The 72,089-nt window shown below is 39.3% G+C and overlaps 3 protein-coding genes across 3 annotated transcripts in view; 1 reads left to right on the top strand and 2 right to left on the bottom strand.

The window, feature by feature from the left end:
- Positions 1-7,862, top strand: part of PCNP (PEST proteolytic signal containing nuclear protein) — a gene marked incomplete at its 5' end in the record, with an annotated part of 8,268 nt that extends 406 nt beyond the window's left edge. The window contains 4 exon segments of the mRNA XM_079704788.1: positions 1-4; positions 2,797-2,871; positions 6,373-6,428; positions 7,580-7,862. The exon segment at positions 1-4 is cut by the window's left edge and continues 211 nt beyond it. Of these exon segments, the coding sequence (XP_079560914.1) occupies positions 1-4; positions 2,797-2,871; positions 6,373-6,428; positions 7,580-7,706 (262 nt within the window). The 3' untranslated portion in view covers positions 7,707-7,862.
- Positions 7,863-31,645: 23,783 nt separating this feature from the next.
- ZBTB11 (zinc finger and BTB domain containing 11) lies at positions 31,646-59,957 on the bottom strand (the record flags this gene model as incomplete). Its single annotated transcript, XM_079705398.1, has 11 exons — positions 59,633-59,957; positions 53,144-53,379; positions 52,063-52,294; positions 42,748-43,589; positions 42,367-42,546; positions 38,955-39,200; positions 37,032-37,176; positions 36,226-36,343; positions 33,053-33,211; positions 32,768-32,943; positions 31,646-32,163 (listed from the first exon to the last, which is right to left on the bottom strand). The coding sequence occupies exons 1-11, from the start codon at positions 59,940-59,942 to the stop codon at positions 31,646-31,648; spliced, it is 3,162 nt and encodes a 1,053-aa protein (XP_079561524.1). The 5' UTR covers positions 59,943-59,957.
- A 3,929-nt stretch (positions 59,958-63,886) lies between these two features.
- Positions 63,887-68,498, bottom strand: RPL24 (ribosomal protein L24). Its single transcript, XM_079705484.1, has 6 exons — positions 68,468-68,498; positions 68,261-68,336; positions 67,610-67,720; positions 65,126-65,262; positions 64,643-64,706; positions 63,887-64,011 (listed from the first exon to the last, which is right to left on the bottom strand). Exons 1-6 carry the CDS (start codon positions 68,470-68,472, stop codon positions 63,931-63,933), a joined length of 474 nt encoding a protein of 157 aa, XP_079561610.1. The 5' UTR covers positions 68,473-68,498; the 3' UTR covers positions 63,887-63,930.
- Between the last annotated feature and the right edge of the window lie 3,591 nt (positions 68,499-72,089).

Below are 72,089 nucleotides of genomic sequence, written 5' to 3'. Positions count from 1 at the left end.
AAATGTGAGTTGTTATTTTATATATTATATTTGTAATGGGTCTGAAAATTTGTTTTTGGAACCTGCTTTTATTGGATTATGATAAATTAAATATACAGAGATGTATAAAAAGATACATTGGTACATGAACTTATTACATGTAAGTAAGAAATTAGTGACTCTATATTCAAGAAAGGTCTGGATGAATTATAATTCAACAAAGCTGTTTTTAAAAAGAGTTTGGAATATGAGAAGGAAAACTATTATAGGGACTATATGATTTATAAAGTAGTAATACCTTAGAATTTCCTAAGTTGAGCAAAACCTCTGAAAAATATTTTTAGAGTTTCAGTTTATTTTTCTTTTAATTCTAGTGATATTAAAAATAATATCTAGAAATCATTTATTTGTATTTTAAAAGATTAATGTTAGTAAGGTATTGCTTAATAAGAGCTTCCTGATTACTTTGGAAGCTACAAATGGACATTGAGTATTATAATCTATGACAGTAGTCCTTTACAGATCAACTTTTGATTCCTTGTTTTAAGATGTAAACCTTGAATTAATACTTATTAACCCTGGAGTATCTGGAAAGTATTTGAAGTATTAGATTGAAGCATATGAAGTTTAGAGATTTAACTATTTCTGATCTACAGAAGTGTTAATTTCATGTGGTTCAACTAAACAGATCTCTTCTTTAAGAAAAAGAAAGTTACTTGAATAGTGTATTGCTGTTGGCTTTAGAAAATGGTTACATTCTTGTGTAAGGAGAATAATCTTAAAATTGCTTTTAAGTTGTTTGTTCATGTCTGTTCTGTGAAAATTAATGCTCAGTTGCCTGGATGCATACAGCTTGATTTCTTCATTAGATGTCATTCAGAGATCTTAAAAATATGATATAGATCAGATTCCTACTAGAGTCAGTGTGTTTGAGCTATCCTTCTAGTTTTAAAAAAGCTACCATTCCTCAGAGCCCCTACTCCCACCCTATGCTGTTTTGCTTTTTTCCTTTTCTTCCTTTTTCTAAAAAATTTAGTGTGAACAAAAGACATTCAGCTTGTAACTTCATTATTTCATGACTCTTCTCCCTATTTGAGCTGATTCTTTTGGTTTAATATGTTTTTTATAAAGTTGCATAGGCCTACCTGCATAGACATTTACTTTTTTTGATAGTCATTAAACATGTGGTTCTCATGTACACTTCTCATACAGGTATTCCCCTTGATAATAGATTTTACGGTGCTTGAACACACCTCCTAAATCAGATATCCGTATCCCTACTTTTGCTAAGTCATTGACGTGATTTAGTAATTGCTGATCATTTTAGTTGGGAGGGTTATGCTTGAAAAGGCCTATTCAGTAAAACTTTAATCTTTAGAAAACAAAAGACCTTTTTTCATAAAGTAAACCAAAGTGTAAACATAATCTCGGCGAAGTGAGGTGTAGGATATGAAAATAGTTGAAACTGTTGCTTTTGATTATATGATGTGAAAAGATAGTCAAACAACCAACAAATACTTACTTGTGTCTTATGTTTATGTACAACATCAAATACATGACATCTTTAAGAGTAAAGGGTGCTTCTAGAGTCACTATGCATAATTTCCAAATGAACATTTTTATTTCTTCAAAAACAAACATTGTTTATAAAAAGTGTTTCTGTAATACAAGAAGGGATGGTTAATTTTGTTTCAGCAGCTCAGATTTTACTGGTGAGGTGATGCTAGAGTTGGCTTTAAGTGCAGGCAAGAGGCAAAGGGACATCTCAGATAAAAAGAGCTTCATGCAGGGCATTCCGTGGTGGTCCAGTAGTTAAGACTTGGTGCTTTCACTGCCGTGGGCCCGGGTTCAATCCCTGGTCGGGGAACTAAGATCCCATAAGCCGTGCAGCACAGCCAAAAAAAAAGACTTTTATGCAAAGGCAGTTTAGATGGGAAGCCACATGATGCATTCAGGAAATTGTTCATAGTTAGGAAGTGTTTGGTAGGCAAATGCCGGGATAGAAAGCCCCCCACATAAGACCACAGGACTAAATCATAAAGGACTTGTACTCCATAATATAGTTTGGTTTTATTCTTTGGGCTCTAGAGGAGCCATGGAATCATTACAAAGAGTCTCAAGCCTTAAACAGATTTGCATTTTAGAAACATTACCCTGGTACCAGTATAGAGAATTAGAGGAAAATAAACACAGAAGGTGGGGAGATGGTATTTCTAACAGCAGTTCAGGCAAGTAATGCTAAGGGGCCTTAGTGTTGGTAGTGTGGTAGTAAGCTGGGAGGGCAGGGGGAGATTTAAGTCTATTTAATAGAGATCTAGTTAACAGGACCTTACAATAAAATGTGCAAGTTGAAGAAAAGGTTTTCTGGCTTGAGCACTTAATGAGCACTGCAGTACCCCTGGGAGCTCTGAGTGGCGCTGTCCAGTAGGCAGCTAGCTAGTAGAGAAAGATGAGTCTTCGTGTCTTTTTCAAGGCACACTGTGCTTAATTTTAATGTTACTATGGGCAGGTATTAATATTCATTTTCTGTTACCTGTACCAGATACCTTTTAGCTAAGTGATAATAAATTATAGACCCTAACTAGAAAATCTTTTACAGGAGGAAAACAAATGGACATATAATTAATAAAGTAAAATCTACCCATTGATAACCCACATTTTCAAAAAGAAAGTAGATTTCTCCAATGTTTGTTCTTAGTTCCTTACTATATGTTTCTATGAAAACGTAAAGTTGAGTCTTTGAAGATAAATTATTTTTATCATTAAATAAGCCTGTGTAAACATTATATTATACTCTTTTTAATGTTTCTTCTTCAGAAACCTAAGGAAACCGTTCCAACTCTTGCTCCAAAAACCCTTTCAGTAGCAGCAGCTTTTAATGAAGATGAAGATGTAAGTTGATACCTAGTTTTGTTTGTTTTACTTTAACAAGTTCTTTAAGAAAGATGTTAGTGGCAAATTATCAAGTTGTACTAATGGTACTAGTGAACTTTTTTTACAACTCTGAACAGTTGTTGGTTCTTTTTAAATGGCATCTGCAAAATCTGGATATTTCTGTTTATTTATTTAATTTGGTTGTGGGATTATTTAAAATATTATTGACTTTGGGGGGGCAAGGAACTTAATCTAAGTCAACAGATGCTTATTATGAGTAATAATATATATATATGTGCTATGAAATATGTAGGATCCAAAAAAAGAAAAATTCAATACTGCTGTCTTCAATAATTTTTATAGTTGGAGTCTTCAGTGAGACATTATGCATGTGTTCAGCTTTAAAAAGCAGCTATAGTGCTTTCTTCTTGTATCCCCATGAGGAATAGCAATAGTTCAGGTGATTCTGCCAGAAGATCTAGTCAATATGTATGTGTTCCAGAGTGGCGCAGTGGTTAAGAATCCGCCTGCCAGTGCAGGGGACACGGGTTCGAGCCCTGGTCCGGAAAGATCCCACATGCCGGGGAGCAACTAAGCCTGTGCACCACAGCTATTGAGCCTGCACTCTAGAACCCGCGAGCCACAGCTACTGAAGCCCGTGCACCTAGAGCCCGTGCTCTGCAACAAGAGAAGCCACAGCAATGAGAAGCCCACGCACCACAACAAAGAGTAGCCCCTGCTCGCCGTAACTAGAGAGAGCCTGCTTGCAGCAACGAAAATCCAATGCAGCCAAAAATAAATAAATAAATAAAAATTTTAAAAAGAGATTAGGTAACATTTTGGTTTGTACAGATTGTTATCAGGAAAGGACAATGTAGGAAGAAGGGGACAACGTGCAGAAGTAGAGAGGCTGCAAATAGTAGGCACCTACATAATAGTAATGGCTTGCTTTGAATGCCTAACAGTTTGAATCTTTTCACACAACTTATTTTATCCTCCATATATCCCTGTGAATTGTATGATATGGTTATTCTTATTTTCCAAATGGAGAAATTAAGTGTGCATAAGTATTGTGCACAAGTGTTGAACTAGACCTGAGCTTTCTGGTTTCTTGTCCTATGTTCTTTGCATCATACGTTACTGTTTTCCCTGTTTTTTTGTTTGTTTGTTTGTTTTGTGGTACGCGGGCCTCTCACTGTTGTGGCCTCTTCTGTTGTGGAGCACAGGCTCCGGACACGCAGGCTCAGTGGTCATGGCTCATAGGCCCAGCCGCTACGCGGCATGTGGGATCTTCCTGGACCGGGGCACGAACCCGTGTCCCCTGCATCGGCAGGCGGACTCTCAACCACTGCACCACCAGGGAAGCCCTTTAGTCTCTTTTAATTTGGACAACTCCTGGGTTTTTCTGCGTATTTCATGGTATTAACATTTTTGAAGAGTTCAGGCCTGTTAGTTTGTAGAACGTCCCTCAGTTTGGATTTGTCTGATGTTCCCTTATGATTAGATTCACATGCCTTTTGGCAGGCGTACCACAGAAGTGATGCCAAGTTCTCAATGCATCATATCAGGAGCACATGTCAGTATATCCCATTACTGGCAGTGTTAACTTTGATCATTTAGTTAGAGTGATGTCTGCCAGATTTCTCTACTGTCAAATTACTGTTTTATCTTTTATAATTAAAATTTATCTTGTGGGGATATGTTTTAAGAATATGTGAAGGGGACTTCCCTGGTGGCACAGTGGTTAAGAATCCGCCTGCCAGTGCAGGGGACACGGGTTTGAGCCCTGATCCGGGAAGATCCCACATGCCACGGAGCAACTAAGCCCGTGTGCCAAAACTACTGAGCCTGCGCTCTAGAGCCCACGTGCCGCAACTACTGAAGCCCGTGTGCCTAGAGCCCGTGCTCCACAACAAGAGAAGCCACCGCAATGAGAAGCCCGTGCGCCTCAATGAAGAGTAGCCCCCGCTCACTGCAACTAGAGAAAGCCCGCACACAGCAATGAAGACCCGACGCAGCCATAAATAAATAAATAAAAATTTAAAAAAGAATATGTGAAAATACATAATTTTTTAAGTGTTCACTCATGAGTGTTAACATTCATTGATGATTCTTACCAGAATCAATTATTATGATGTTTGCTGAATGGTGATTTTTTTTCATTCTTTCATCCCTTCTATGTTTATTGTCTCTTGCTGTAAGGAAGAGCTTTTATAAGTGTAGGCTCTATTCAACGGGTTATAATACTCAAATTGTCCCAGATTTGACCAGTAGAAATCCCTTTAAGCTGGATCTTGCAGATGACTGTGTAAAAAATAATATTTAGCTCATCAGTAACATTTATACTTAAAAAACATCTAAAAGACACTTGTCACAGGGCTTCCCAGGTGGCGCAGTGGTTGAGAGTCCGCCTGCCGATGCAGGGGACATGGGTTCATGCCCCAGTCTGGGAAGATCCCACATGCCGCGGAGCGGCTGGGCCCGTGAGCCATGGCCGCTGAGCCTGCGCATCCGGAGCCTGTGCTCCACCACGGGAGAGGCCACAACAGTGAGAGGCCCGCGTACCGCAAAAAAAAAAAAAAAAAATCAGACACTTGTTACATATCTTTTCACGAGTTGTAACTATGGAAAAGTAGTAGAGAATGAGCTTTCAAGATGTCTTTTCGGTAAAGGAAACATTTTTGAGAAGGAGCAATACAGTAAAATGGTTAAGAGCCTTTGCTTTGGCATCTAGCTGTTTTGTGACTTGGGACAAGTTAACCTTGTTTACCTTACCTACAAAATGTGAATGATGATACTCATACCCACCTTGTAGGATTGTTAGGGTTTTCAAAGATAGTGCATATTAAAGCATTTAACACAATGTGTAGCTTATAGTAAACAAATAGTTTTAGTTCTAGAATATCAAGTTTTTTGGGGGGGTTTGTTTTTGTTTTGGGGTTTTTTTTTGTTCTCGTGTTTTGTTGGTTTGTTTTTTGGCCACGCTGCACGGCATGTGGGATCTTAGTTCCCTAACCAGGGATCAAACTCGCGCTCCCTACAATGGAAGCACGGAATTCTTAACCACTGGACTGGCAGGGGAGTCCCTAGAATATCAAGTTTTTATCAGATTTTTTTTCTTTACGCAGAATCGGCACACTAGAAGCATGAGGGTTTTTTTTTAATGTAGTTAAGATAAATGATTTTCTCCTTTCACCAAAATTTCAGACTTAGATATAAAATTTAGCATTGGTAATCAAGTGATTTTAATATAGTTGACCCTTGACCAACACAGGTTTGAACTGCACAGGCCTATTTATACGCAGATTTTTTTCAGTAACGTGCTACAGTACTACGCTATCCCAAGGTTGGTTTAATCCTCAGATGTGGAACCGTGGCTATGGAGGGTCAACTATAAATTTACACACAGGGTTTTGACTGTGGCGCTGTGGGGGCAGTGCCCTTAATCCTCCTGCATTGTCCAAGGTCAGCTCTATCTACATGCAGTCATCTCTGTTTCTATCTTACTTTTTTCTCCAGAGTGAACCAGAGGAAATGCCTCCAGAAGCAAAGATGAGGATGAAGAATATTGGAAGGTATTATAATTTTTGTATAATACTGTAGAAAATTATAGTGAATTAAGAGCAAGAATAAATTGCACATAATCTATTAGTGTTCAAGCTTTTCTTGCATATTTGGGCAAAAGTTTTGTTTTCTGATATTACTCTCCTGGGAAAAGAAAATTAGTATTTTAAGAAAAAATAACAATAATGCTATTTTTTTTTCAGATACATGTAATCTAAATTTTTTCAAATAAGCAGTTATGAGAAATGTTTCTGATACAAAATTTTAAAGTTTTTTTCAGGTATAAAAAATGGCTTTCACTCATCACACTTAAGATATTCCCACCACTTAATCTTGATTGTATGTGTCCCATTTTCCTTAGTAATTTAGATACCAAATATAAAAAGAAGACAAAAACATTTAAAATTTTTCCTCCATTGTTTCTGTTATTGTGGAAATAACATTAATTTCACGTTAACACGCTGTTCAGTTTCCTGTCTTTGTATGCGTAAATGGATAACTTAGAGGCTAATAAGAAAGCTGGGCTTCAAAACAACCTATACTATATCCCCACTTCTACCAAATGTATATATTCTCCCAAAGAACTAAGTGCTGAGTCTTCAAGCATCAGTCTTCAGACTTCATCTATGATTCAAACAGGAACTGTCCCATTGGCTGTCTGCCTGCCTCCCTTTTGGACTGGGACCTAAAGTAAGAAATACATCTGGCATTATAACCAAATCTAAACACCCAGGATACATATATCTTCATATATCTAAACATTTAAAATTGAAACAAGTTCATAAAATGACATCTTCTGTTTCATTTTTTATAAATGCTGTGGCAAGCCACCACCAAATTGATTTCATGACCCTGTTAATGGGTTACAAGCAATGGTTTTTAAAACTATAGTGGTTGCCACTATAGTGGTTGCTGCATATCAGAATCACCTTAGATGTTTGTTAAAACCACAGATTTACCTGGCTCCTCCTCAGGCCTACTGAATCTGAAATTTTAGGACAGGGTCTGTGTAAAGGGTATTTTTAAAAAGATCTGTAGAGGCTTCTGATATTTGGCCTGCATTTATAATAGGTGCTAAACAAATGTGTTTTGAATGAGTTAAAAACATAGCCTGAAACTCATTATATAACATTTTAAATAAGTTTCCTTTCTTTTAACACAGGGATACACCAACATCAGCAGGACCAAATTCCTTCAATAAAGGAAAGCATGGGTTTTCTGATAACCAGAAGCTATGGGAGCGAAATATAAAATCTCATCTTGGAAATGTCCATGACCAAGACAATTAAATGATGTGTTTTGAAATTGGGGTATGGGGTGGGAGTAAAGTTAAAAGGAACAGTTTCCTTTTTTAAAGAATGGTATAAGACTATCTTTGGAGCCGCCTTTTTTTTTGCTTTTTCTTTTTTTAAAGATTGAGTGGTACACTAATAAATGAGAATTTGAAATTAGAGGTAGTTTATGTTTTATATACAGATTTCAAGACATTTGCTAATTTTGTAGTTTCATGTGATTAGTTTCCAAAGGTTATAGATGATTTAAAAAATCAGAAATGGTACCTTTCTAAGAATTGCGTATTTTTTTAGACACAACTACTAGCACATTAAGAGGGAAGCAAAAAGTTGTCTATTTAAACTGTAGGCAGTTACTCTCTAACTTAACTCCCTTGTTAACCTAAAGTCTGGCTCCCAGGAACAGCCTTATAGAGAAGGGAGTATTGTATTGGGAGGAAAATGTTGCTGGACTATTGACTGAGAAAGTAAATTAGATAAAAATTAAAATACAGCTTTTTTTTTCCTAATGGGCATTTGTTTTGTTTCAAATCATCATAAACTAGTTATTGCATTGCTATCAGTGGATACAGATGCTTAGCTCTTTAAAAAGAACATTTTAAAATTTTATGTAAACTGTTGAGTATTTAAAATAGCCCACTTCACTTTAAAGGGTCTTGTCTACCTTTGATAGTCTTCAAAGAACAACCGTTTGCTACCAAAGTAAATCAGTATTTTGAATGTGCTTCTCTTGGTTTTTGTTATTAGCTAGTTCCTGTAAGCATTTCCACCAGATCTTGAGGCAAATCATAAGGAAGCTGTTTCTTTTAAAATAACAAACCACCACCAAAAATTTAAATGTACATAATAGTTAAATATTTGGCTGTTCTTATTTTTTAAAGGATATAAACACCAAAAAAACAAGGCAACATTGTATGAAGATGGAAAATAAGAAAGATGCACTTTCTGTAACTTTATCAAAGCATTTATGTTACTAACTTGTGAAATCCAATTTGATTTGAACTTATTACAGGAATTCTTATTTAGCACAATAATATGGTTTCTTTTAACTGTATACATATTAACCAGTGGCCTCTTTAAAAGCACATTTTAGATACTGAAAATAAAAGGAAAGAAAATGCATCTTTAAACATATTTTATGGAATCTTTGACCACATATACTTTGTTAATCTTTGTGTTGTAGGATTGTGTTTATTTTGTATTTTTGTATTGTATATGAATTCTTTTTTTAATGTGACAGTTAAACACATCTTTAAAAGCATAGTCACACATAAAAGAAACATATAGTATAATGATTTCCTTGAAAACTCTTACAATGTTAGATTTGGAGGCAGCTTCATACTGTTTAATTGGTGATAACTACTCTCTGAGCTCTTTTAATAGGTAATAACTCCAGAGAAGCAGCCTGTATATATTCCTAATACTTTGTTCACTTGCGTTTGAGTTTAGAATAAGCCCCAAGTCAAACAATGGAAATGTATATAGAACGATTAGTTCTTACTTAACATGGTTTAATTATATCAAGATACATGAATTTAACTTGCTTTAACGTAGGCAGACTTCCCATTTTTGTTCATTTTAATGTTTATGTTGAAATAACATCCCAAAACGACTGAGATGAATGTCTTTACTAAAATACCAATAAATTTGTCAAACTCTATCAGTCTTCTTATTTTCTGTTACACTTAATTGTTGCTGGGTTTGTTTTAAGCAAAGAAGAGACAGATGTTATTGGTGCTCTTGCCCAGATTGTTGGTCAGAGTAATAGGAGATTTTAAATTGCTCTTTGGAGTCTACCTAACTTAGCACATAGTTCTAGAACATTACAGTATCTCAGGTTAGAAAAAGACCTAATCCAAATCCTCCCTTTCCTCTACTGCCGAAGTATCATCTATTATGTGCTGTAGAAAATCCTGCTGAGGTATACCTTTGATAATCCCTAAGTGTTAGAAGGTATCCTCTTACTTGTGTCTGCCATCCATTATCTCTGAATATTTTCTTAATGTTTATAATGCTGCTGCCCTATAGGTCAAGTGTTAGTAAATGAAAAGATTGAACTGCATTTTAAAATTAAGGTTCGTTTCTAGTTAGACTAATTACAAATGAAGGCTATGAATTTCAAATGATTTTTTCTTAACTCTAATAATCAAGGTTAGCTTGATATACTGTGGAGGGATTGTTCAAGTTACTTCCCTGCTGAGATGAAGATACTTCTTTTTAATTTTTTTTAACTTTTCATTTTGAAAAAATTTCAGACTCAAAACATAGCAAAAATGTAATGAAGTACTTCCATGTTCTTCAAATGATAACACAACCACAGGACAATTGTCAAAATCAGGGAATTAACATTATTAAAATATTATATCACCTTACACTATTATTCTACAGACCTTATTCAAATTTCACCATTTGCTCCACTAATATCTCCCTAGTTGAAGGTTCACTACATTATCACATATTGTTTAGTTGTCATCTCTTTTAAACCCCTTTAATCTGGGACTCTTCAGTGTTTGTCTATTATGATCTTAGACTTTTTGAAAAGTACAGGCCACTTATTTGTAGATCTCCCAATTTGGGATTTCCCTAATGTTTCCTCACAATTAAATTCAGTTTATTCATTTTTGGCAAAAATAAGACAGAACGGATGTGTCTTCAGTATATCAGGAAGCACATGATGTCAATTTGTCCTCTTACTAGTGATGTTAATTTTGATCACTTGGTTAGGGTGGTATCTGCCAGATATATCCAATGTCAAAGTTGTAAATTTTCTGTTTGTAATTAGTATCTTATGGGAAAATTTTTGTAAGTATCATATTCTCATACTTTTGCCCACTAATTGGCAGACCTTCATGGTTTTTGTTTTTTGGGTGTTTCCCCCATGGTTCTTTACTGAAACAATTGTTAGTGTAGGATTTGCTGAATGATGATTTTTCTATTTTCATCTCCTATTTTTTGTAGTTCAAATTCTGTGAGGAAATTTCCTTCTCCATTCTTCAATTTTGTATTGATAATGGGCCTGTGTAATCTTATGTTATTCTATAGGTTATAATGCACTACTATTGTATATTTTGTTACTCAAAGTGTTCCAGATTTGCCCACACAAACCCCTCCGCATTGACCCTTGTGTCTTTTTGACATGTCCCCATTCTTTCTTTAAATACATCTTTAATTTCTGGCACCAGAAGATATTCTGGACTCATCTCATATTTTCTCTTCTTTAACCCTGGAATCGGTGATTTCTTTAAGCATCCATGGTTCCTTTTAGAATCAAAATTTGCACTAAGTGTACTCATTGGTTCTGAAGTGTCATTGCTTCTAGCCTACTTGACAGAGCTAGAAAATGTATGTATGTATATACATCTATATCAATTTCTAGATCTATATGTGTGTGTGTATGTATGTATATACTGTATACATATCTCCATGAGTTCATATAGATACTTCCATTACCAGACCAACACCAGATTCATTCTAGTCTTCCTCCTTTCTCTACTTACTACTCTTGTCCAACAGTAAGAAATCTGACTATGTATAATCTGTTCACTTATTTGCTTAATTTCTAGAATACACATAAAGTTTCAGAATTAATTCATATATTTCCCTATGAAAAACTACTAACCAGAGTGCAGTATTTGTATATAGTTCTTTTCCTTTTTAGTCTTAAGAGTACATAATCAAAATACTATTTTAGGGCTTCCCTGGTGGCACAGTGGTTGAGAGTCCGCCTGCCGATGCAGGGGACACGGGTTCGTGCCCCGGTCTGGGAAGATCCCACATGCCGCGGAGTGGCTGGGCCCGTGAGCCATGGCCGCTGAGCCTGCGCGTCCGGAGCCTGTGCTTCGCAACGGGAGAGGCCACAACAGTAAGAGGCTCGCGTACTGCAAAAAATAAAATAAAAATACTGTTTTACAAAGTTATGTAGGTTACTTCTTTGCTCCCCCTTTCAGTATGATTGTGTTACGTTACTCATTTGTAATGCAGTTTGGTTTTGTTTGTGTTTCATAATGAATTACTGCTCATTGTTAATTTTTTTTGCATGTGAAATAGCATAGGTATAAAAGTTGGAACTATACAAAAAGTGTAACTCCTCCCTATTTCTGCCTCATTTTCTTCCTCCTGTCCTTTCTATCCTGTTTACACCTATTCCCTATAGGCAATCCACCTCTGGTTTCTGGTTTATCCTTCCTGTGTTCCCTTTTAAATCAATGAATAGATGGGTGTTTATTATTTCTCCTTTGTTCTTACATGAAATGTAATATACTACAGTTATTCTTTTATCCTTTTTTTTTTCCTTCGCTTTACAGTATACCCTGGAAACTACCAGTTCATGGAGATCTTACTCAAAAAAACTTAACAGCTACATAGTACTCCATTGTGTGAATATACCATAGTCAATGCAATTACTCTTACTTGTATGGGCATTTAGGTCATTTCCAATGTTTTGCCATTACAATGCTATAATCGAATAACCTGTGCAGGTGTATTTTCTCATTGGGATGTATCTTCCTTCAGGTAAATTCCCAGAAGTAGGATGCTGGGTCAAAATATAAGTGCATATCTACTCTTACTAGATATTGCCAAATTCTCCTACAAAAGGATAGTACGAGTTTGTTTTCCCACCAAAAATATATGAATGCCTTTTCCCACAGCCTTGCCAGCAGAATGTGTTTGTCATGCTTTTTAATTTTTGCCATATCTGATAGGTTTAAAAAATCGGCATGAGACTTCCCTGGTGGCACGGTGGTTAAGAATCCGCCTGCTAATGCAGGGGACACGGGTTCGAGCCCTGGTCCGGGAAGATTCCACATGCCGCGAAGCAACTAAGCCCGTGTGCCACAACTGCTGAGCCTGCGCTCTAGAGCCCGTGAGCCACAACTGCTGAGCCCACGTGCCACAACTACTGAAGCCTGTGTGCCTAAAGCCTATGCTCCGCAACAAGAGAAGCCACCGCAGTGAGAAGCCCCCGCACCGCAACGAAGAGTAGCCCCTGCTTGCCACAACTAGAGAAAGCCCGCGCACAGCAACGAAGACCCAACACAGCCATAAATAAATTAATTTTTTTTTTAAATTGCATGTTAGAGTAGTTTTAATTTGCATCTCTCTAGCTATGAGTGAGGTTGAATATCTTTTCATATGTTTAAGGGCCATTTGAATATCTTTATGAATAGTCTCGTTTATTTCATTCCCACTTTACTATTGGGTTTTTGGTCCTTTCTCAAATTTTAAGAATTCGTCATATATTAACTCTTTATACATATGTTATAAATAGTTTATCCTAATTATTAATTGTCTTTCGGCTTTGATTATGGTGTTCTTTGTAATACAAAAAGCTTCCTTTTTTTGTAACGTAGTGAATTTTATTCATCTCTGTTGCCTTTCAGTTTTGTTAATAGTTAGAAAGCCTTTCTCTATACTGAGGTAAAAGATAAATTCACCCTTGTTTTTCTAGTGCTCGTATTGTTTCATTTTCAAATTTAAACAGACTCCTGATCCATTTGGAGTATATTCTTGTGCATTTGTGAGATCAAGATCTAATTTTAGTTAACACATCTGTATGATATTAAGCCATCCTAATCGGAAGCAGTCTGCTTTTGTGTTTTGGGGGAGTGTTAGATTTTTTCTCATAGGGGTTTTGCCTATTTCCTGTTAAGCTTCTTCCTAAATATTTAATCATCTTTGTTGCTATTGAAATGAGGTTTTCTCTATCATTTTGTGCTGGCTGTTGTTTTAAGATATGAAGACAATTTCTGTATGTTAATTCTGTGTCTTGCTATCTTACTAAACTCCTTATTGTTTGAGTTTTATCATTGATTCTCAAGAATTTCCCAGGTGTACCATCATATCACCTGCAAATAGAGATGGCTTTACTTTATCAATTTTTGTGCCTCAATTTATTTTTCTTGTCTAATTGCATTCCTTAATACCTCTAATACAGTATTGAATAGTAGTAGAATAAATGGGTATCCTTGTCTTTTTCTCAGTGGAAATGTCTCCAGCCTTTTACTATTAAATAAGATCCTGGCTTTAGGACTACATATTTTATCATGTTAAAAATCCATCAATTCCTAATTTTCTTAAGTACTTTTATCAGAAATAGGTGTTGAATTTTGTTGAAAGCTTTTTCAGCATTTTATCAATGAGGGGAAACTGTAATATATAGAATTAACATGAGAACTCTCCGGTGTAGTAGAAGTAGCAACTGCAGGAAGAAACCACCACCCACAGGGCTAAGGGAATAAGTGAACAAGTGAAAGACAACATCTTAGAGGAGGGGCCCAGAGGCTGAAATTCAGATCTTTGAGGAGGTACAGCTGCTGGCTGCAGGGAAGAACAGCACACCAAGCTGCCCATCACCACACTGAAGACAAATTTTGGAAATTCCTTATTCAACTTGTTCATGAAAAGTCCCTGGCGATTTGTAGCCCTTTACCCCACAAGAATCCATTGTTAGTTAGCAATAATTATTAGTTTTATTTTTTCACTTTTTACTTCTTTTCATTTTCTTATACTTTCCAAATTTCCTACATTGATCCTACATTACTTTGATAATTGGAGAACTGAGTGGGGAGTAGAGGTATCTCTAAATAAGGCAAATTAACTCTCATGCTAGGGCTTCAGATATGTGAGAACTTTTTCAGACCAAAGACCTTGGGCCACATCACAATAGACACCCACTTAATTGTTGCACATGGACATAGAACTCTTATTCACATCTTGTACTTTTTAAATATAATACAAATGTGCTGTTCTAAATATTTTTTGGGTTTTTTCTAAGTATAAGTCCTCTTTGGGATCATTTTATCTGTGGTATCCATCGAATTTACATTGCTTAGTATTTAGGAAAAAAAAAACAAAACGTGTACTATGTAAAATATCAAGGATGACCACTATAGCTTGACTGCAAGAAGAGTTACCTCTGATTGCTGGTGCATCTATATCACTGATTGGTATGTCATCCAAATACACCACAAATGAATTTCACTCAGAATCCAGCATTGTCCTGATCTCATGCTAGTCACACACCTGGAGTTACTTATTTTATTTCTGCTTTTAGAATTCCATGATTAAACCACAGTTGACGTAAAACTTGGTTAGAGCAATAGAAACTATGAATTTACCCATGTAACCATGACTGAAAATAAAACAAAGTTTCTAAGTATTTATGGATTATATAATCTATTATATCCTGACTTTAAGGAAAAGAGATCAAAACAAGTAGGACACTTACATCAAGTATTGCAAAGAAAGTAATACGGAAAGGAAGTACTAATTAGATGATAAAATACTTGCAAATCATTAAAGCAAATCTAACTGAAGATGCAATTGAGAATGGAAAGGTGTACATATGGGGAAGGGAGTATATAGGAACACTTTACTTTTCCACTTAGTTTTGCTATGAACCTAAAACTGCTCTTTAAAAAAATAAAGTTTTCTTTAAAAAAAAAAACAAGATGTGAGCAGTGGTTTGACTCAGATTCACAAGGTATGTCTCTTAACCATAAATATAAATAATACTGAGTTGGATATAAAACTCCCCAAATATTCTAACAACACTGTCATAATGCTGTGTGTGAATATTAATTTAATCTGTGTATAGACAGTTACATACATAACCATACCAGCAAGTTTCCCAAAACAGGATTTAAGTGTAGTTATATTCTCAAAGGGCCACTTTGAGATGAAAATGTCCCTTTCCCAGGTAATTTTAAACAGGTGTTTCTCATTCTATCTAATTTGAATTCTACAGTGGCCACTGACTATGAGATGCTCCAAGGAAGAAAACTGGGAATCTTAAGTATGAATTTTACTACAGCCCTTGCTTTCTCCAGTAGAGGAACTTAAGAAGCAGCTGCTATTCTGTGCCAACTTTTTATTTTTTTAATATTTATTTATTTAATTTTATTTTATTATTCTTTATTTTTTGGGCTGCATCGGGTCTTAGTTGCGGCATGCAGGATCTCCACTGAGGCATGCAGGATCTTTTTTTTCGTTGTCAGCATTCAGCATTCTCTCTAGTTGTGGCGCATGGGCTCTGTAGTTTGCGGCACACAGGGTCTCTCATTGAGGTGCGGGAGCTCAGTAGTTGTGGCGCGGACAGGCTTAGTTGCCCCTTGGCATGTGAGATCTTAGTTCCCTGACCAAGGATTGAACCCACGTCCCTTGTGTTGGAAGGCAGATTCTTTACCACTGGACCACCAGGGAAGTCTGCTGTGCCAACCCTTAAAATAAGGGCTGCTGGTAGTGCCACCATGCTGAAATGGAGAAAGATTTTGATAACAGTGATCTCTTTTCACATACAGAGTTAGTTACTTTCATTCCTATTGTGATTTCCTTGCTATGGACATAGAGCCATTAGAAAACTCGGACGCTTCAAGATTAAGAGCAATTTCAGATATTAATCTGGAAGTAATGTGTGTAAGACAGAAAGGAAAACAGGGCCAGCATGGGAGCTAGGAAACCAAGATAATGGTAATACACTACATGCATGAGTTTATAAAATCTTAGAGTAGGGCTTCCCTGGTGGCGCAGTGGTTGAGAGTCCGCCTGCCGATGCAGGGGACACGGGTTCGTGCCCCGGTCCGGGAAGATCCCACATGCCGCGGAGCGGCTGGGCCCGTGAGCCATGGCCGCTGAGACTGCGCGTCCGTAGCCTGTGCTCCGCAACGGGAGAGGCCACAACAGTGAGAGGCCCGCATACCGAAAAAAAAAAAAACTTAGAGTAATATGTTAACATTAATTAGCGGTAATGTAATAGAAGTAACAGATCAGAGACATTGCTAAGGAATTCAGTGGTTGAATCAATGATAGGAGAAATGGAAGCATCCAGATGACTAGAGGTCTGGACCTAGGTACCTAGGAGAACGGTAGATGTTAAAGAGGAAAAAAATTGACAAATATATACAGGATAACTTTTAAAGTTTAAGAAAAACCTCCAGCCAGAATTTAGGAAAGCAGATGATGACAGAAAATCCACAGAGGGTTTTCAAGGGGAAATGGGGTCAACATGAGGACTAATTGTATTGGGTACCATTGGTGTGGGAGTTGATAAACCTGCCTCTTTTTTCTGTTTTCACAACTGTTGAAAGGGTTGATATGTATCTGAAATTACACGGCCTACAGCTCATGAAGTGGATGCCTGTGAAGTAGAAGACACTGTGCCAAGAACTTTAATGTGATGTCTAGGCTAACTACTAAAATAATAGTTCAAAGAATATATAACTCACAAGCTAACGGGAGGAGGGGAATGGAGTGTTTTAAAAAGGCAGAAAAGTAGGGACTTCCCTGGTGGTCCAGTGGGTTAGACTCCACGTTCCCAATGCAAGTGGGCCCGGGTTTGATCCCTGGTCTGGGAACTAGATCTCGCATGCTGCAACTAAGAAGCCTGCATGCCACAACTAAAGATCCTGCATGCCACAACTAAGACCTGGCACAGCCAAAATAAATAGATAAATACTTTTGTAAAAATAAAACATAAGGGGGCTTCCCTGGTGGCGCAGTGGTTGAGAGTCCGCCTGCCGATGCAGGGGACACGGGTTCGTGCCCCGGTCTGGGAGGATCCCACATGCCGCGGAGCGGCTGGGCCCGTGAGCCATGGCTGCTGGGCCTGCGCGTCCGGAGCCTGTGCTCCGCAACGGGAGAGGCCACAGCAGTGAGAAGCCCACGTAATGCAAAAAAAAAAAAAAAATAAAAAATAAAACATAAAAAGGCAGAAAAGGAAAAGAAATGTAGAACAGGCAGGACTGAAAACAAAGCAAACTAAAATGGCAGATTTATATGCAAATATGTCAGTAATTATGTCATGTTTTATAACTGGACTAAATATTCCCATGACAAGACAAAGATTGGTGGCCTGGACCTTTTCTTTATAAACACAACCATAGGGAATTCCCTGGTGGTCCAGTGGTTAGGACTCCATGCTTTCACTGCAGGTGGCAAAGGTCCTATCCCTAGACAGGGAGCTAAGATCCTGCATGCTGCGTGGAGGGGCCAAAAAAAGAAAAAAGACAACCATATACCGTTTACAAGAGACATACCTTAAGTATGAGGATATGAACAGGTTGACAGCAATAGGATGGTAAAATGTACCACATGAATACCAAAAACACTGATGTAGCTCTTTTTTTTTTTTTTTTTTTGGTATGCAGGCCTCTCACTGCTGTGGCCTCTCCCTCTTGCAGAGCACAGGCTCTGGACGCGCAGGCTCAGCGGCCATGGCTCACGGGCCCAGCCGCTCCGTGGCATGTGGGATCTTCCCGGACCTGGGCACGAACCCGTGTCCCCTGCATCGGCAGGCGGACTCTCAACCACTGTGCCACCAGGGAAGCCCCTGATGTAGCTCTTTTAATTTCAGTCAAAATAGATTTAAATCCAGGAGTATTACCAGAGGCACTTTACTTTATCCTTTCATAATGATAAGAGGTTCAACTTACCAGGAAAACAATTCTATACAATATGCAACTAGTAATAGCTTCAAGCTGTATAAAGCAAAAATTGCCAGAATTAAAAGCAGAAGAAATAGCAAATCCACATTCATACAGGGATATTTATTTATTTATTTATTTTTGGCTGCTTTAGTTCTCGATTGCTGCGTGCAGGTTTTCTCTAGTTGCAGCGAGTGGGAGCTACTCTTTATTATGGTGCACGGGCTTCTCATTGTTGTGGCTTCTCTTGTTGCAGACCACAGGCTCTAGGCACGTGGGCTTTAGTAGTTGTGGCATGTAGGCTCAGTAGTTGTGTCTTGTGGGCTCTAGAGCGCAGGCTCAGTGATGCTGTACATGGGCTTAGCTGCTCCGCGACATGTGGGATCTTCCCGGACCAGGGCTTGAACCCGTGTCCCCTGCATTGGCAGGCGGATTCTTAACCACTGTGACACCAGGGAAGTCCCCATCCATTTACTTTTAATCTAGTTGTATCTTTGAATCTAAAGTGTGTCTCCTGTAGACAGCATACAGTTGGATCATGGTTTTATTTATTTTTTAATCCTGTCTGACAACATCTGCCTTTTGATTGGATTGTTCAGTCTATTTGCATTTAATGTTTTATTGATGTAGTTGTATTTTTGTATGCCATTTTACTTTTTTATATATACATTTATTTATTTATTTATTTATTTTTGGCTATGTTGAGTCTTTGCTGCTGTACGTGGGCTTTCTCTAGTTGCGGTGAGTGGTGCTGCTTTTCGTTGCAGTGCACAGGCTTCTCATTGCAGGGGCTTCTCTCGTTGTGGAGCATGGGCACTAGGCACGTGGGCTTCAGTAGTTGTGGCTCGCGGGCTCAGTAGTTGTGGTTCGCAGGCTCTAGAGCGCAGGCTCAGTATTTGTGGCACACAGGCTTAGTTGCTCCGTGGCATGTAGGATCTTCCTGGACCAGGGATCGAACCTGAGTTCCCTGCATTGACAGGTGTATTCTTAACCACTGTGCCACCAGGGAAGACCCTTACTTTTGTTTTCTATATGTCGGGTTTTTTGTTTGTTTGTTTTTTCCTCTATTCCTCCCTTACTGCTTTCTTTTGTATTGAGTGAAAATTTTCTAAAGTAGCATTTTAGTTTCTTTAATGATTTTTTCTTTTTTGTTTTTAGTGATTGCTCTAGGGTTTATCATATACACTTTAACTTATCAGAATGAGCTTCAGATTTATACTGGCTTAGTTTGTTATATATAGAAAGGTTAATCCTATATAGTTCTACTCTGTTCCCTTGTCCCCCTTTCTGTGGTCCTAACTGTTACACCTGTTACATCTATTAATGTTACAACCCTGACAATACATTATTATAATTATTACTTTACCATCTACAGCCACTCCCTTATCCAATACCTTTTTGCTCTTACCTCCTTTGTGTTGTTTTTGGCATATATTTTAGACATATATTACATTTCTATATGTTATTGGCTCAGTAATACATTCTACACATTACTTTATACAACTGCTTGCTAAATCAATTAAGGGAATAAAGGAGAATAATTGTGCATACAACCTGCTATAATTTCAGAACTACCAGATTTCCCTGTTGGCACAGTGGTTAAGAATCCGCCTGCCAATGCAGGGGACACGGGTTCAAGCCCTGGTCCGGGAAGATCCCACATGCTGCGGAGCAGCTAAGCCTGTGCACCGCAACTACTGAGCCTGCTCTCTAGAGCCCACGAGCCACAACTACTAAGCCCACATGCCACAGCTACTGAAGCCCACGCACCTAGAGCCCGCGAGCCACAACTACTGAGCCTGCGTGCCTATAGCCCGTGCTCTGCAAGAAGAGAAACCACCACAATGAGAAGCCCACACACTGCAACAAAGACCCAATGCAGCCAAAAATAAATAAATTTATTTTTTAAAAATTTCATAACTACCTTTACTGGTGCTCTTTGTTCTTTTATGTGAATCTGAATTACCATCTGAGTTCAGTTGCTTTTGGCCTAAAGAATTTCCTGTAAGTATTTCTTATATAGTCAGGTCTGTTAGCAACAAATTCTCTCAGTTTTTGTTTATCTGGTAAAGTATTTAACCTCACTTTGGAAACATAGCTTCTCTGGATGTAAGGTTCTTGGTATACAGTTTATTCCTTTGAGTACTCTGTGTAAGTTATCTCACTGCTTCTGTCCTCCATTGTTCTGCTGAGATGTCATCTGTTATTGGGGTGCCTTTGTAAGTGACAAGTTGTTTTTCTCTTGCTGCTTTTACAGTTTTCTCCTTGTCTTTGACTTTCAGCATTTTTAGTAGGATGAGTCTGTTTGTGGATCTCTTTATGTTTATTCTTTTCTTTTGGCTGCGCTGTGCAGCCTGGGGTATTAGTTCCCCAACCAGTGATTGAACCCGAGCCCCTGCAGTGGAAGCGTGGAGTCCTAACCACTGGACTGCAAGGGAAGTCCCCTCTTTCTGTTTATCCTGATTTGAGTTCATTAAGCTTCCTGGATGTGTAGGTTATTATTTTTCAATAAATGTTGGAAGTTTTCAATTATTATTTCTTCAAAAAAATTTTTTTCTGCTTCTTTCTCTCTCTTCTTTCCTTCTGGTACTCCTATTATGTATATATTAGTACATTTTATTATGTCCCATATTTCTCTGAGGCTCTTCATTTTCTTCATTCTTTTTCCTCTCTGTTCTTTGGTTTGCATGATCTCTGTCCATCTATCCTGAAGTTCCTTTGTTTTAGTTATTTTACTTTTCAACTCGTTTTATTTGGTTCTTTTTTTCCTTTTTCTTTATTCTCTATTTGAGGTGATATATGTACACCTTCCTTTGCTTGTTTAGTCACTGTTGCTATGGACTGAATGTCTGTGTCCCCACTACCCCCGCCCCGACCCAAATTCATATGTTGAATCCCTAACTCCCAGTGTGCCTGTAGTTGGAGATGGGGCCTCAAAGGAAGTAACTACAGTTAAATGAGATCATAAGGGTGAGGTCCTGATCAGATAGAATAACTGTCCTCATAAGATGAGATACCAGAGTGTTCTCTCTAGAAGAGGTCCTGTGAGCACACAGCAAAATGGCGCCACCTACAAGCCAAGAGAAGAGGACTCAGAATGAAACCTACCTTGCCAGCACCTTGATTTTGGACTTACCAGTCTCCAGAACTGTGAGAAATAAATTTCTGTTGTTTAAGCCACCAGCCTGTGGTATTTTGTTATGACAGCCCAAACAGACTAAGACAGTGGCTTTCTTTAGTTCTGTTTCTTTAAATCTGTCAGGTGGTTACTCTCACAGGCAGTTTCTGTTGCCTACTTTTCCCCCAGTGTATGGGGAATATTTTCCTGCTTCTCTGCATACTTTGTAATTTTTTGTTGGAAACTAGATGTTGTAGACAATATATTGTAGAAAGTCGGGGTACTGATCCCATGCCCCTCTCCCTTCCCAAGGCTTGGTTATTGTTTTTTGCTTGTTTGTTTGTTTAATGACTGGCTGGATTATTTCAGTGGTCTATTTTCCCTCCAATAGTCTAAGCCTCTGATTTTTCTCAGTACGCCAAGTCACCTTGGGTTGACAATTATTTTAGTACTGTTCTCTTTCTCTGTTTCCATGATCACAGGAGCTGTTAAACTCCATTAATTGCTGGCTAATTGCTCATTTGTTTTGAACAATACCCTGGGATTAGATTATTAGAGAAATAATTTGGTGTTCAAACAAGCTAATCCAGTCAAACTCTGGTTTCTTTGCAATAATAATTTCTTTAAAAAAATTTTTTTAATTTATTTATTTATTGGCTGGGTTGAGTCTTATTTGCGGCACGAGGGCTCTTCATTGTGGTGTGCAGGATTCTCTCTAGTGTGGTGCGTGGGCTCTCTAGATGTGGCCTGTGGGCTCAGTAGTTGCAGTGAGCGGGCTTCTCTCTAGTTGTGGTGCACAGGCTCTAGAGCACGTGGGCTCTCTAGATGTGGCTCAGTAGTTGCAACGCATGGGCTTAGCTGCCCTGCATCATGTGGGAGCGTAGTTCCCCTGCATCATGTGGGATCTTAGTTCCCAGACCAGGGATCAAACACGCATCCCCTGCATTGCAAGACAGATTCTTACCCATTGGACCACCAGGGAAGTCCCTGCAATAATAATTTCTGAGGTCAGTGTTTGATATTCATTCTGATTCCAAGAGGGTTCCTCTCAGTTGTCTTTTTCCCTAGTTCTCTCCTACAAACCAGCAGGCCTACAGTTTATCCTATATCTTGAATTTCCTCTCAGTTGCTTCTTGCCTTAACTGCCACTGTGCTTGAGAGGACCCCTTAGGCCTCAATATCCTCAGACTCAGTTGCAAATGCAGTCAGCCCTTTGGGAAGAGATTAGGAGCTTTCGACAGTCTGCTTGTACTTCCAGGCAAAGTCTCTGCCAGGATTCTGGAACTGGAGTTGAAGACCATGGCAAGTTTCTGAGTGACACCCCTTCTCTGCAAGCTGAGTTCTTGGCCAAGAGGTGGCTGCAGCCTGAGGTCTTCTTGGCCTTCCTCTCCTGTCACAGAACCGCCAGTTCATGAACAGAGACAAGGGCGGGCAGGGACTCTCTCTTCTCAGCTCACTTTGCCCAACGTAGAACCTCTGTTCCACAGGTGGGGGCTGGGTGGAAGAAGGAACCCCCAGAGGTTCCTTCCCAGTTGAGAAGGAACCTCTCAACCACACTTGCTCAGGCCTTATCTCAGCAACAGGTAGCTGGGAAAAGGATGAGAAAGACTGACGGCCTGGACTTCCTGGGAGGACCACCCTGCAACCGGGAGCTGATGGGAGAGGGAGCCTGGTATTCTAGGATGCAGCAGTCTGGCGTGGCATTGCCACCTTACTGAGATGAGACAGGGAAGGGAAGGAGTGGTCTTTGTTCAAATACCACAGGCGCAGGGCTTCCCTGGTGGTGCAGTGGTTAAGACTCCATGCTCCCGATGCAGGGGGATCGGGTTCGATCCCTGGTCAGGGAACTAGATCCCACATGCATGCCACAACTAAGGAGCCCACCTGCCGCAACCAGGACCCGGTGCAACCAAATATAAGTAAATAAATAAATATTAAAAAGAATACCACAGACACTTTTTAAAAAATTTATTTTATTGAAGTACAGTTGATTTACAATGCTGTATTCATTTCTACAGCACAGCAAAGTGATTCAGTTATACATACATATATACATTCTTTTTCATATTCTTTTCCATTATGGTTTATTACAAGATATTGAATATAGTTCCCTGTGCTATACAGTAGGATCTTGTTGTTTATCCATCCTATATATACTATCCCTAACTACCACTCTCCCTCCTCCACCTCTCCTCCCCCTTGGCAACCACAAGTCTGTTCTCTATGTCTGCGAGTCTTTTTCTGTTTCGTAGATAAGTTCATTTGTGTCATATTTTAGATTCCACATATAAGTGATATCATATGCAAATACCACAGACTCTTGCCTTTCTTAATGAATTCTCATAGATTCTTCTTGAGTAGATGTTCCTCATTTGCTGTTTGCCCTTAGGACTATTTATCGACCCCTTAAATGGTTGTTTTTGTTTTCACAATTTTACAGTTTTGTTGGGAAACATATCAGCAGAGTGTCTCATCTGTCGTACCGGAAGTCAATCCTCCAACTCATTTAAAAGATAATTTTATCTTGAAACAATCTCAAGCTTACAGAAAAATTACAAGTAGAATAATTTTTTTTTTTTTTTTTTGCGGTACGTGGGCCTCTCACTGTTGTGGCCTCTCCCGCTGCGGAGCACAGGCTCCGGACGCACAGGCCCAGCGGCCATGGCTCACGGGCCCAGCCACTCTGCGGCATGTGGGATCTTCCCAGACCGGGGCACGAACCCGTTTCCCCTGCATCGGCAGGCGGACTCTCAACCACTGCGCCACCAGGGAAGCCCCAAGTAGAATAATTTTTGAGACATTTGAGAGTAACTTGTCAACCTGATGCCACATCACGTCTGAATTAAGTATTCTTATAAATAGGCACATTCTTTTACATAACTTCATCGTCAGGAAATTAACATTGATAGGATACCACCATCTAATCTTTTTACCGCTTTCAAGTTTCACCAATTGCCTTACAGCAAAATAATCTGGTCCAGAATCATGTTCTGCATTGTTGTCATGTCTGGTTAGTCACCTTTAGTCTGGTACAGTTCTTCAGTCTTTGTGTGTGTGTGTGTGACCTTGACACTTTTGAATATCACAGGCCAGTTACTTGGTAGAATATCCCTCAACTTGGGATTGTCTAATGCTTACTCAAGATTAAAGTTATGCATTTTTGACAGAAATATCACATGATGTTATATTCTTCTAATTGCATTCTATATAAGTGGTACACAATTTTGATTTATCCTATTACTGACCATGATCACTTTGATTACTTGATTAAGGTGTCTGTCAGACTTTTCCCCCATGAAGTTTCTCTTTTCTCCTTTGTAATATTTTTTTATAAGCTAATGTATTTTATTTAGACCTCCAAATAGCTTTTTTAAAAAGAATTATTGAGGTATAGTTTACATAAAACTCACCCATTTTAAGTGTACATTTCTTTTTTTTCACAACTCACACACACTGTATTTTATTTTTAAAAGAGATAGATAAACTGACACCAAGCATTGTAAATGGATGACCACAACAAAAGCAACAATGATTGCAATTACCAAACACGAAACACACTCATACTATGTCATAATATTGACATTCAGTCCAGTAATCCTCCACTATAACAGCCCCTTCTCCTTTGTAATATTAATAAGCATTTTGTGGGGGGAACTATGGAAATGTCCTGCTCTTCTTCAACTTTACAATTTATTCTTATTTTTTAAATATTTGTTTATTTATTTATTTGGTTGCGCTAGGTCTTAGTTGCAGCAGGCGGGCTCCTTAGTTGTAGCATGCAAACTCTTGGTTGCGGCAGGTATGTGGGACCTACTTCTGTGACCAGGGATCGATCCCGGGTCCCCTGCATTGGGAGCGGAGTCTTATCCACTGCGCCACCAGGGAAGTCCCTCAATATATTCTTTCATTTATTTGTATTACTGCTTGTGAAGAAAAGAGTTAATATAGCAGGTCTGAGCCTGCTACCTTAAAGAGTCCTGCTAAGAGGACTGTTAAGGCCAAAGTTTGACCTTTGGCTGGCATCTGGAAACTTGACTGGTAAACAGTTCCCTACACTGATACAAAACCTTTCCTAAAAAGTGTGGCTCTCTGTGCTTAAACTCCTTATGCAAACAATGTGGTTTACGCTGAACAACTGCTTTCCTTCCTGGAGTCTGGAATTTTGGAATGCACTATGCGGAGGGTGCCTATGTGACCAGCACCAGTAAAAACTTTGGGTTCTGAGTCTCTAATGAGCCTGCTGATAGATAACACTTCACACGTGTGTTGTCACAACTCATTGCTGGAGGAATTAAGCATGGCTCCACTGGGGTTCTTGGAAACTTACCTTGTTTCCTCTGGACTTTGCCTCATATGCCTTTTCCCTTCACTGATTTTGTTTTATATCCATTCTCAGTAATAAATCATAGCCATGAGTGTGTGTATTTGCTGGTTCCTGTGAGTGCTTATAGTGAATCACTGAACCTGGGGATGGTTTTAAGGATTCCTGATAGTGGACTTATGGTTTCCTATTTTATTTGATGGTGTATAATCTGTTACTATCATTATTATTATGCTCACTCAATTTGCCATGATTTGGCCCGTAGAAGTCCCTTCGAGGACTTCTGTGCCCTGTTGATACGTCCCCATCATTCTTTGAGCATCTACTTGCTTTCTGACAGAAGATTTTCCAGACTCATTTTGTACTTTTCCTGACCCAGCCCTGAAATTAGCCATTTCCCCAAGAAGCCCTAGTTTGTTCTATTGGGGAATGGCTTTTAGAAAGCAATACTTAGTACTAGGTGTAATCATTTCTGGTGGGTATGACTGCTCCCAGGCCATCTCAATAAACAACTAGAGAATATATGCATGTATACACAAACACATATATACATATACACACATTTACATGGCATTTGTGTCTGACAACTACCAGTTTAACCAATACTTCATATTTCATCATCTCCCTTTCTACCTTTGCGACACCCTTCTCCGACAGCAAAAATGCTGGCTTTCAATATCCTTAGTGTTTACGTATTTCATCCTCTCTATATAACCAACCTCCCATTGCCTAGGTTGCCTTAACCTCCCACATGGACATCACCCCCTCTAACTCCACTTGATCTCTGACACTCCGATTCAGACCAATCCTTTACGTGGGTGGAATGTTTCAGCACCAATTCTCTGACAGCTGGGTGTCCTACAATTCAATTCTGACATTACCACCCAGAGTTAGCACATACCCATGAGTTAAGGCCTCAATTCCACAAGACTGCACCCACTTCAGATGCTAGCAGCAGGTCTTGGATATCCCCAAACCACCCGCAATTCTGCCTGGCCAACTATAAATTTAGGGGCTTCTATGGAGCCCCCCCACCTTTGATAATTCACTAGAACAACTCAGAGAGCTCACTTAAAGCGCTATAGTTACAATTACAATTTTATTATAAAGGATACAACTCAGGGATAGCCAAGTGGAAGAGACCCATAGGGCAAGGTCTGGGAGGGAGGGGTGCTGGAGCTTCTGTTCCTGTGGAGTTGGGGTGTGCCACCCACCCAGTACATCAATATGCTCACCAACCAGGAAGCTCTCTGAGACTCTTCAAGTTTTCGTTGAAGTTGCATCATATACAGTGCATAATTGGTTAAATTAATGAATTAATGGCCACAGTGAGTGAACTCAGTCTTCAGCTTCTCTCCCCTCCCTTGGAGGTCAGGGAGTGGGGCAGAAAGTTTCAACCCTCTAATCACATGGTTGGTTTTTTTCTGGCAATAAGCCCCCATTGTGAAGCCATCTAGCCCACCATGTGAATCTCAGATTTTCACTCTGAGACTGGAAAAAGAAAAAGATGGCAAACACAACAGCTATTTAATATTGTACTAGAAGTCCTTGCAGAACGCTAAGTAATAAGACCAACAGTACTTGGCAAGTATGTGAAGCAATCAGCACTGACGAGTGTAAAATGGCACAGTCTCTTCGGAAAATATTTTGGTATTATCTGCTTAAGTTGAACATCCACAAATCCAAATGACTCAAATTCCACTCTTAGTTATGTACCCAACAGAAATGCATGTTCATATATATACCAAGAGGATAAAAATGGGCCTTGCAGCATTCTTCATAACCCCAAACTGAAAATAACCCAAACATCCATCAGTGGTAGAAAGGTAAAGTTGTGGTATATTCACAGAAAGTAATGTTTTTTGTAGAGCACACAGAACACAGTAAGAATTCAAATGAGCACAATAAATCCAATCAACAAGGAAAGAAGAATGGAAAAGAGAAGCAGGAATAAACACCTACGAAGAACTAAGTGGAAATGCTAGTATTAGAAATATAAATTTTAAAATGAATTCAATAGATAATTCAATTAAAAAAACAGTTAAAGATGAAGTTGAGCAACTCCCAGAAGGTTATCAGGAATGGAGAAAAAGGAGAGAATGAGACAGGTATTGAGGGTAGAAATAAAACTTTCTCTTAGAAATAAAGAAGTAACCAGAGGAGAAAAATATTTAAAGAAACAACAGTATTTGTTTTCCAGGATTTGGAAAAGACTAAAATACCTATACATCTCTGCTAAAACAAACTCCTTTGAAATCATAGTGGGACTTCCCTGGTGGTCCAGTGGTTAAGACTCCACGCTCCTAATGCAGGGGGCCTGGGTTCAATCCCTGGTCAGGGAACTAGATCCTGCATGCATGCTGCAACTAAGAGCCCACAGGCCACAAACAAGACCTGGCGCAGCCAAATAAATTAAAAAAAAAAAAAAAAAAAGAAAATCGTACTAAGACTTTAAGAAACGGAATGTCCTAGGATCCCCAAATCAGAGGAAACTGAGTTGAAAGTGTAGTAGCCTTGTGATAGATGGGACTGCCAGTTTCAAAGGTGCTGGCTTTTGAAAGCCCAAAGGTGACAAGAGATCAAGATTTAGGTCCACAGAGATTGGAACTAAGAATTCCACACAAAGCTGGGTTGGAACCACTGATTCAGTGAAAGAACAAGCCAGAAAAAAACTCCATTCACCAACCCAGGCAAAGATATTTGTCTGTCCCAGACTGGGCACGAGGTGGGCAAACAGCCTCCCTTTAAGATTTAGAACAATGGGGCTTCCCTGGTGGCGCAGTGGTTGAGAATCTGCCTGCTAATGCAGGGGACACGGGTTCGAGCCCTGGTCTGGGAGGATCCCACATGTCGCGGAGCAAGTAGGCCTGTGAGCCACAAGTACTGAGCCTGCGCGCCTGGAGCCTGTGCTCTGCAACGAGAGGCCGTGATAGTGAGAGGCCCGCGCACCGCAACGAAGAGTGGTCCCCGCTTGCCACAACTAGAGAAAGCCCTCGCACAGAAACGAAGACCCAACACAGCAAAAATAAATAAATAAATTAATAAACTCCTACTCCCAACATCAAAAAAAAAAAAAAAAAAAAAAAAGAAAGAGAGTAGAAAGGACCCAGTCTACAGTGTCAAAGCTTCAGTGCAAAACCTTGGGTCCAAACTTAGCTATCTTTCAAAAAAAAAAAAAAGATTTAGAACAATGACCTTGTTCTCACACTGGTCTAAAGTTCAAATTTACAGTTGCTGGTCTAGGAAATCAGAGTTTGAGAAATTAATATGAAAATAGTACCTACCCATTGATACTCTTGGAACAATCTAACAAAAGCAAACATAAAACTGATCTGGGAGGACCCTTTTTCAATGTAGGCAGATGGCACAGGATTCCAAAGATAAGGCTCTACTGGAGATGCACTTATACTCTAACATTTATAAAATTCTGGAGAAATCCAATAAACAGCAGTATTCAACTTCAAAACTTCAGATAATAGACTATAAGACTGGTATATTTAAAATAATTAAACAAGTTATCTATGCATCTTTGCTCTAAGCCTTTACAAACCGTAACTGATAAATTTATAAGATCAGGGGAGACAAAGACTTTTTTTTTTCCAAACAGATGTAAAACCCCTGTTTAGGAACCTCCATGAAGATTATAGGTTTAAATTTCCTGATTCAATTATGAGTGGGAAGCATCATGCAGTTTATATCAAAGCTATTTTTTTAAAAAAAGACAAGACACTAAAGGTCTGGATTAACTCTAAATTTATCAGTTTAGGGTAACCTTGTGAAATTATGTAAACAGCCAATGGCTTTTAATAAAACAGCAGTAACAAGCAGATTTAATCAGGAAGGAAGTCATCTGACAACAACAAATCAATGTGTGCTTCTAAAAATGAATTATTATAAATAGAGAATTTTCCCCATGGAAATATAAAACTGAATTTTTGGAACCTTAACACTTATTTCTACATGTAATTTATGTAATTCTCTAAACACATTTAAATTATCCAAAGAAGGCAGTTAATTGTACTACTTTTAATTTTGTGGTAAGATTAAGTGTAATAAGTCTTAATAGTATTATGTGTTCTGTCAATGGTTATTTTTTAATGTGTTCAATTCTCCTCCCCTTTAAAAACGGATTAACTCAATAACATATCAAATAACAGCAACTGATTTATGAGCTGAAAATAGTGACAAGCTCAACTCCAAAGCTTATGCCTTAAACAAGATTCAACATCTTTTATTTACATATTTATGACATACATTAATGGGTCTTATACAATTAACTAAATCTAATAACAATGGTGACAAGGGAACATAAAGACACAATTCCAAATTTTTGTCAGGTTGAAATACATTTTCACTAACTGAAAGATATGATAAACAAGCAGCCATTATAAAGTTACAGACTGTATGTTAATCCACTTAAAATTGAAAGTCAGCCACACAGCTATCAAAACAATGGGAAATTTGCAAATGCAAATATTACATATACAGGTATAATGCATGCATGGCATCACATTTATTCTTCATCTTTTAAGCCACTTTTAAAGTAAACTGGAATAAGCATTTTAATAATATATGTACATCAAGGCACATTCTTTTCTTGTGCTTTAGGAATGACTTACATGTGATCTGCTTGTATCTTAATTTTACAACTTATATTAGCTTCTAATACTTAGAAGTTTAATTTTAACAATTACAGCTCGAGTGGTAGTTTCCCAGGAGAGAAATGTGGCATCTCCCCGTGGTTATTTTGAAAAACGAGAAAACTGGATAGCTTAAAGAGGTGGGAATTTAAATATCAAACACACAAATTTAACTCTCAGGCACCTTTTTTTTTTTTTTTTTTTTTTTTGCGGTACACGGGCCTCTCACTGTTGTGGCCTCTCCCGTTGCGGAGCACAGGCTCCGGATGCACAGGCTCAACGGCCATGGGCCATGGCTCACGGGCCTAGCCGCTCCACGGCATGTGGGATCTTCCCAGACCGGGTCACGAACCCGTGTCCCCTGCATTGGCAGGCGGACTCTCAACCACTGCGCCACCAGGGGAGCCCTCAGGCAACTTTTAAAAAGAATTTACTTTTAACAATTTGGTGGGCCATGATCAATTTCTTTTAAGTAGTATACTGTAATGAGGGCTGAAGAATTTTCAATATTCTGAAATTACTTGACAATTATATAGTATCCACAGGACCGCTGTAGATGTCTATATCGCTATCCTACTTCTAAACTGTAGTTTTTCAACAAAATTGAACAATTAAACATGATACAAAAGCTGCAAACATACCAAACCTAGTTTTAACTTCTTTTTTCCCATTTATTATCTTATGTTACCAAGGAGAAATTTCCCATCAACAGTTTAATAACAGTGTTCTTTGCTCATGGTCAATTTACTTGCCTTGAGGGATAGTAGAGTAAGGCTTTAATAGGCATTTCATGCATTTTAATGGCATTTAAAAAAATCAGCTATTCATTTAAGGGTTCCCCATATAGATTAAGTACACTGTGCAAACTTGATTACAACATGTAACTCATTAAGTGCTTTAAAATAAAGAATCCCTGACTTTATAAGGGGTTAAAATAAATAGTAAGTCAAGAATCACAGATCTGAAGCATTTAAAAAAAAGTAATATACTTATGCATCGCACTAAAACGTTTTATATTAGAATTTTTAATCCATAAACAAGGCAAATGAAATCACAGAACCTCTATATTTTGAGAATAAAAGAAGAAAAGCCAATTAGTACAGCCTTTTAAACTCAAAGTATATAATAATGTCAAAATGCAAATGAAACTGTACGGTTTTTAATTTAGTACAGTTCTTTATAAACATTAATTCATAAAAAGTATACCATGATAATCCACTGCCAAATAGATTTGTTTTCAATTTCTTTACAGTAAATGGACTTTTCTACAGAACCCATTAGCCAGACAAACCGTTTAGAAATGTTAAAACACCACCAAAACAGCCCAGAGCCTTGACATACAAACTCTAGGCGGATAGCCACATAGTACTGTGAACAAATGTTCTGTGAGTTCAGTTTATGTGAGATGTCCCTTCTGTTCATCTCCATTACTACATTCACTCTGTTTCTGAAATATGGGCCACCTCTACTTCAACAGTTTGAATAGCTTCTGCAACTTCAGATAGCTTCTGTCCTTGCTGTTGTGCTAACACATAGTTAACCACTTGCATAATACTTTGGTCAGAAAGTGTAGATACTGACGGACACTCTTCAGTAGCTGCAACAGCTTCGAGAGCTTCCATAGTTTCTCCTGTCACTACCACAGTTTCAAGTTCTTGAGGACCGCTGTTTTCTTGTTCCTGCATATCTGCTGTTAAGATGCTAACAGCATGCTCCACTTGAGTTCCTTGGTTATGAAACTGAAGGGTATCTTTTTCCAGCATAATTTTGCAAGGCACATAATCTCTGTGGAATTTAGTCATATGTTTACGGAGTGTTCGAGCATCTATGTAGGCTTCACTACATACGGGACAGACATAGGGCCGTTCACCTGTATGTGTTCTGACGTGGCGTTTTAGAGATCGGGCATCAGCCCAAGCTACTCCACATGTTAAGCACTCAAATGGCTTAACTCCTATTAAGAAAGAAAAGAAGAGAGGTGAATGTGTGGTGAGGTCCAAGTACCAAAATATATTACAGCTGCCTGATAAATAATGCTTTTCTTTTAAGTACAGTAGCCCATAAACGTTTCTATCTTGACTATGGCGATCTTTTATCTAGGACCAAATGGTTTCTCTTAGAATAAAGCAGATTCTGGATATAATCTCTCTAAAGATGTTCCTATTGATAGAAGTTACTGAGAGACAATCCTGAGGTTCTGTGAATAGTCTCTTTTATCCTTCACGGCAATCCTATAATCCTAGGATAAAAACCCAGAAGCTTCAAGTAGTCCATTCCAGCATAAAAATATTGATATAGAATATTAAGCTCACTAAAACAGGAATCTATCTATCTACACAACAATTAGGTAGTCAGGTTCAGGATCACCTCTATCACTTGAATAAATCTTCCACAACATGGGATTAATCTCTTATTAAGGAAAGCGAGATAATAGGCAAGAGGAATGGTAAAAGGAGAATCACTACTGGACTGGCTTTTATTCTATTGAAAGTTATATATATATATATATATATATATATATATATATATATATATAAAACTATATGAAGTATAGTTACCTCCATGGTTGTTCATGTGTCTCCTATACTCTCTCAGCTGAGTGAATTTTCTTCCACATTGTTCACACACCCGTTCCAGGTTTTGCTTTGCTCTTCCTTTTTTTCCATGGGTAGCTTTCTTTACATGTCTTCTGAACAATGCCTTTTCATAAAATTCTTTGCCACATATATTACACCTAAAATAAAGGAAAACCCCAAATTATTTTTTCCAAAGCACCAGAATCCATAATAATTAATCCAAGTACATTTATATCTCAAGTTCAGATCCTCCTCAGATTTACCCACCTGTAAGGCTCAGTGACAGAGTGAGACTTCACATGGGAATACCAATCTTTCTTCCAACTATAGCACTTATCACAAAATTGGCACTGGAATGGCTTCACACCAAGATGTTTGTTCATGTGCTGGCGAAGATCTCTAGCTTCAAAGAAACTTTTCTCACATCTGCAATAACAAAGTTCATTCACCCAACTGGATCATCTTATTCTTTTAAAAGAAGTTTCCAAGAACTCAGTATATTCTTGGGTTTCTAGAACTCCACAGGATGATCCCAATTTAACACAAAAACAATTCTTACTATTCCAATCTTGCATCAAGGCTGCAGGATCTTAAGTTCTTTTAGCTGCAGAGTACTAGAAACATTTTAGAAAGAATCCTGCACAGCTCCCAAGGGTTATCATAGGTGTTATTATTTTCTGTCTCCTCCTCAACCCCATCTGATCTCCCCTTTTTACATCCCTTTTCACCCTCTTCCAGTCTCTGTCCATCTGTTGGAAGTAGGCCCCACTCTTGACCATAAGGATGCAGCAACTGACATAGGCCTAGGTCAATCAGAGCACAGCATTCTCTTAGCCATAGTGATTGATTCACAGAAAACCAAATGCCTTAACCAGATCCAATGGTAGCGAACCTCAGGGGCTTTTATAGGAACTATGAGAAAAGCAGCTTGACAATTTGGGAGTTGAGAGGATGTAAGGTTGAAATCATTGCCACTGCCTTGTCCATACGGAGTCTCAGAGACATCAAGTGCTAATGAATCTGAAACCAGTTTACATTAAACCATTCAGACTCCTAGATTCGACTTTCATTCACGTCAGTTTATTTTATTTTTTAATTTTTTAAAATAAATTTATTTATTTGTTTTTATTATTGCCTGTGTTGGGTCTTCGTTGCTGCGCGCGGGCTTTCTCTTTGTTGAGGTGGGATTACTACTTTTTTGCGGTGCACAGGCTTCTCATTGTGGTGGCTTCTCTTGTTGTGGAGCATGGACTCTAGGCACACGGGCTTCAGTAGTTGAGGCACGTGGGCTCAATAGTTGTGGCACACAGGCTTAGTTGCTCCAAGGCATGTGGGATCTTCCCGGACCAGGGCTCGAATCCATGTCCCCTGCATTGGCAGGCGGGTTTCTCAACCACTAAGCCACCAGGGAAGCCCTCAAGTCAGTTTAAATTAGGTTTTCTTATACTTGCAACTAAAAATGTATGAATAATAAACTATCTTTGTTTTAAAATAAGACTGATTATAGAGTGACATCGGCACATAGGGCAGAGTAGGTAAGTCCAAAAGCCCATCCCTACATGAAAGCAGTAAACAAATGGGCAAAAACTATCAGAATCAATTTTACTGGACCTCTGGAAACTAATTAAAAGTTTACAGTAGGGCTTCCCTGGTGGCGCAGTGGTTGAGAGTCCGCCTGCCGATGCAGGGGACATGGGTTCGTGCCCCGGACCGGGAAGATCTCACATGCCACGGAGCGGCTAGGCCCGTGAGCCATGGCTGCCAAGCCTGCGCGTCTGGAGCCTGTGCTCCACAACGGGAGAGGCCACAACAGTGAGAGGCCCGCGTACCGCAAAAAAAAAAAAAAAAAAAAGTTTACAGTGGGGGCTTCCCTTGTGGCTCAGTGGTTGAGAGTCCGCCTGCTAATGCAGGGGACACGGGTTCGTGTCCCGGATCGGGAAGATCTCACATGCCGCGGAGCGGCTAGGCCCGTGAGCCATGGCCGCCGAGCCTGTGTGTCCGGAGCCTGTGCTCTGCAACAGGAGAGGCCCGCGTACTGCCAAAAAAAAAAAAAAAAAAAAAAAGTTCACAGTGACCAGGTAAATATTTAATCAAGAAAGCAATTGCTGAATCTTGGTAAGAGAGCTCTGTGGCATTTCAACTCACCCTGGCCCCATCCCCGGGCTCCTCAGCTCAGCAGACAGACTGCACTCCTGCTACAGGTCCCTAGTACCAGAGGAACTTATTCTCACAGAGCTGTAGTTGTCCTGAGCTATCTGGTGACTCCTTGAAGTTACCCCTCAAAGGGCTTGCTTGTATTTACCCTAACTCTTCCAGGGCTGAGGACTCGGGGAGGGGTGGGAAGTAGAGAGGAGCAGATGGCTGGAAACACTTACAGGCAAATGTATTAGCCACAGCTGCTGGGGCAAGGAACAGCAGTTCGGTGCAAACAATATCCAAACCGAAAGCCTGGGAGGAAAAGGCTGGAGACCGAGATGTTTTGGGGAATAAGAGCTTTGAAAAACTCTCACATATTCCCAGGAATCTAGAAGTCCAAAATATCTGCCCAGTGCTGGGCACACGCTCAGAAAAGACCTGAAAAGGCTCTATACTCTCACCAATGGCTGACTCTGCACAAACAGAAAGAGAAGACCAAGGCAGAATTGTAAACTGCCTGGCTGAGTATTGAAGGCATTCTGGAATTAGTGGTGATGCTCGCACAACACTGTGAATGTACTAAAAGCCACTAAACTGAACACTTTAAAATGATGAATGTTATGTTCTATGAACTTTACTTCAATTATAAAACAGATTTCAGGAGGCTCTGGAAAATGAAAAGAGGGAAAAAGGAATCTGAAGAAGGAAGAAATGAGCAGAGGGCCCAGTACTTCCGAGGAACTGCCTAGGAAGAATCTCTGGCTGGCACCAAGGGACCCTTCTTTCCTACAGTCCCTACTGTAGGAAAGAACTGGTTGCACATTTGAACAACTTCTTTAAATCATTTAAAATGAGTGATTTGTATGGTATGAAATTTGTGTCTAAATAAAACTGTTACATAAATAAATAGGAACACCTAGACAAAAACAAACTGATTAAAATCAAGAGTAAACAAACAACAGTTTAATATTATCTTTAAGTATTCTCCTTTTTCAGTTTTACTGAGGTGTAACTGACAAATAAAATTGTACGATATTTAAAGTGTATAATGTGATGATTCAGTATATGTATACACTGTGAAAGGAATCCTCCCATTTGTTAACACATCCATCACCTCAGATATATATGTGTGTGTATAATTACATATGAATATTCAAGTTCCTACTCTCTTAGCAAAATTCAATCATATCATACAGTGTTATCAACTATAGTCACCTCAAATATTTTCTTTTGAAACAACTTTCGAATAAACTGAGTAAGAACACAAGGAAATTAATTGAATGGTTCACATATTAAATACTTACTGAGTACAATGATAGCCTCGAACTTCAGGCTTTGGTTGGTGTTTCTTTAGGTGCTTGCTGAGCCCAGAGCCCCTGTGAAAAGACTTTCCACAAACTGAGCAAAGGTACTTGGACTCTCCTATAAAAAATAAAAACCATGTCACAAATCCAGCGATCAGGTGCTCTTCCAACAGAATGCTTTATGTTGTATTTCAGAAGTTATTTTATCAAGTGGGCACGGAAGCTGTAACATTTGGCATCCACCTTCTAAGAATAACAAACTATGTCAAAATCCCTATTTTCTCTCAACTAGAGTACTAGCGAGGCTATTACTACTACCCACAGAATGTGATAGGCTTGCATGATCATCTGGATTATAACAGTGTAGAGTTGTATACAAGTTCTAGAGCAGATTATCTACCCTTCATCAGCCATTTTCCACATAACTGCTTTAAACACCTGAAAATAAGTATACGTGGACTAAAAGTTCTAATAAAATTATAAGCCACATACCATGTTGACAGTTACATCTGTCTACTATTTAACTTTTTAAAAGCAAGACCATTTCTTTAGGTGCCTGGATTTAATATTCAGTACATTTTTTCTGCACTGACTGAAACAAAATTTTTACACAAATAAGATAGCTCTAAAACTAGATTATAAGAACAACTTTTAAACTTTACTCTCAAAAAAAACAGAAAAACAAAAAAACCTTTACTCTCATTAATAAAAACCTGCACACATACAGTCATCTTACAGCATAATCAATATACTAGTAAATTAATAGTATATAACATGTAACTATGTCAATATAAGTTTCTCATTACCTGTGTGAATACTCATATGTTCCTGAAGACTCCGTTTGGTAACAAATGACTTAACGCATAGTTCACACTGGAACTGCTTTTGTGATTGATGGAGACTCTGGTGTAATTTTAGACCGTGCTTGTAGATGAAAGTCTTTCCACAGACCTAAGAGAGCACAGGTGTTTAAACCAGTAAAACAGAAAAAGAGATAAGGGCTGTTTCTGAAGAATGAGGACACAGAATCTACTATGCTATTTTAAATTAAAAACTTAAATTATAAACAAAATGACAAAGTTAAAGTTGATACAAGGGCCAAGGATTTTAGCTGGTTGATCATCTTCTGATTCAGTAGTTAACCAATATTGCTATTTTTCTTACACCCATGAGATCACTGGAAGAACTCAAAACAATACCCCAAAAAACCTCACACTGTCCTTTGTGAGACTGGTAAACAATATACCTTATATTAAAAGAGACATGGGGGGCTTCCCTGGCGGCGCAGTGGTTGAGAGTCCGCCTGCCGATGCAGGGGACACGGGTTCGTGACCCAGTCCGGGAAGATCCCACATGCCGCAGAGTGGCTGGGCCCGTGAGCCATGGCCGCTGAGCCTGCGCGTCCGGAGCCTGTGCTCCGCAATGGGAGAGGCCACAACAGTGAGAGGCCCGCGTAACGCAAAAAAAAAAAAAAAAAAAAAGACATGGGAGCTTAATCAAGAACAATATACTCAATTCCTGCTATACCAACTAGAACAGTGCTTCTTAAACTCTCTATGATGAAGAACCAGTTTTTTTCTTTCCCCAATCTATTAGGGAGAGATTTTTGTTAAACACAATGAAAATGTCACAATATCAAATTGCCATGACAGTTCCTACATGCCTACTCTCCATCTTTGCACTTATCTTTTATGGACCACACATTTTGAGTAGTGCTACACCAGAAGACCAGAGGCCCAATTAACACTTAAGTTTTTAAATATATGAATAAAATGATGCTTAGGACTTGGCTTCAAAATAACTGAAGGGAGGGGGAAGTAAGGGAGTGAGTGACAGTACATATAAAATACAACTGACCATAGATAACCAACAAGGACCTACTGTATTGCAAAGGGGACTACACTCAATATCTTGTAATAACCTATAATGGAAAAAAATCTAAAAAAGAATGAATGAATGGATGAATAAATAAATAACTGAATCACTTTGCTGAACACCTGAAACTAACACAACATTGTAAATCAACTATATTTCAATAAAATTTTTTTAAAAATTAAAAAAAAAAATCCCACAATTGACCATGTGTTGATAACTACTAAAGCTGGGTGAAGAGTACATGAGGGTTTATTCTACTCTTACATTCTTTTTTCTTATAAGATGAAGCTTAAGAAACGAAAGAGAGAGAGAAAAACATTAAAAATTTCACTGGTTCCAAAACCGTTTATTAATAAAAATAGTGGGTCATCTTTATATGCAAGGCTATAGGTGCTATTAGAAATTTTTCACCATTGCAAATAGCCCAAAGCTGGCTTATCACAGGATTCTTTACCCAGGAATCACATTTTGGCATTTAGTTTTCAACTCTAGAGAAGGACACATAGCTTAGGCAGAATTTCTGCTAAGATGTGTTTAACTCACAGGTTCCTTCCCAAGCCAGGTTGGTCCTACTGAACGTTAAGGGATGACTCAGATGATGAATTGGTTATTCTCACCCAGTATCACTCTGAATCCTAGCAAGTTTCCCGAACATCCTAAATAGATTAATTTCAAGTTACAACTTCAGCCAAATTACAGAACTGGGAATCACCCTTGACCTAGGCAACAAACTGAAAAAGTTATGGACTTCCTGTGACATTTTACAAAAGTGATGTGACGCCAGAATCAACTAGTCTTATCACCGGTTATGTTCCAATCTTCTTTAAATAACAAAATAAATATAATGGCTTTACCTGGCATGCATGTGGTTTTACCCCTGTGTGCTTTAACATATGTATTCGAAGAGAATATAGTTTAGGTAATGTCCTTCCACATATCGAACATATAAATTCTCGTTTGGTTCTGCCCTTCTCAGACGATGATCCTGATGCCTCATTAGATGCAGAATTGGAAGAGGATGAAGTAGGTGCATCTTTCCTGGTATGTCGAATAAGGTGTGCTCTCAAGGAGGCACTGTACTGAAACTGTTTCTTACACAACTAAAAGAAAAAGTAAACAAAATTCTGCCTGAATGTATTTCCATCACAAATGTTAAGTGAAACTCAACTCGTACTTCAACTTTCCGTATCTTTGTTACAATTGTATCACTCAATAAACATATATACTATGTAAAAGACAATATGCTAGGCACCACACTATAGAAATGAAAGGGACAGACCCAGCCTCTACTCTGCAAAGATTTATAATCTAACCACAAAAACAGGATTTATATGTAAATAGGTGAGAGATTAAGACTTAAGAAGAGGGAATAATCAGCGTATAAGAAAAGGCGTCATCACCGAGGCTGGGTCTTGAAGGAATGGTAAGATACAGGCAAAGACAAGAATACTATTATTATATGAGTACTAAAAGTTGTTAGGAAGAGCAAAAATAGGGGCTGGAAAAAGTAGGAAGATAAAACTGTGATAGTCCTTGGGTTTTACCCTGTACTTGCTGAGTATTCCTGAAAGCTTCTGTTCTTTATTTTAAAATCAGAGTTATATATAGTCATGATCTACAAAACTTTTTTTTAGTAAATAAAACTGGCCTCTTGGTTCACTACCTCTACTTTTTTGACTCCTTCTTAATGATTATCTCTGTAATTCTGAGTAATATGAATAATAGGAAGTGACTCTCTCCTTTACCTCTCCACTCTCTACACGTACATGATCCTTCCCATTACCATACTTTCTCAATACAGCTTTATGATCATTTTGATGAGATCAATTTCAGTGCTTACATTATTTGGATGACGTACATGTTATTACAGCGGGACCATACAGACAGTATGATTCTCTTTCCTTTCGTTTCCTTTTCTGTTTTATTTCTCTTTGTATTTACTGCTAATTCATCATCAAACCTTTCTCTCAACTGTCTATTGAGAGAAGGCTTAAAACACATCACCTTGTGGGAGATCGCTGTCAAAGCACTATGTTGGTGTTCCAGACTTGGGTGGTTGTTTCCCACGCTTGGACTCTACAGATTGGACCCCATGTTTCCCGTTTCCCATGTCTTGCTCATTTTAGAGGAATACCTCTGCCGACAGCTTCCTGAGAAAGGGAGTTTGGGAGGTAAAACTTTGCAGACCTTGCATGTCTGAAACTGTTCTTATTCTACCATCATAAATATAGTTCGATTACTGATTCCAAGTTAGAAATCATTTCCTTTTATAATGTTAAAGATATTGTGCCTTTGTCTTCTAACTTCCACTGTTGCTGCTGAAAGGCCTGAAGCTATTCTATTCTGACCCTTATCCTTTCTCTCTTGTAATTTATAAGATTTTCTTTGTACCTTGATTCTGAAATTTCATAATATATCTTGGTATAGATTTATTTTCACCCATGATTCTGGACATTCAATGCACCCTTTTAACAAGGAAACTTCTATTTTCAAGTTCTCAAATTTTTTTTCACTGCATTAATGATTTCTTTCTCTCCATGCTGTTTGGAATTATCTGGATATTAGAAGACAACCTAGACCAATCCTCTAAAATTTCTTTCACTCCCATTTTTACCTTGTCTTTTGCTTTATTTTCTGAGTGATTTAGTCAATTGTATTTCCTAACTTTTCTGATATTTTTATATGTGTTATTATGTATTTTATTCCTAAGAAAAACTCTTCTGTTCTCTTGATGTGTCCTTTTAAAAACACAGTACATGGTTATTGTTTTATTGATGTAATTTTTTTATTTAGCTCTAACATAAATCATAGTTTGTGGTTTGGGTTGTGTGGGGGGGGGTTTGAGTTTTCTTCTAACTGCATAGTATTGGATTCCTCAAAGTTATTTTTTTGCATGAAATATTTGTGAGTCTGTATACCTGATGTCTATTCACATTTCAAAATAAGACATTTAAAAACTGATTGGAACTTGTGTGTAAGCAGAGGAGTAAACTGTCAACCACAGGCTTTAATGAGCAGTATCTTTAGATCTGCTGTTTTCAGACTTTGGATTTCTCACCTTTAAGAAATCCTTCTATTTTAAGATTAAGGGTTTGCTTGTCAACATTCTGGAACTTGAGTAGGGAAAGAGAGCTTGAAAGGATTCAATATTCAGTATATATGCTTTTACATTCCCTTGTTTGGTATATAGTACATTCACCCTCATTATTCACAGTGTTCTCTAGAGCAGGTGTGGGTTTTATTTTTTTCAGAGAGTAGAAGATGGATCTTTGGCTGAAGGCATGGTGGTAGTGATTTACTTACTTCTTAAAAAGACTTTCTAGGGACTTCCCTTGTGGCAAAGTGGTTAAGAGTCCGCCTGCCAATGCAGGGGACTCAGGTTCGAGCCCTGGTCCAGGAAGATCCCACATGCTGTGGAGCAACTAAGTCCGTGTGCCACAACTACCGAGCCTGCGCTCTAGAGCCTGCAAGCCACAACTACTGAAGCCCGTGCGCCACAACTACTGAAGTCCGCGCACCTAGAGCCCATGCTCTGCAACAAGAGAAGCCACCGCAGTGAGAAGCCGGTGCACCACAACGAAGAGTAGCTCCCGCTAGCCCCAACCAGAGAAAGCCCACGTACAGCAATGAAGACCCAACGCAGCCAAAAATAAATAAATTAAAAAAAAAAAAGACTTTCTAACAACCAGACGCATCTCTACTTTCAAGGTAGCTAGTACCATTAATTTCTGAGCCTTTTGGTAGTTCTGCAATACAATTTGGATTGATTCTTAGCTTTCCACACTGAAAGCCTGGGAATGAGCCCTTTCAAATCTGCTGAATCAATGACTCTATCTAGGGACTTCCCTGGCAGTCCAGTGGCTAAGACCCTGTGCTTCCACTGCAGGGGTGTACGGGTTCTATCCCTGGTCGGGGAACTAAGATACTGCATGCCGCACAGTGCAGCCAACAAACAAACAAAAAACACTCCATCTATTTATCAGAATCCAGAATTTGGTTGCTAAGGTCTCCTGTTCTTTTTGTCTTTCTATGAGCTTTTTAAAAAGATCGTTTTACTTTTGTCTTACTAGGGTATCAACAAGCAGCAGAGGTAAACATTTTTTGGCAAGAACATGACATGTACAAATCAGAAGATAACTCTTACGGCAATATAAGGGAGACAGTGAGAAGAGAGCACACAAATGGCAGGATAATAATGAAGCAGTAAATTGGATTCTATTTATAATGAAGTTATAGCCATCTACAATTAGCTTTCCAGATACTTACTGGACACTTGTAATCTCTAGCTCTTTCATGTTTCAGTATGTGCTTTATAAGAGCATATCGTCTCTGAAAAACCATTCCACATTCCCCACATTTATGGGATGCTTCTTCTTCGGTATTCTCTTTAGCATCCCTTTTTGGTTGTTTCATCTTTTTTCCTCTCTGAACTAATTTCTGAGCCACCTAATTAAAGAACAGAAAACACAATCTAAATAAATTAATTATCTCAAATTCACATTATCTTAATATTGGTATTTAAAACATTAAATTGCTTTCCTGCATCCACTCCCCTTCCCCCCAAGATAATTATCACCATAAGTTTAACTGCAGAATGCTTTCAACTTAAAGCTAAAACTACAAAGGTAAACTCTTTTTTCATCATACCTGTTGAACTGCTGACTTGGGAATGGCTTTCCGTTTCTGCAGCTTCTTCTCCATTCCTTTGTGTAGTCGGATATATCCCCCTTCGTTAACAGAACGCTGCCGAAGCCTGCTTCTGTAAGTATCATCATCATCGGGACTATGGTCTGTCTGTGCTGTCGGTTCAACTAGATTTTCCTCATCTTTTAAAGACTGGCCAAGGTTCTGCCTATGCTCTGAAATATCTTCAGCACAGATATCCTCTGTTGCTGTATCATTTCCCATATTACTGTTTTCTGGAGAGCTACTGATTACATTCTCTTTTGAAAGCTTAGGATGAGTATTAGAGACTGTGCCATCTTCTCTGCTGTTTAAAGTTTCTAGTTCTGTCTGGCTGTTTTTTGTGACTAAATCAACAGACTCCATTTCAGGATGGGAATCAGTTACACAGCCTACAGGTGACAGAGCAGCTTCGGTCTGTGAAGAAACCTGGGGCTCAGGCTGTTGTCCTAGCTCTCCATTCTGCTCTGGCAATTCTCCATTCACCAGCAGTACAATTTCACAATCCCCAAGTTCAGTGGATACAGTTGTTGTAGTTCCCTCGTTGTTAGCCACAGGAGGTGCTGTACCTCCATTTTGTTCTGGTAAGTCCTGTGTAGATGTAACTGTTTGTACCTCACCCTTCTTATATACTGTTAGCTGCTTCTCTTCCATTAGTTTATGTACACTTTCACAGATTTCTAAAACTTCTGACATGAAAAGATGACGAGCCAAGATGGCTACATCAGCCATGCTACAGAAGTCAAAACTTAGCACAGAAGTATAGGCAAATTCCAGTAAAGGAAGGAAGCTTGCCTTACAAAAGCCTATGCGAAACAAGAAAGATGAAAGACAAAAAAGTCAAATCACTACTAAAACACCTTGTAGAAACAATTACTCTATGATTATGACAATATAAAATAGAATATAAAGGCAAATATGACCATTTATTCTGCAATTAAATATCTTGGATTTGTTTTGAGTTGGTTGCTTATTAAGCCTTGACTAACTAACTTCTATGAGCCGAGTCTCTCAATACCTAAAATAGAAAATAATATCACACTTACTGCCTCAAAGAGTTGTTGTAAGGCAGTCATTTTCAAACTGTACTCCTTAGAACCCCGGGGGTTCCTCAAATTCCCCTCAAGAATCATCTGCTGGAGAATGGAGGGTAAAAAAAGAGAGGGAGGCAGGTGAGTAGGCAGGGTTCAACCAACCTGTCCCCTAACCTCACTGCAGTAAGTATAGCTGTATATTTTAATAATAGAAGTCCATATAAAAATTTGATTGTGAACAGAGGGTTCTAGTATTAAAAACTTTAAAACAAGGTCTACAGCAGAGGGTCAGCAAAATTTTTCTGTATAGAATTAGATAATAAAGATTGCAGGCCATAAAGTGTCTGTTGCAACTACTTAATTCTGCCATTGTAGCTGGAAAGAGAAGCCATATATTATAATATGTATACAAATGGGCATGGCTGTGGTGCAATACAACTTTATTCAGAAAAAGGGAGGGAAAGGAGGACTGGCGGCCTTTGGGTTATAGTTTGCTTATCTTTGTTCTAAGGAATAAGATGATTACTATACACATGAGGTATTAGGTTCTCATTTTATGTGAGAAAATAAGATCAGTTTATTTCTAAGTTCTCAGTACTTCACTTTCGAAACCCATTTTTAAAATTCACATGATTCAAAAATCAGAAGATTACACAGTGATAAGTCCAACTCCATCTCCATAACCAGAATGATTAAGAATTTGTACAGATTTTTAGAGTCTTTATACAGTCAAATAAATATTCTTATGCCTCCTTCTTATAGTAGGTGTTATACTACACATACTTTTCTGTGCCTTGCTTTTCTCATATAATAATTTATCTTAAGAGATCTTTTATTAAAATACAGGGAGCCAAGGCAACCTTTTAAAAACTCATGTTTGGGAATTCCCTGCTGGCTCAGTGGTTAGGACTCTGCGCTTCTGCTGCAGGGGGAACGGGTTCAATCCCCAGTGAGGGAACTAAGATCCCGCAAGACATGCAGCATGGCCAGAAAACCCCGAAAACCAAAAAACTCATGTTTGCTGTGTTTTTCAGTTTTGACTCAAGATACATAAAATGTGGTCCTTTTACATAGGCAAATAGTAGATAAACAAGTAACAAGCGTACAGGGAAACCTTAAACTGTGAGATCTATTAGGATTCAGGTTTAAAGGTGGGGAGACTACACATCAACATGACCATCATAGCTAATTCAGCCATTCCTAGGAAAGCTGATAATCAAGCAGGCTAAAGTCATATTAATATTGCTACAAATTATGAAAACGGGTTAAATAAGGTTGAGGTAAGAAAGAATATTTCTTAAAAAAACAACAACAGATACCAACAAATTAATGTATTTTGGTCTTTAACCTAGTACCTTTTTAATTTCTAAGTTGAAGTCATAAGAAAAATTTTCCATGAAAGGAATAACACTGCTCCAAGTAACTTTAAATATCAAAAACCATTTTTTCCCAAAGATACAAGTCAAGTGTTTATTGTAGAATGCTATAAAACACAAAAGAAAATAAGAAGATAAAAAAAATCACTCATAATCCTCCTGCCCCAAGATAATTTTGGTATTTTGCTTTTACTCCTAGCCTTTTTATGTATACATACACACACTCAGGAAAACATTTTAATCAAAATAAAAGGGGCGGGACTTTCCTGGTGGCACAGTGGTTAAGAATCCGCCTGCCAATGCAGGGAACACGGGTTTGATCCCTGGTCCGGGAAGATGCCACATGCTGCGGAGCAACTAAGCCCATGAGCCACAACTACCGAGCCTGCACTCTAGAACCTGTGAGCCACAACTATTTGAGCCTGCGTGCCACAACTACTGAAGCCCACGTGCCTAGAACCTGTGATCCACAACAAGAGAAGCCACTGCAATGAGAAGCCCGCACACCACAACGAAGGGTAGCCTCAGCTCGCCACAACTCGAGAAAGCCCACACGTAGCAATGAAGACTCAATGCAGCCAAAAATAAATAAATAAATTTATTAAAAAAAAAAAAAAAAAGACATGACACCCTAAAATTCCTAGAGAAGAACATAGGCCAAATATACTCTGACATAAATTGTACCAATGTTTTCTTAGGTCAGTCTCCTAAGGCAACAGACATAAAAGCAAAAATAAACAAATGAGACTTAACCTTACAAGCTTTTGCATAGCAAAGCAAACCATAAACAAAATGAAAAGACAATCTATGGAATGGGAGAAAATATTTGCAAGAGATGTGACCGACAAGTGCTTAATCTCCAAAATATACAAACAGCTCATGCAATTCAAACAACAACAAAAGCAAACAACCCAATCAAAAAATGGGCAGAAGAACTAAATAGATATTTCTGCAAAGAAGACACAAAGATGGCCAATAGGTTTATGAAAAAATGCTCAAGGGACTTCCCTGGTGGTCCAGTAGCTGGAACTCCGCACTCCCAATGCAGAGGGCCTGGGTTTGAGTCCTGGTTGGGCAACTAGATTCCACATGCTGCAACTAAAAGTTTGCATGGTGCAACTAAAAATCTTGCATGCTGCAACTAAGACCTGGCACAGCCAAATAAATAAATAAATAAATATTTAAAAAAAAGAAAGGATGCTCATCATTGCTAATTATTAGAGAAGTGAAAATTAAAACTACAATGAGGTACCACCTCACACTGGTCAAAATGGCCATCATTAAAAAGTTTAAAAATGGGAATTCCCCGGCGGTCCAGTAGTTATGACTCTGTGCTTTCACTGCTGAGGACCGCTGGTTCGATTCCTGGTCAGGGAACTAAGATCCTGCAAGCCGTGCAGTGCCACCCCCCGCCCACCACCAAAAAGTCTACAAATAACAAATGCTGAAGAGGGTGTGGAGAAAAGGGAACCCTCCTACACTGTTGGTGAGAATGTAAATTGGTCCAGCCACTATGGAAAATAGTATGGAGGTTCCTCAAAAAACTAAAAATAGAGCTGCCATATGACCCAGCAATCCCACTCCTGGGCATATATCCAGACAAAACTATAATTCAAAAAGATACATGCACCCCTATGATCACAGCAGCACTATTTACAATAGCCAAGACATGGAAACAATCTAAATGTTCACTGACAGATGAATACATAAAGATGTCGTACATATATACTATGGAATATGGAATATTACTCAGCCATAAAAAAGAATGAAATAATGCCATTTGCAGCAACATGGATGGACCCAGAGATTATCATACTAAGTGAAGTAAGTCAAACAGAGAAAGACAATACCACATGATATCAGTTTTATGTGGAATCTAAAATATGACACAAATGAACTTGTCTACGGAACAGAAAGACTCACAGATATAGAGAACAGACTTGTAGTTGCCAACACGGAGGGGGAGTGGCGGAGGGATGGAGTGGGAGTTTGGGGTTAGCAGATGCAAACTATTAGATATAGAATGGATAACAGCAAGGTCCTACTGCATAGCACAGGGTACTATATTCAATATCCAGTAATAAACCATAATGGAAAAGATTAAGAAACAAGGTATATATATGTATAACTGAATCACTTTGCTGTACAGCAGAAATTAACACAATATTGTAAACCAACTCTACTTCAATAAAGAAAAATTTGGTTATCAGGAAAAAATATTGGGTTTTTGTTTATCAAGGTACAGTGTACGTATAGTATTATATAACTTCCAGGTATACAACATAGTGTTCCACAATTTTTAAAGGTTATACTCCATTTATAGTTACTATAAAATATTGGCTATACTTTCTGTGCTGTATAATATATCCTTGTAGTCAGGTGTTCTTTAAGAGTAGTGTTGAGGGACTTCCCTGGTGGCACAATGGTTAAGAACCCGCCTGCCAATGCAGGGGACACGGGTTCAAGCCCTGGTCCGGGAAGATCCCAAATGAGGTGGAGCAACTAAGCCCGTGTGCCACAACTACTGAGCCTGTGCTCTAGAGCCCATGTGCCACAACTACTGAGCCCGCGTGCCACAGCTACTGAAGCCTGCGTGCCTAGAGCCCGTGCTCCACAACGAGAAGCCACTGCAATGAGAAGCCCATGCACTGCAACGAAGAGTAGCCCCTGCTCGCTGCAACTAGAGAAAGCCCACGCGCAACAGACCCAACGCAGCCAAAATAAATAAATAAATTAATTAATTAATTAAATTTAAAAAAGTAGTGTTGAGCAGGCACACTGACTGACTGCTATTGACTAGATTATTTTACAACTCTAAAAATTAACTTACAGAAAAGTAATTGCAAATGCAAATGAAATGTGAAAGATTAAGAAGCCTTTTCTATCAGGGTAGGAAAGATAATTCCAAAACTTACAGTTCATTTCTCTATAGGGTATTAACCAATCTATTAGCAAATTCATTTTGAGCAAATTCATTCCTCTGGTTGAAAGACAATATATACAATTCTTTTCTTCAGAATTCTATTAGAAGCAGTTTTAACATCTTACTGGTTTCCTAAATTAATCATATAAAACCTTGTACTATAGTATTTGCATGAAAGTTAGGTTTTTTTTTTTGTGGTACGTGGGCCTCTCACTGCTGTGGCCTCTCCCGCCGCAAGGCACAGGCTCCGGACGCACAGGCTCAGTGGCCATGGCTCACGGGCCCAGCCACTCCGCGGCACGTGGGATCCTCCCGGACTGGGGCACGAACCCATGTCCCCTGCATCGGCAGGCAGACTCTCAACCACTGCGCCACCAGGGAAGCCCCAAAAGTTAGGTTTTTAACATTTAAAAAGTTATGCTTTGGCATAGGGCTTAGGAAAGTTTTTCTGTAAAGAGCAAGATAAGCAAATATTTTAGGTTTTGTGGGTCATTAGTTTATGTAGCAACTATTCAGTTCTGCCCTTTAAGTGCAAAAGCAGCCACAGACAATACGTAAATACATGGGTGTGGCTGTCTCCCAATAAAACTTTATTTACAAAAGCAGGCAGTGGGCCAGATTTGGCCTACAAGCTATAGTCTGCCGACTTCTTTTTTTAAAAAAGTCAGTAAACCTCTGGTAAAAAAAATTCAGAAATGAGAGAGAAGGCACAAGGAATGAAAGAGACAAATCTACAGTCACTGGAGGCATTTAGAAGAGAATATTAAAAATTTTGTGCTGGAATTCCTTGGCAGTCCAGTGGTTAGGACTCTGCGCTTTCACTGCCGAGGGTCCAGGTTCAGTCCGTGGTCGGGGAACTAAGATCCCGCAGGCCGCGTGGCACCGACCAAAAAAAAAAAAAAAAAATTGTGCCAAGAAACTTGAAAATTTAGATGAAATAGACATATTATGGCAAAACTTTCTATAAATTACTCAAGATGAAATAGAAAACCTACAGAATAATTCCCTAACCATTAAACTTGTCGAATTAGTAGCTAAAAATCTTCCCCCAAAAGTCCAGTCAATTTTAGCCATCATTCTACCAAATATTCAAGAAACAAATAATTTTAATCTCATAGTAACTACTTCAGTGCATGTAAAAAATTGGAGGGAATACACAATCTATAAGACTAAACCAACTCTGATATCAAAACATGACAGAAACAGTGTGAAAAAGGAAAATTACTCATGAATACACTTGGAAACAGTCTAACAATATTAGCATTCTAAACCAAACACAGCAGTTTGTACAAAAGATGATATATTATGACTAAACTGGATTTATCTCAGGAATGAAAATTGAGTTAACATTAGTAAACTAATGTAATTTCCCACATTAACAGAATGAAAAAAATAAAGATGGTCTCAACGGATACAGAAAAAGTACGTGGTAAGTCCACACCTATTTCAGAGGGAATTTCCTTAATGTTAAAGGGGGTAAAGGGTTATCTATTTAAAACATTCACCAAATAATATACTTCATGGTTAAAAAAGAAAAAATGTCTTTCTTTACCATGGGAATAAGTGAACCCTCTATCACTACCTCTATTTAACTGCTGGGGTTTTTTTTGAAGTCCTAAACAGCACTGTAAAGTGAGAAGAAAAAAGTTCAAAATATAAGGACTGGAAAGGTAGGGGAAAAAAACATTACTATTAGCAGGTAATGTAACAATATACTGAATATTTGTTTTATATGGAAAATTTCAAAGAGTATAGATAAATGTCTGAATGACTCGTAGTCATTTAGACATTTATCTATAGATTCTTTGTTGATTCTATATACAGTACTACTATATACAGTACTCTATATACAGTACTACTTTGTTGATTCTATATATAGTACTACTGTATATAGAATCAACAGTTACCAAAAATAAATCAGAAATAATATAATTTTAAGAAAAAAATTATAATAGTATCAAAAAGTATAAACTACCTTAGAATAATCTAACAAAAGATGTGTGAGACTTCTATGGAAAAACCTCTAAAACTTTATTAATTCGATGTAATCCCTAACAAAATACATTTTTCTTCTTTTTGTGGAAGCAGACAAGCTGCTTTAATAGTTTATATGGAACAGCAAAGAGTTATGAATAACTAAGACCCACCTGAATAATTAAGGTGGGAGACTTTCATTACTATAAAGCTAAGGTCATTAAGACCAAGCAATAATAGGGTGGGAAGAGACAACCAATAGACTGGAAAAAAGCCTATAATCAGTACCAAACATGTGAAAATGTGTTTTTTAAGAGAATTTGCATGGCCGATGGGTAGGAAGAGAAGGGAGTTTTCACTAAATGGTTCTGAAACAAAATGGGAAAAAATGAAATCAAACACCTATCTCACACCATCAAAAAAAAAAATTCCAAATAGATTAAAAGTTAAATATGAAAGAAAAACTATAAGGCAGTATATGAAAATATCTTTACGACTGAGTAGGGAACAATTTGTTTTTAAAGCATAAACAACATAAAGGAAAACACTGATGAATTCAACAACCATTCAAGTAGGTAATTAGAAAACAGATGTACATTTTATCATTTTTTTATACATTACACATATTTTACAATTAGTCTATCTACTAAATATTTAAACATCAAACAAAACTTTTAACAATGTCTACTTCACCTGCTATTGGTTTACACCATATTTGCTGAATATATAAAAATAAGCATATGGAATGAAGAATAAATGAGATATTTTGTTGGAACAATAGAATGCTGTGCTGCAATTATTTTGGGGCAGACATTTCATTTGCTATTATAAGCTGCTGAGAAACTGGAAAAGAGCAACACACTCTTCTTTCTGTTTCAGATGCATAAAAGATGCATGAAAGATAAGGAAAAAATTCCAAAGCTAACACATCAAGACTACACTTGTGATAGATTTTATTATTCAGATGGCCCAGAATAAGATGTATTTTCTCCTCTGAGTCACCCAAGTAAATATCACGAATCTAGAATGTAATGCAACTCTATGCTCTGTAAAAGTTTTTGTTCACCACTGTATCCCCATACCCCGGGCCAGTTCCTTGCACACAATGGATGCTTGAGAAATATTTTTTAGTAGTTAAACATATAGCTACTGTTAAGGAAAAATATATGAATTTGTCTTTCCAGAGAAGGTGAGTTTTAACAGTATAAGGTAGAAAAGGATCAGTGGTTAACTAGGTAAGTATTTATATATCTGGATAAAGTCATTTTTTTGTTTAAGAAAGGGGAAATGACATTTCACACAGTGGTGTCAGTAATTCAAGAGTTATAGCAAATTAATATTATGAGGAAATGTATAAATAAGGTTACCTATTTTAATGCTTCCTAAATTTTCATTTGTTGACTCCTAAGCCAATACATAAATTCTAGTGAGGCCAAAAGAAAGTAAAATTATTCATTTACAATAATAACAACAACAGCAGCAGCCCCAATGAAACCAAAAAACCACACCTGGAATTCTGATTATTCTATATTGACAATTTGATTATTGAATTTAATGAATGACGATTATTAATCTTAAAAAATGAAAAACAACAGACCTACGGAAGTGCTCTACAATTTCATGCTGCACAACATAAGGTTCAGGCAGTCAATTTTAAAGTAATATATTTACTTAGTGTAAGAACACTGGTGCAGTTATGGATTTCTCTCAAACTGTTTTTAACACTGTAAATCCCAGAAATTCTACTACTGCTACAATCGTCTCCCCTAACGGGTAGTGATAGGAAATGACAGCCTTTTCATAACTCTATCTTGGAAACCCTACTAAAAGGAAGGACCTTACAGTTCAGCTTAGTCTGTTTCTGCAAGTGGGCTTCTCCCACTTGAGCATAAAACCTGAGTTTGTAAGATATACACACCCCTCTTCCAGTATATACTTATTAACAAAAACAAGAATATCAGAAAATTCTTACCAGAAAGATCCACCACTGCCTCATGACTGGAAACAGCTCCTTTCTCAATAAAAAGATCTCGAAAATATTCGCTATTAGCTGACAGAACAGATTTATGAGCTTTGTACTCTTCTCCTTCAATTAACAAAGTAACATCACAGAACTGGTTAGAGAGTCTCTGTTCGTTCAGCTGTTTTAAGACAGCCTGACAATGTTTTGGAGAAGAACGTTTCACCACTCCTTTGGTGTCAACCTATCAAAATAAGTTTGAGACCAAGAGTTGCATTACATATTATCTGTATTTTTACCCTTAACAGAATTTAAAACAAGACACATTATTCCCTTGTAAAAGATTCCACTAATATGAATAACCTGATATTCTTTATTACCTATGTATTTAAATAAAAAGATACGTTGTTCTATCTTCTGCTATGTTCATTCTACTTGACCCAATGAAAATCTGCATCTCACTTCTTGCTGCCTCCTCTTATTAGTCAGAAATTTATTTGATGATATAAGAAACTAATGCAGGCAAAAAGCAAAGACCTAGTCAGCTTAATTTTACCTTGCTGCATGACCCAGAGACTGCTTCCAGAAATGTATTCTGTCTACCTGTACCAATATACTACTAAAAAGAAGAGAGGGGGCTTCCCTGGTGGCGCGGTGGTTGAGAGTCTGCCTGCCGATGCAGGGGACACGGGTTCGTGTCCCAGTCCGGGAGGATCCCACATGCCACGGAGCGGCTAGGCCCATGAGCCATGGCCGCTGAGCCTGCGCGTCCGGAGCCTGTGCTCCGCAACGGGAGAGGCCGCGACAGTGAGAGGCCCACGTACCACAAAAAAAAAAAAAAAAAAAAAAAAGAAGAAGAGAGGAGGAGTAATTAACAACAAATCAACAAGTTACATTCTGATGAGAAGAAACAACAAGAATACTTATAATTAAGGAAGAGGCAGTATTAGCAAACTTTTAGGGCATATAACAACATGACAGTGACAGTGCCAAAAGGGAAGCAGTTTTAGTGGTTTAAGAAAAAATTCAGTTAAGACTATAAATACTAACACACTAGTTACAAATGTTAAGCTGAATGGAAGGTTCCACTTACAAATACAAGTTCATGTTTGGATACTGGCTTCTTTTTTGCAGGCTTGGAAGCTGAAGTTGGAGGCGAAGTAAAGTTGCTCAGGTCATCCTCTGATTCATTACTTTCTTCTCCAGATTCAAGGTCTAGTCCCAATTCTTCCAACATTTCTGAAGTATCTGATATAGGACGGGATCGATCTAGTTTCTCCTGGCATTTGCTACACTGTTTAATGTAATCTTTGACTTGCTTTAATATACCTACAATGAAACAAAAATTAACTAGTTAAATTTAATACTGCTCTCATGTGAAAACCGAAGATTATACTGTTCATTATTTAATCTGTGTATACTAATGTATACTCAAGTGCATGTATACAGACACACACATGCCCATAAAGTATGTAGAGTGAATTATTTAGAATTTAAGATACATTTTTTCAAAGATATGTTATAATGACAATTTGTCTCCACACCGAGGTAGACTGTTTTGTTGTTCACTCTTATTCATTTACTCACTGTACGATTACGTAGCACCATCCATCTCCATGTGAGTTTCAACTCACTCATGCAATAGGAACTATATGAAATTGCCAATATGTAACTGTTTTTGACCTTCATAAACAGTAATATAATAATGTGGTTCACGTTAATAACTCTCCACCCTACTAACATCAGGCTTCACCATGCAATTAGATTTGGTCAATGGAATATGAATGAATATGATGGATGCCATGTGTCACTAGAAGCTTTAAGAAGCAATGTTTCCCGTCGGTTCCCTGACTTATGTCCCCTCTGTCAAAGAGCAGCATGTTCCAGATGGATACTGTCTTTTACCCTGAAATGTAGATGAAAAAAACAGGTGGAGCCAATCTGCAACCTGAAAAGGACCACAACCAAAGCTTGTAATGAGTGTAAAATATACCTCTTGTCTTTGAAAGCTGTGAGCTTTTAGAGTTTTATTAAATAACAGTATACACAATCTATCAAAAGTTGATTATACACAAGCCACTCATAAAACCCTATTTTGAATTTCAACTTTCAACTCAACATGTTGGGATGGGGTAGGAAGCAGGGAGGAACACTTTACACACACTCCCCCCTCTCCATCATACTTGTAAGGGAGGACCAATTAATTCCCATTCTACAGACAAGGAGATTGAAGCCCTAAGAGGTAACCTGTCCAAAGTCACATCTAGTAAACTGCATAAGTGGGCCTCCAGAAGTCATGTGACTTTCAGGATACTATGCTACTTACCCAGGAACACATTTATCCATCCCTGTGACAGAAACTTCTTCCCCGACAATCCCCAAGTAAAATGCAAATGAAAACGCTGTTAATTAGCTAAAATCATACAGAGGTATATAGAAAATTCCTGAAAAGCTTCAAGATGATAAATTATACCAAGTTACTTGCACTTCAAGCTTCAGATAGTATTTAAGCAGTATTTATCAAATTGTATTATATCCCATACTTACTAAAAGAAGTACACACTGGACTAATAAATTTGGAAAATTATATTCTCGGAACTTCCCTGGTGGTGCAGTGGTTAAGAATCTGCCTGCCAATGCAGGGGACATGGGTTCAAGCCCTGGTCTGGGAAGATCCCACATGCCGCGGAGCAACTAAGCCTGTGAGCCACAACTACTGAGCCCGCGTGCCGCAACTACTGAAGCCCATGTGCCTAGAGCCCTTGCTCCGCAACAAGAGAAGCCACTGCAATGAGAAGCCCACGCACTGCAACGAAGAGTAGCCCCCGCTTGCTGCAACTAGAGAAAGCCAGCGCACAGCAATGAAGACCCAACGCAGCCAAAAATAAAAATAAAATAAATAAATTTATAGAAAAAGATATTAATGTATGACAGTCGATCAACTGTCTGAAAAAATCATCCTATCATATTTTAGAAGTCCTTTAACTCTAGTGTTAGTGTTTTGATGGGATCCATCTTAAATCTAGCTTTACAGATTCAGGAACCTGACCTCTTTAGCTTGCCCAGAGCTGATTAAGCTGAAAGAATCTGACTCAAATTAATCACTGAAAAGACATAAATGTATAAACATAGTTAACTTACTATTTTAAGAGTGGGTAATTACCACAAGGGGTAGAAATTACTTTATGCAGGAAAATTTGAATCCACTGACTAGTTTTGTGACCATGTCCAAGTCACCTAACCTCTCTGTGCCAAAATGGGGATAACAGCACTTACCTTCACAGCGTGTTATAACGATAAAATGTTAATATTTATAAATCACTTTGAACAGTGTCTGAGACAAGGTAACTACTACATAAGCATTAAATGATGCTCAATGGTCAACTTCCATAAAAACGTCCACGTAGGGGACTGCCCTGGTGGCGCAGTGGTTAAGAATCCACCTGCCAATGCAGGGGACACAGGTTCAAGGGCCTGGTCCAGGAAGATCCCACATGCTGTGGAGCAACTAAACCCATGTGCTACAACTACTGAGCCCACGTGCCACAACTACTGAAGCCTGCACGCCTAGAGCCTGTGCTCCGCAACAAGAGAGGCTACCACAATGAGAAGCCTGCGCACTGCAACCAAAAGAAGCCCCTGCGCGCCGCAACTAGAGAAAGCGCACACGCAGCAATGAAGACCCAATGCAGCCCCGCCCCCCCCAAAAAAAGTCCACATAAAATACCAAATTAGCATTAGGAGGTTCTTTACTGAGCATAGACTTAGTGGGTAAACAACCTCTGATAAAACAACTTGAGGAACAGATTCTCACTCTAGAGCAGCAGTTTCCCAACCTCAGCAGTGTCGACATTTTGAGCCAGATGATTCTTGTTGTGGGGCAGGGAGGGGTGGGTAGGCTGTCCTGTCCTGTGCACTGTGGAATGTTTAGGAGCATTCCTGACCTTTACCTAACCAGATGTCAAGAGCAGCCCCTCAAACACCACCACCAGTTATGACAACCAATATTGTCTCCAGACATAGTCAGATGTTCCCTGGGAGGCAAAACTGTCCAGGGTTGAGAACCCCTACTCTAGAGATCTGCCAAATTGAACAATTTGCTCCTGTTAGCTGTTCAAGAAACTCCCTCCCTCCCTATCAGTGATGAGGCCCAGAGAATAGTGGCTCCTATTTCTATTTCTCCATGCATATTAGTCATTCAGATTTTTTTGTTTGTTTTGTTTTTTTCTTCAAAGAGGTTACAAAGTGGTCAGTTATAGCTGTATTAACATAGACCCAGTTCTTGCTGGGTTTTCAGAAATTACATCCTCCTCTTCTAGATTAGATAACGGCAGCATCAATTTATCCCCATAAAACAAATCAGTTCTTAGAGTAGGAAGCTCTGCAGGTAGCTAATTTAACCTACTACATAATTTTCCTAGTTTAATCGTTTTTCCTACTAATTTAATTTTCTCTTCACATTTTGCATTAATTGTAGATCCCCATAAGTCAGCATTTGACTGAGGCAGGGGAGAGAGTCATTTATTTTGAAACTCCAGCATATAACTACAATACAGGATAAAATAAGGGGTTGAGAGGGTGAGACTATTAACATTTTACGTTCTGAAATAAATTTGCTATATGTCAACTTTAGGCACGGAGCCAGTTTTTCACTGTGCTCAAACAAGTTGCTACAAACTTGCTTTATTACCAGGGTATAATGGCAGTGCTTATGATGGCAACATTCTAGAAAAAGCAGCATAAATAATAAATCCCAGTAAACTATCCCTGACTTTGGAATCATTTTTTTCTTGGCATCTACACTGATTAGATCTTATTAGTTCCCAGATAAACATCTACAGGGTTTTGGAGTATGTTTATTATAAAAAGGGTCCATTTGTAGTGTATGACACATTAAAAACTGATAGTTAAAAATGTTTTATCAGCTATCAGTTCCAGGTCCAAGAATGTTTATTTTTCTGTCTATGCAGCATTGTTAATTTTTTTTTTCTCTTCCTTTTGGCAGTCCCGAGCAGCATGCGGCATCTTGGTTCCCCAACCAGGGATCGAACCCATGCCCCTTGTTGTGGAAGCGTGGAGTCTTAACCACTGAACCACCAGGGAAGTCCCCAGTGTTGATAATTTTAATAGGCCTATAACAAACAAGTAAAACGAGCAAAGTGTTAGTGTAATAAACATCAAAATGAATAGCTAATAATCGAGGGCAAACTTCTCTGATGCTTACTGACTATGAATTCTCATTTTAAATGAAAAAATATTAAAATAATAAAAATAATGATATAAAATAGTATCATAAACCCATTACATATTAACAAAAATAGCATTTATACGAAAAATACTACTTACCAAAACATAAAAAAATTAGTGAGAAAAGTGCGCTACTTTACATTTTTGCAAGTCTTTTTAATGTGTGGTTTAACAAAAGACAGATTATCATATATGCATTCAATCTATTGCCATATTATCACATGTCATGTAGTCTCTGGAAAACTCCATTGTATACTTGTGATACAATAAGTGAAAAGGCAAATAATGCCTTAGTATTATTATGAATATAATTTTGACTTCGGGGATCCTCTGAAAGGATCTCACGGCCTCCCTGTTCAGGGGTTTAGTACCAAACTTAGAGAACAGCTGTTCTGGACATTTAAGGACTTCAAAAGTCTACTTATCCACAAATGTATCTCTCATTAAAAAAAATAAACATCAACACAGTCTCAGGTTTTTTTTTGTTTTTGTCTTTTAAGACACTGCACACTAAAACAAAAATCAAACAAACAAAATACTGGATTAGATATCACTCACAGATAATCAATTTAGGGAAAGAAAATTCTGAACACTAAGCCCATTTAGCACCATATAATAGTGGTTAAGAAAAGTTTGAAATCCCAAAGGTCAGCTCCTGGTGCTTTTAGTTTTCCCATCTGTAAAACAGAGACATAAATGTTGCCATCTTACAAGGTTGGATGAGGATTAAATACTATGTAAAATTAAGTGCTCAGCACTACGCCTGCATGTAAAAGCTTGATTCGTATTATATTTAGCTATAATTATCGTTTTAACATGTCATAAAATATTAAACCTGAGACATTTGTTCAACAAAACTATGTCTGACCAAATCAATCCTAACAAAATGCAGCAACTACTCCGTATTTACCCTTCAGTCATGTCGCTATAGGAATTTAAGTCAGATATCGGTTTAAAATATAAAATAAGGAAAAGCTTTTAAGAAGAATATAGAGGGCTTCCCTGGTGGCGCAATGGTTGAGAGTCCGCCTGCTGATGCAGGGGACACGGGTTCGTGTCCCGGTCCGGGAAGATCCCACATGCCGCGGAGCGGCTGGACCCGTGAGCCATGGCCGCTGAGCCTGCGCGTCTGGAGCTTGTGCTCCGCAACGGGAGAGGCCACAACAGTGAGAGGCCCGCGTACCAAAAAAAAAAAAAAAAAAGAAGAATATAGAGAGCTGGACTGTTTTTGAAAACACGAAAGAATTATTTAAGAAGCAAAAAGACCTATCCAGAAAAGTTCATATTCAGTAGTCTAACTTCCTTACTCACAGATTAAGTTCCATAAATTAATTTCTGCAGAACCATACGGAATCGTTCCTGACGAAACCTCTTCTATAGGCCTGCAAACTTTTACTAATTATAACCGAACGGTTTGAATATTCATCAACTTTTTGGAGAGTGAGGACGGTATTAAAAAAAAAAAAAAAAAAACACCCGAAGGACCTTTCTCTCCTTCCCTAACCTGGTTCCCAAGGAGTCAAACTTTAGAGCCACACTCCCAGACCATAACAATCCCAGAAACCGCATCTTTTCTGGGCATACATAGTGCCTCACAGTGTCCAAATCGCTCTTCACTACAGCAAACGGAAGAATATTAAAATACCCAGAATTGAGAGTACCTGCTATTAAAATTCTTGTCCTAAAAACTAGCCTCAAATGACTGTTTCCACACAGTCACTCGAAATCATTTCTGCACACAACTGTATGATTTCTTATTCACGCCGCAGTAGCACAAAGAGGAACCCCGGCAAGCGGATCAGCACAAGCTCAAACCCGCTGGCCAACACCCTAGCGGAACGCACTGCAGAAAGCGGCCGGGCTCTGGGCGGACCGCGCCGCTCCCAAACCATCCGCACAAACAGGATTTTAAAACGCACCACACACAGCACCTGCAAAGGCCGCCCAAAAACGTCCGCGAAGGGAAGAAGCCACCGCCTCCCGCGCCGCCGAAGGAGGCGGGCCCAGCGCACCCCGCGCGTCCCGGCCCCTCCCCGCGGCTGGGCCGGGCCCCGGGGAAGCCCCCTTCGCCCCACCCCGGGCCAGGGCCCGCCCCCAGCTTCCCCGGCCTCCTTCCTGTGGGAAGTGCGGCTCCTTTCGCGTCCCCCACCCTCTCGGCTCCGCCTGGCAGCTGCTCCGCCGCCGGGCACGGGCTAGGCTGGGCCCGCGAGCGGCGACCGGGAGGAGGGTGCCGGACCCTCACACTCGCGGGTGCCCAGAGGGGCCCGCCTCCGGCTGCGGGCCTTTTCTGGGAGCAAGCCGTCCGCCCTCCCCCTTACCGCGGGTGAGGTCTTACCTCGCCACCAGTACGTCTTGGACAAGTCGTGCCAGGTCTGATGCTGGGTGTGGTGAGTGCCGCCCGGGCCCAGGTGCGCAGCCTCGATAAGCCCCCGGCGCCGCTCGGGCTGCAGCACCACCTCCAGCTCGGCGAAGGTCTTGCGGTGCCGCTGCCGCCGCTGGTAATACAGCGTTCCGTCGCGCACCACGTAGCAGGCGGCCGCCTTGCGGATTTTACGCTTGACATTACCCTCGGTGCCCGGCGCGTACGGCTCGCACTCGTTCGTCAGGTAGCGCAGGATGGCCTGGTAGCTTTCCTCGCTTGACATCGCTGACGGCGGCTCCCCGAGGGCGCCTGTCAGTGGCAAGGGAGGAAGACAGCGCACTAGTTTCGGGCGGATGCAACAGCAGTAGCGGCACTGTAGGGAGGCCTGGCTGTGTCTGTGGTGAGTGCTCTTCGAGGGCGCCCGCACCGCGGAGGGAGAACGGACGAGTTGGTAACCAAGAGGAACTGCACTTCTCCAGCGCGCGGGATCCGCTGGCGACTGACAAAATGGCTGCTGCACCACCGGAAGTGACGCAAATCAAGGGCAGTGGGTGAGGGGGCTAAGCCCTGATTGGAGCGCAATGGCTTTCTGGCTTGATCTAGCCGACCAAGTGACGTTAGGACTGCGGACGGACATTTTGGAAGCGGGTAGGCCCTTCCTGGGAAATCGAAGTGGTTTTGAGCAGACATCTTAAGTCCTGGCAGTTTCCCTTTTTGTTTTTCCCTTCTTTCCCAGGATCTGAGCACGTGTAGGAGGCGGTGGTGGGCAGTTGTTAATCCCGTCGGAGATACCCCAAGGTGTAAAGGAGTCTTTTTGACCCGGCCTACGTTTTGAGACACCCAACATAAAAGCGCCAGATTTTGAGGCCCCTAGTATAATATTAGCCACTGGATGTAAGACCAAAGAAAGCCCTTCCACATGGAAATGTAGCTTCCAGTTAAGTGTTATAAAATCTAAATCCCTCCGTGATAGGAGTTAATGTAATTTTTAAGCAACTGCTGGTTCCTAACTACCCATGGAATAGTCATTTTTCTGGAATGATCAGGTTATGTATTGACGATTTTTTACCTATGAAGGTAGTCATGTTAGCAAGGAGTGAGGAAGAGCAGCTAGCAGTGTTTTCTTACAGCTTTATTTGCATATATTTTTACATAAACTTAGGGGAAAAAAAATTCTCCATTTTACACCCAACATATACTGAATGCACAAAAGGCCGAGGCGGCTCAGACTGCGCGGTGCTTTATTGGAGCCTGAAAACTCTGGGCCAACCCTCTCCTCTCCCAGCCTAGAGTCTGCAGTCACCGAGTGAGGTAGTGACCCTTTGGAGATAGGTGAGGACAGATGGTGAAAACAGTGGGCTCAAAAAGCAGGATGCGGGACTTCCCTAGTGGTGCAGTGGTTAAGAATCCGTACTTCCAATGCAGGGGATCCGGGTTCTATCCCTGGCCAGGGAACTAGATCCCACATGCAAACTAAGAGTTTGCATGCCACAACAGAGGAGCCCACGAACCGCAACTAAGACCCAGCGCAACCTAAATAAATGAGATAATTAAAACAACAAAAAAAAGCGGGATGCACTCAGTCCCTCAGCACTTGGGGGTGGGGATTGCAGGAATTTCCAAACGGCCCGGTTGTTTGAGGCAGTTGAAAATCCTAGTTGTAGGTACATGAGCTCCCAGGCCCGGAGGAAAGATAGAACTACCAGGCCTTAGGGCCACTCACTCCACAGACTACAGCTGGGTGAAGGAGGAATTAGAAGATGGAGACACACCCCTGCTCCTAAGGGGTGGGGCACCCAGAATGGATTTACAAATCCACCCTCCAAGGGATGTATATGTGCTGGGCCAGCACCACCAGTTTTGCTGTGAAATAGACTTCCTTTAAAACTAAATTTAATGTGGGAATTTCCTGGCGGTCCAGTGGTAAGAATCCGGTTTGCAACGCAGGGGATGCGGATTCGATCCCTGGTCAGGCAACTAAGCCTGCGTGCCACAACTACTGAGCTTGCCCACCTCAGCTAGAGCCTGCCTGCCCAAACTAGAGTCCGTGCACCACAACTAGATTAGAGAAAACCCACCACCACAACTAAGAGCCCACGTGCTGCAACAAAAGATCCCCATGTGCCACAACTAAGACCTGATGCAGCCAAAAAATAAAAATTAAACTTTTAAAGAAAACTAACACCAAAAAAACCCCTCAATTTAATGTAAGTAGATTAAGATTTTAAGTAAACAAGTTGTGGACATGGCTGAGGGAAGCTAAATTAATCAAAATCCCTACACATCCAAATCAGTTTCTATCAAAACACCCCGTGAAAGCACTGAGAAGCCTACTAAAACTTAGGATTCTCTTCTGTGCCTTTGGGCCAATACAGAGAAATGTTTTACTAAAATGTTTTACACGTGGTCCAGCGGTCTTCCTGAGAAAAGCTAAACTCGCTGTCCTGTGAGAACAAGTATTTAGTGTTTATACTGTCCTGAGCTGCAAGCTGTTCAGGACTCAAAGGTAATCAGAACGGGCAGTTCCATTTTAAGGTATTTAGATGAAAAAAAGCAGTGCCTTTAAGGGGACATTTTATTGTGTTCAAAAGTAAGAACATGTAGCTCTGCATTCATGTTGGGTATTTTGACTGGCTTTTAAGCTTTCTCTGTTCACAGCTGCATGACCTTTTTCTTCATATATTTTTTAAAAATTACAATAAAAAGGGTTTTTTCCAAACAAAATCTTACTAAGCAAAAGCCAGCCAACCAGCTTACCTTGTATATTTACTTTACACATCTTTTCAGTTTTCAAGTCCTCCGAAGAGACTGTTTTATCCCCAACACCTAGACCAATGCCTGAATTTAACAAACACCAGAAATAATCATTAATTCCATCACCCTGGATAGAATGGAGGTGAGGGGCAGTGTTGATGTATTTTACCTTCACATACTATTCCTATGTATTAAAAGCATGTTTCTCAAGAGGATGTACCTTGTTCATCGTTTCCTTGCAACTTAGCACAGTGTGGTACGTAAGATGATCTACTTTTTGAAGAAGTGCAAGCCTATTTTTAAAATTATTTATGTATTTATTTATGGCTGTGTTGGGTCTTCATTTCTGTGCGAGGGCTTTCTCTAGTTAGCAAGTGCACGGCCATCGCGGTGCACGGGCCTCTCACTATCGCGGCCTCTCTTGTTGCGGAGCACAGGCTCCAGACGCGCAGGCTCAGTAATTGTGGCTCACAGGCCCAGTTGCTCCACGGCATGTGGAATCTTCCCAGACCGGGGCTCAAAGCCGTGTCCCCTGCATTGGCAGGCAGATTCTCAACCACTGCACCACCAGGGAAGCCCCGCAAGCCTATTCTTAACAACAATTACAATTACTACTCTCTTTACCACATTTATGTAAAAGAAATTGTACTCTTCATTTAAGCTTGTTTTCTGGAAGCAAGAGCAGATTATACAGGTGATAGTTCTAAGTAGTTTTAACTCAGCTATAAGCTAATGGTTAAAAGGTGAGATACTAGTGAACCAAAAGGCATCCCCAATATGAAATAAATGTGTCTATTATGGAGAAGGGTAATTTAACAAGAAAATAACTCATTAAGAAGGCTTACTTTCTGCAGACAGAAAAATGCATCTTTTAGCAATCAACCTGGCTAAAATCTATGCAACATCCTAGTACTTGTAGCTATGTAACAAAAATTTTAGACAATGCAGTCTGTACCGTGCCCTTATAGCCTCAGCTGAGCAAAGCTTGCATTTAACCGTACAGATCTTATTTACATGATCTTGCTTAACATCTCTCCAAGAGGCTTACATTAGGAGGCACTATTCCCAAGAAATGAACTCTTTAAAAAATACCTAGCTCTTGGACTTCCCTGGTGGCGCAGTGGTTAAGAATCCGCCTGCCAATGCAGGGGACACAGGTTCGATCCCTGGTCCAGGAAGATCTCACATGCCACGGAGCAACTAAGCCCGTGAGCCACAACTACTGAGCCCACACGCCACAACTACTGAAGCCCGCGTGCCTAGAGCCCATGCTCCACAACTTAAGAGTAGCCCCTGCTCACTGCAACTAGAGAAAGCCCACACACAGCAACGAAGACTCAATGCAGCCATAAATAAATAAATAATTTATTAAAACAAAAAAACCCACCTTGCTCCTAAATTCCTAACTGTGTCGTTTAGCTATTACTGTGTAGGCTGAACATGCCCAATTTAGGAGTAAAAATTCCACCACAATCTAGTTATAGTCAGATCTTTATTTAAAAATCCAAGCTGCCAACTTAGCGTTTTCCACCAACACGGGGAGCAGAAACTTTCACAGGCTTCACAATCTTTTGCTTAGGTGCTGCCTTTGTGGGAGCCTGTAAAAAGACAACATGTTATGTGGCATTATTCCATGTAGGGTTTTGTTTTGTTTTTTTCCCCCCAATCACTGCTCTCTTATGCCCAGATTCTGTTTGTATCCTAGATTGCCTTCCTAATTATCTGTGTTCCTAATATTATAAAGTCCACCTTTATATGAAATATAAATGAAAGACAAAGATATCAGATTGAAGGAGTTAAGAGACACAACTAGATGCAGTGTGGGATCCTGAACTGTATCCTAAGAACAGAAAAAGGACCAATGCTAATATTTTGGTTTTGAAATTTTTACTATGGTTATTGAAATTAACATTGATAAAAGCTGGGTAAATTCTGTACAATTATAGAAAATTTTACTGAAAATCTAGAATTATTTCAAAATAAACTTAAAACACCTTTATTTTCCCCCTTTCCATTTCTATATAGCACTAACATATGCATTTGGCTTTAGCAAAGGGACCTCTCTGGAGACCGGAATCACTCACTCAGAAATCAATTATGGACATCATTTCCATTAGAGCCTTGCACTAAATTCCTTAAAAAACTGAAACTTTCATTTACCACAATTTGAAATAAAAATAAATCTTTCTATTGCTTTAAATGAGAAATCCAAGACAATCCCACAATTACCTTTGCAGCAGCCATTGCTGTCTTTTTAGATGCTTGCTTAGCCTTTTTTGCTTCCTTGGCAGCCCTGTGGGGTTAAAAATAACTTAAGCAAAGCACTTTACTCCTTAAGGGTATAGCTTATTAACAAGAGGCTAGTGTTTGGGAAAAGTAGAATTAACATATTCCTTCCCCACCTGCAATTATTTGTATGATAAATCCGAAGGATTTATTAACAAATGTCATTAACCACCAAGTCAGCTTAACATTTCTTAGAAATTGTACAGTATCTTTATAATTGCATATAGAATTTCAACAAATCATTTAGACTATAGTATAAACTTCTGTATTATTAAACATGAGTATTTACAATTTGACAATTCCTATACAGATGCAAGTAACACAACACAAAATAACATGAGATTTAAGACTTCTGTGCCTATAAACCCAAACATAACCTAAAATCCATTCCAATAGCTGAAATGCTCATAATGAAAGCTTCCTCACCTGATAGCTTGTTCTCGTTGAGCCTTCCTAACTTCAGGTTTCTGATTCCTCTTGGCCATTATATCAGCAAGAGATGCACCAGTTATGGCCCTCTGGAATTTGACTGCACGGCGGGTTCTTTTCTTTTGAATTTCTTCCTACAGAACAAAAAGATGGGGACCACACTTAGCAACCTTGCTTCATGAATGTCGGGAAGAAATATATCACATGTCAGAAGGGGGCAAATGAGCTCTCTCAGGCCTTTTTTCTATAAGGGCACTAATCCCATTCATGAGGGCTCTGCCCTCATGGCTGTATCACCTCCCAAAGGTCCCACCTCCTAACCATCACCTTGGAGGCTCAGTTTCAACATATGAATTTTGGGGGGAACACAATTCAGATCACAGAAATATTCAACCAAGGAGTTCCCTGGTGGCCTAGTCGTTATGACTCTGGGCTTTCACTGCCAGGTTCAATCCCTGGTTGGGGAACTGAGATTCCACATGCTGAACAGTGCAGCAAAAAAATCAACCAAAAATAATCCATGCAATTATTTGAAATGAAATATACATACAAATATATATTTTTAAAGTATCTATATATAAAATGCTGCAATACACAGATAAGTTTTCCAATTATGGATTGGTTAAACCATCTATTACAAATCCTGGCCATTATTTACTACTTTATTTAGAAAGACAGAAAGTTAAACTCTAAGGAAGTTAACTGAATAGTACTTTAAAAGTGATCTTAACAAGACTTTATGATAAAGAATGTGCTTTTGGAAAAAAATTATCAAACCTCAACTCTATTTTGTTTTTACTCCAAGTACTGACACTGGGAGAAATAGTCAAGTTCGAAGATGATTTAAGACAGGAAAGCCACCAAATGTTAGGGAGTGTCTGGGAATCAAGACACTACAATTCAAACATCTGCTGCAGATTCTATACTGGAACCTATGCTACAGTGCTTGTGAGAAAAAAGATCTTGTGTGCATCTCTAAGTCCAAGAAAAAATAAAATGAACTATTTATTAAAGCAGGGATATGCAAAATATCTTAAAATTTTTAAACAGGACATATGGAAAAAAGAGGGCACATTTGTGGTTAACCAAAATGCTCGTTTTACCAATACTTCAAACTTTGTACAGAGGTGAAATTTTATTGTAGAAAATGCCAGTATTTACCTGTTTATATTTTTCTTACCTCAAATCCATTTAAAAAATATTTTTCTTATTGTGGTAAAATATATATAACATTAAGTTGACCATTTTAAAGCATTTTTAAGTGTGTAATTCAGTGGCATTAAGCATGTTTGCAATATTGTGCAAACACCAACTTCCATCTCCAGAACTTTCTTCATAATTCAAAACGAACTCTGCACCCATTAAATAGCTCCCTATTCCACCTTCCCCCCTAGTCCTGCCTGGTAACCTCTACTTTGTCTTTATGAATTTGTCCACAACTAGGTACCTCATAAAAGTGGAATCATACAATATTTGTCTTCTTGTGTCTGGCTTACTTCACTTAGCATAATGTCAAGCTTGTCAGCTTTTTAAGGCTGAATAATATTTCACTGTATGTATTTATCACATTTTGTTATCCATTCATCCACTCATAGGACATTTGGTTGTTTCCACCTTTTGGCTATTGTGAATAACAGCACTATGAACATCAGTGTACAAGTAATCTGTTTAAGTCCCCGCTTACAATTCTTTTGCGTATATAGACTTATAAATCGAATTGTTAGATCATATGACGGTAATTCTCTTTAACTTTTTGAGAAACTGCCAAACCACTTTCCACAGTGCCTGCACCATCTTCATTCAGCAATGCACAGGGTTCCAATTTCTCCACATCCCCACCAACATTTGTAATTCCTCCCACCCCCACCCCCGTTTGGATAATGGCCACCCTACTGGGTATGTCACATCCCCCTATTTAGAACTTTTCCTTCCTCTGAACTCCCATAATACCTAGCCATGTCTTTCACCCAGGAGGTGCTCATACTCACTAAATATTCACAAGCCTCCTGAATACTAATTCTCTTGCCATGGCACTCAAACCTCTTCTCAAAAATCTCTTTCAACAACCTAAAAGACCACTTCAAAAAACACAACCAGTTTTAAGAACTAATATGCTGGAAGACTCCACAATATGATACCTACATTGGGAATAATTCTATAAGCATTATAACCAATACCACGGTTCCACAGAGCTATTTAGTTGCCACCCACTTGAACATCTTAAACACTTTCATGGTGCGCTATAACCCAAGTAGGCTTAATGTAATTTATCTAACTCTGGAAGGGGGATGCTTTCAAATTTCAACTCGATATTTTTACTGTGAGCCTAAGATGTATAAGGAGGCACTCTTTATATCAATCATTTTCACTTCACTGTTTGATGCTTTACAGTTAGGAGTACTTTCACATACTGTCTCATTTTAATTTTAAAAAACAGTAAATGATGCTCAGAGTTTCAACATGAAAGTGCATTTCACTTACCGACTGTCCCTTTTTGTGCTTTCTTCTGTAGAGGACAGTCCAGTTGATCTGCCGAGGATTCCTCTTGGAAAGGAATGCCGACTCACATTTTGCATTAAGAAATTGGAAAACCTGTCGTGACAAGTTCAAAGTAGGAGTCTTGAGCTTGAAATTATTAGTAAATTAATATTCTAATTCTATCCTCTCATTTTACAAAACTGAGGCCCATACAGACCAAAAGGCTTGTATCACAGAACTGGCAGGAAACTGTCTCTGCGTTTCGCCCTGTCTTTTCTCGAGAAGACAAACCTAAGTTCATAACGCAGAGGAGAGCTGGGTGTCAAATTCTGGAAGGCATCTAACTCCTGTCCCTCCCGAGATTCCAAGAGGACCTGGTGCCCATAAAATAGCCAAATACCCCGGTGGCCCAGTGCCCTTACACTGGAACATTAATGTTACACAAGCTCCTAACTTCCGACCTGATTCACATTCGATCAAAGCTCAAGACTGATTCACTTAGAGGCTTCTGATCCTAACAACCATTGCACACAGGGTCCCCGGAACAAGCTTTTCAGGGACCAAGAGTGATGTCGTGAATGATCCCGCCTAGACTGAATGAGACCGGTCTTTCCTAAGAAGCACAAGATGCGTTTAGCCCACGCAGCCTTTCACCTTCCCGTCGGTCCTGGCGTAGCGCCTCCCGTGTCCTGGGTAGATCTTGTACCCGCTGAAACTGCATAGCTCGACCCTGTAACGAAAAGCGAAAGCCCATTAGGTGGGGTGGGGGATATCTTCGGAAAGGAGAAGCCATGCCTGGGATGCCGGAGAGGCCCTCTGCCCGAAGATGCAAGAGGATTGGGATGTAGGGTTCCTGCTTACTTCATTGCTGCTAGCGCCGGCGAGAAGAAAAGATGGCGGAAAGAAGGGAAGGATTATGGGAAGAGCCCTTATAAGGTCGTGGGAAAGCAATCTCCTCCCACAATTCTCTTCCCTAACCCGGGCGTTCGGTGATGACGTTACCTCGCCGGGGCGACGCGTCTAGAGTTCCCCGGCAGCCGGCTCCCTCTGGAGTAACTGCACTAGAGGCCGTTAAGGCTCTACAGGCGGGGAGGGAGGGACAGGCAGGCAGTTGCTTTCTGAGTCATTCTGTCGTCTCTCCTAGAGCTACGTCCTACTGCAGGGAACGTGAGGTAAAGAGAAGAGGCTCCTCTCTCCCCTCCCTCTTATAGTTTAGTGATGTATAGATGAATACCCCTTAGGTAAAACCTAAAATCATATTTTGCCTTCTGTGCTGGCCCATTTCCTTAACTAACAAAATTAAATTGTAATAGTTTCCACATTTGCAAAAAAAATAAGGACATCTGAACTGTCTCTGAGGCAGTGCAAATGGAATTGTGCTTGATGGCGTTTTGCATTAACTATAATTAACGTTTGTTGAGTGCTCTCTTTCTGTGTGCCAGGACTCGTGCTAAAGCATTTGCATACATTAATTCATTCAGTTTACAAAATCTCTATTAAGCAAGCGCCGAAGCATTGCAAAATGACTGCCGGTGACGGAGGAGCTCGATTGCCAGGCTGCTGGCTGCTACCTAGTGGCGGGGGTGTGGGGGTAGCGGCCGGTGGTTGCTCAGGAAACGGTAAAGCCCTTCCCTGGAAAAGGCAGCCCTGCCCGGGCCCACCGGGAAGGCCGATGCTTGGATCGCTTGACCCCTTCTGTAATGCTCGGTACTTCAGGAAATGATGGGGAGTGGCCAAAGAGAATCCTTGAATTGTGTGCGAGGCTGGAGTACTTGACTAGGAAACAAATCTAATGATCGATTTATGCTGTTGTTGGAGCCCACTGGCAGGCTGCTCCAAAGTATGCCTCAATGGCATAGTGGATATTTTGCATTCAGTTTACTTAAGAACCGGTAGGTGCAAGAGGGATACTTTGACCCTCCTCTGTGTCCCCTTGAAAGCAGGAAATAAATCTCTCATACTCTCTCGCTGTACTGTACCAGAAGATAGGAAGATATCATTATTACCAGAGATAGGGAATTCAGGGCACAGAAGCTTGTATAAACAAACTTGGATACTTCCTTACTAATTTACTACCCAAAGCCCAAACTTTGCTTAAATTCCTTACTAATTATTGTTCCTTTGTATAAAAAATATAAAAGCTGTCTGCTTTTGCAACTTCGTACTTAGGACTTATTTCTATGAGACCTCTGTGCACATGAATTAAATTAGTTTAATTTTCTTTTTCTACTGTTCATCTGTTGTGTGTTGATTTTATTATTAGTCCAGCCACAAGAACTCAAAATGGGTAGAGTAGGAAACTTCCCTCTTCTGGACACTCTCTATATAAGCAACTCACCCTAAAAAGTTCTGCAAGTAGGTGGTTGAAGAGATTTGAAAAGTCCAACAAGGTGGCTGACTGATATTAAGAAAGCTGCACGTATGTTGGAAACAGTCTCAAGAATGAATGAACAGAGATCTGAATGGAATTGAAAAACCAAAGAAGCAAAGGGAAGGAATTTGACAGCCTGACCGACTCTGACCAGCTGTTGAGAGTGTCTGGTCTACTTAGAAGACTTTGTCTAAATAGACTACAGGCAGATGGATACCTCAGCTTCCATGGTTTTTGAACTTGACTCTGACATCCATCTAACTTTCTTTGTTTTAAATTACTGGTGATAAAATAGTTTGATCACTTAAAAAACAAATCTGGAATAGTCCTGGCTTCTACAAGCTCCACAAGGCACAGCTGGATGTGAGTAGAGGGTGGAGCCAAAATCTACCTGCAGGAATTTGGATCTGTTTACTTCACAGAACCCTAGAATTTATAGTCCCTTCCCAAGCATTTTAGGAAGATTTTGTTCTGTCGGTCCTCGAAATTATTTTTGGTCTGACTAGCTCCATGGAGGAAAAGAAGGAAACTCGGTCTTATGGATTTTAGCTCTTTTACTCTTTCCTGGAGCTGGCATTTCAGGGTTCTTTATAACACTCTGTATGTATCACACCTTACATTGTGTTCAAACACTCTTATAATATGAAGAAATTACACAGAAACCCCTAAAAGCATTTTATATAGTCTCATAAAGCACAGTTTCCAACACCATCCATAAATTTTTGCAGACTTTATCCTTTCTCTTTCAGAGGCAAAAGACACAGCTTCACTCCAAAATTGGTGCTTTTCTGGGCCTCTATATACTTCCTGAGAACAGAGCATTCTCTTCACTGTTTCTTCACCTTTTATACATAGTCTCCTGCTGTATTTAATTCATGATTTTTAGAATCTATCATTTGAGTTCCCAGTAGGCTGGTCAATTCCAAGACTCTCAGGCATTGGCCTCAGGGAGGGCTTTGAAAGGAATGCCTAGTGACTACATTAGAAAATAACTAGGTTTAAAAATTACTCAGTGAACAATTATGAATCTTTCTTTAAAATTATGAAGCATTATTAAAATTTAAAAATTTAAAGAATTCTCTTAAAAATCTAAAGCTAATCAAGTTTTCATATCTAACTACCCATTATATAAATTATAGGGGACAGAGGAACATGTGAAATGACTCCACATGGTTGCAATTGGCATCTACAGGATGACTTAATTTCTTCAACATCATGTAAAATTGAGAGAGAGAGAGAGAGAGAAGAACGAATGAACAGAACCAGCTATATAAATAATTTGCAGGGTCCAGTGTAAAATGAAAGTATGGGGTCCCTTTGTCAAAAAGCAGGAAAAAGATGTCCTTAAAGTACTAAAATAAGCTATTTCCTTTCTTCTGCAATCTATCTGTCGACCTTTCATGATATTTTTTTCAATTGCTATTTAACTTCATGCTCTCTCAGGCAAGGACATTCGCTGGGCCAGTGCAGCCTCTCATAGGTGCCCAGGGTCCTGCCCTGTGACTTGACATTGTGCTTGAACATTCTAGGCCCACCTGCTCTCAGGTCCCCCTCCTTAGAGGCACCGGACCAACAAACTGCCTCAGTGCTGCTGGGAAGTTCAGCCAGCCATCTCCTTCTACCATCCTCTTGGGTAGATGTCAAACTGGCATAATGCATGATGGTGCTGCCTGCTTTGGAGAGAGCTGAGGGGGAGGGGAAGGAGTGAGTCAAGGGACTGTAGAACCAGCGGCCCTCTGGAACCCATCCCTAGAAAGAGAGGAGGCTGCAAGGAGTGGGCCCACAAGGGAGCTGAGGTGCCAAGCCCCAGGTACATGCTCTATCGTCCCATTATACTTCACTTAAAAAACACAAATGCAAGGATACGATTATTAAGACTTTCCAGACAGCGACTGCAGAGCATTAAACTCCAAGCATGGGATGCCCCTGAGCAAGGGACCCTGTGTGACTGCATAGGTTGCACAACTTGAAGCTGGCTCTCCCTATAGATCAAAAAAAATTTAAGAGCCTCCTCAACTAATTGCAACATATGGATTTTAACTGAGGCCTGATTTGAACAATCAAGCTGGATAGACCATAGGGGTAATTTGAATACTAACTGGATTTTTGATA

This window comes from Hyperoodon ampullatus (assembly GCF_949752795.1).
Source record: "Hyperoodon ampullatus genome assembly, chromosome: 5".
NCBI classification, from domain to species: domain Eukaryota; kingdom Metazoa; phylum Chordata; class Mammalia; order Artiodactyla; family Ziphiidae; genus Hyperoodon; species Hyperoodon ampullatus.
This window is presented reverse-complemented; position numbering and strand designations above follow the sequence as displayed.

Bases quoted from the DNA above. Each gene is read 5' to 3' on its own strand.
- RPL24 (XM_079705484.1), bottom strand. The intron at 65,263-67,609 runs GTAAGTGAAATG...TTTGTTCTGTAG, and splicing joins AGCACAAAAAGGGACAGTCG to GAAGAAATTCAAAAGAAAAG. The intron at 64,012-64,642 runs GTAATTGTGGGA...GTCTTTTTACAG, and splicing joins CAGCAATGGCTGCTGCAAAG to GCTCCCACAAAGGCAGCACC.